The 61,341-nt window shown below is 42.1% G+C and overlaps 2 protein-coding genes across 2 annotated transcripts; both read right to left on the bottom strand.

Annotated features, from left to right (window-relative positions):
- Positions 1 to 26,286: 26,286 nt before the first annotated feature.
- Positions 26,287 to 27,758, bottom strand: LOC124003883 (P2Y purinoceptor 1-like). The gene has a single exon (XM_046312516.1). The coding sequence runs from the start codon at positions 27,627 to 27,629 to the stop codon at positions 26,583 to 26,585; it is 1,047 nt and encodes a 348-aa protein (XP_046168472.1). The 5' UTR covers positions 27,630 to 27,758; the 3' UTR covers positions 26,287 to 26,582.
- A 5,447-nt stretch (positions 27,759 to 33,205) lies between these two features.
- Positions 33,206 to 43,209, bottom strand: LOC124004132 (CCN family member 5-like). Its single transcript, XM_046312921.1, has 6 exons — positions 43,153 to 43,209; positions 40,249 to 40,456; positions 36,321 to 36,575; positions 34,719 to 34,805; positions 33,921 to 34,180; positions 33,206 to 33,493 (listed from the first exon to the last, which is right to left on the bottom strand). The coding sequence occupies exons 1-6, from the start codon at positions 43,207 to 43,209 to the stop codon at positions 33,206 to 33,208; spliced, it is 1,155 nt and encodes a 384-aa protein (XP_046168877.1).
- Positions 43,210 to 61,341: the final 18,132 nt, after the last annotated feature.

Genomic DNA, 61,341 nt, shown 5'->3' with positions numbered 1-61,341 from the left:
CTCAATCAGAGACAACTAATGACACCTGCCTCTGATTGAGAACCATACTAGGCCGAAACATAGAAATACCCCAAAACATAGACAAAAAAACATAGACTGCCCACCCAACTCACGCCCTGACCATACTAAATAAATACAAAACAAAGGAAATAAAGGTCAGAACGTGACAGCTGCTTTGCAAACCATTAATTGACATCACTTTTGCTTCTGCATCTCAACATTTTACCGTCACCAAGCAGCCACAAATATATGGACTTATTTCCTATCATCCTTAATGTATAATGCTACCTCATTTTCCTGCACATTTGCAGAGACATTTCTCGATTGAGCCACCATGTAATATTTGTATTTTCAGATTCTTTGGGAAGTACAGATTGTGAATCTCATCGCTATCAGAACTACAGTAAGTGTATGTAAGTTGTGTGTCGGTTCTATTCAACTGTATTTTTTATTTTATTTGTTGCTTTGTTTTCATTTTAGACTCGGGCTTAAAAGGGTCATTTTGTGTTGTTTGATCTAAAAAAAAAATTAAATGGATACCCAAATAACACAAAGTCCGCATTTGACTAAATATAAACTGGACAGTTATGTGTTTTGTGCACCGATTTAGTTTACATTTAGATGAGGCTTACTTTTATAGTAGACAATTCTGTCTTTCTAATCCAATGGTCATCAGTCTCTTCAGGTTTATCTGTCGTGCTTTGGTCACCCTCTGCTTGAGAAATATATCTCATATTCAACTACTTGTTTAATTGTTGGTAAATTGTAAGAAGGCGAGGCCTGAGTTTATCGTTTGATCTACCCAATTAATGAAAGGGACCATGAGCCGAAACTATAAGAGAGAGGTTTTAGAAATACAGGCTTTCTTTCAGGCCTCTCTCCTCTTTTTTATACTTCTTTAATTCAGGGTATTACAAACTCTTTGAATCCAATCTTTTTACTCAATTGAAAATCTTCCTATAGTGTGACATGGGAAATTCCATTGCAGGTTTGCAGCTTAAAAGATGCCCCCAGATATCCCAATAGTCTCTGTTGTAAAGGTATTTGGTACAGAAAAACAGACTCTGCTGCTGGGTTTGGTAAATTACAGATCTACCTGACGATGTTCGGTAATGTGTGGTTTGCCGCTGATTAGGGACACACTTTCATCTCATGTTCTAAAGTTGATCAATCATGCAGAGCTGATGCGACCCCATCAGGTCTTTGTGTTTCCATTTGATGATTCCCACAACACTCTTCTATGCAGTCATCCCTCACTCAAACACTGCAACAAAGCAGGTTTAAATTGATTTGTTTTCTATTTAACTCGCTCTCTGCTTGCCATCGTTCTCTGAGGATTTAGAGGAGGAATCTCCTTGTTGTGATGTGAAATATGTTTCCTATAGTTTCGATGTTAGCTTCAGTGAAGACTTTTCTTTGGCATCGTGCAGTACATTGTAGATCTTGTGATTTCTTTCAATACATTTAGAAAATAAAAAACTACAGTATGTTCTTTCTTTTACCAATTGTGAGTTTTGTCCTTTCCGTAAAGAGAAGTAGAAAGTGTGTAGTCCGCCTGGTGAGACAATGCAATAAACTAGCTCTAAATGTTGTTACCAAAGCACTCTGGCATTGGCTTTTACGACGATTGGATGCTGCCTTTGCTTGTTTAATCATGCCCAATAGACAAAGGATATTGGCTCAACCAGTATTGGCTGGGAACAGGCAAGTCTGTTAATTAAAAAGAGAACTGTTGATTCTCATGAAATACTGGTTTTGTACATTCTATAATAACCCCCATCACTGCTTTAAAAAAGCCAATGCTATGCTGAAGAAAACGTATCATTGCAGGCAGAGCGCAGTGGATCAAAAGGTGGATTTCAAAGGGATGTTAGAAGGGGCCGGTACTTACTGTATGTCCTCAAGCCCAGTCGTATTACACTTAATTGGAATCACCTCATAAAAAAACAGAGGCTAAAGGACATTGGGTAACATGTCAGAACACATCCCAAGTCAAACATCGGACCGGGTGAATTCCTCTCAGGGGTGATTATGTTTTCATTTGAATAAAGGAGGAGAAACGCGACAGAGAAACATGCAAATAACTGCCGTTTTGTTTCAGGACAAGGAAATCTCTGTCTTACAACGGTCGAACGAACGCCATCCTGTCAACTGGAGAAAAGGTGACATAATGAAGAAAATGTCCATTTGTAAAAAAAAAAAAACATATGGAGAACAAAAAAAAGTAGTGAACACAATGACAACTTTATACCGGTACTTTGTCGTGAATTAATTTATGCTTGGTAATAGTTTCTGTCTTACTGGCCACACATCAGATACATGAGTCTGACAGAGCACCTGTCCTTTGGGGTGCCCTGGGGTATGACACCAGTGGGAAAATTACAAAAACAAAGGATTTCTTGCATTGTTCTTTGTGAAACGTCCTTCAAAGTCATTGAGGAGCATACGTGGTACAGTATATGGTGACTGTGTAGATTTCATAAGCATAATCTCATAGCTATTTAGGTCTCTGCACAGGCAACGCTAGTTAGCAACTGGCTCGTAAAACTACTTCTAACTGTACACAAAGGCATAAAAATGGTATCCACGAGTTTATCTGACTCTGGGGAAGTAGATAAAGGGTCTCCTTGCCAAAATCCCGAAGTATCCCATAAAGGTCTCCAACATGTCCTCTAACCGTGTACTAACATGGCCATAAAAGACGAGGTAAAACAGCCCACCATAGCACACAAAGAGATGCTGACCTCGTAAAAATGTACGCACTGCAAGCATTCCTGGGTTCACATGCTGTAGTCATTTGTGTTCACTACTGGGGGGATATATTTTCACTTTATCATAAAAAGCATCATTGGCTCACTTTTGCAAGATTGAATGGTCCATTGACTTGAAGATGCGTAATAAGAAATGTTACTGAATAATTTCCTGGTCTAGAAAAATCTTGACATCAGCAGACAGACAATAGGATGGGCACTAGTCCAAATAAAATTATGAACCAATAATTTCTCAAATTGACACATTTTCCCAATTTTTTCATCCCCATGCCTGTTAATATATTCTGTGTGAAAATGATTAATAAATAGTTAACTATTAAATAATAATTCACACAGGTTCTATCCCACAGACCCACAGACCCACTTTCCTGAGGAGTTACTGATATAGAGGCTCATCCGTAGCCGATGTGAGAGCCAGACGAATTACCAGGGCGTCAGAGCATGCGCTGACCAGCTGGCAAGTGCATATCTACCTCAGTTACCTCGTACCCCTGCACATCTACTCAGTACTGGTACCCCGTGTACATAACTTGGCTATCATTACGTATTATGTATTTATTCCACATGTTATTATTTTTTCTTCTATTATTTAAAAAAAATAGTCTCTGCATTGTTGTGAATGAAGCATTTCACTGTTAATCTACATATGTTGTTTATGAAGCATTTGGTAAATTAAATTGGATTTCTTTGAGGCGAGCACTCAAAACCAGGTGTTCAACAGGTGGTGTCGTGTATATCGACGAAGAGGAGCAGACTGACATGTGGTAGTACAGTTGGCCTAAACCTACACAGCCAGCCAGACAACAACCATACAGTACAGCTAAACATGGGAAACAAATACAAAAACAGGAAGCTACAGCCAGCCTATGCTGGAGGGGGGGGGGGGGTTAGCTAACAAGGGCGAAGAGTATGGTCACGGTTAGGTATATGCTCTCCCAACATGGGGGAGGGGTAGTATCTGAGGGAAAATAGAGGGTGATTGGAGAAAGGCTGCTGGAGGAGGAGTGTGTGTGTGTGTGTGTGTGTGTGTGTGTGTGTGTGTGTGTGTGTGTGTGTGCGTGTGTGTGTGTGTGTGTGTGTGTGTGCGTGTGTGTGTGTGTGTGTGTGTGTGTGTGTGTGTGTGTGTGTGTGTGTGTGTGTGTGTGTGTGTGTGTGTGTGTGTGTGTGTGTGTGTGTGTGTGTGTGTGTGTGTGTGTGTGTGTGTGTGTGTGTGTGTGTGTGTGTGCGTGTGCGTGTGCGTGTGCGTGTACTCAATGAATGGGCAGAGGGAGGCAAGTTTGAAAGTTTATTCGCCCTGTGCACAGGATACCGCAGGTGTAAAACAGTACATTGAAATGCATACGTTAAGAGTGCTTACCCAAGAATGCAGTGATAATAATAATATAGATAATAATAGAAAATAGAACAAAAAATATTATATTTGCATATGGCATTGCGCATGGTGATCTTAGGCTTGTGTGCGGCTGCACGTCCATGGAAACCCATTTCATGAATCTCCTGGCGAATAATTATTGTTTTAATGTTGTTTCAAGAAGTAGTGAGTGTTGCAATCGAGGACAGACGGTTTTTACTCACTACGCGCTTCAGCACTCGGCGGTCCGGTTCTGTGAGCTTGTGTAGCCTACTACTTCGCGGCTGAGTCAATGTTGCTCCTAGACGTTTCCAATTCACAATAGCAGCACCTCCAATTGACCGGGGCAGCTCCAACAGGGCTGAAATTTGATGAACTGACTTGTTGGAAAGGTGGCATCCCATGATGGTGCCACATTGAAAGTCACCAAGCTTTTCAGTAAGGCCATTCTACTGCCAATCTTCGTTTATGGAGATTACATGGCTGTGTGCTCGATTTTATACACCTGTCAGCAACGGGTGTGGCTGAAATAGCCAAATCCACTCATTTGAAGTGGTGTCCACATACTTTTGTATATATAGTGTATATCCTTGCCAGTGTCAGTATCGTATTCAATATGCAGGGGTATTGGAGTGGTTGAGGTGGGTTTAAACATAAAAAAGTGACTGGTAGTACGATATACCGTATAAATACTTATTGTAATATACTAATGGTAATAAATACATGTAAACAGGTGTAAGAATGACCAGTAGCAGGATCAATACTAATAGTCATTTCTTTGTTGTTACTTTTAAGGTTGGAACAAACATGCAGTACCTCCAGAAGACAGAGAGGCAAGAACCAGTTGTCCGCCAGCTCAGGGACAAGCTACACTATTCACACCCCTGTGTAATGTTCAATGTAATTGCATTGCTGGACTTTTTGAAACTTCACTTTTTATTGATTTAAATGTATAAAATAAAAGGAAATGTATGGTTTCATGATGCCTTTAATATGTAGGTGTTTAATCTGTCACTGATAATTCCCTAAGTGTAAATACATTTGTGGTTACATCATTAATCCTTTATGTATGTATTATGAGTGTCTGACTCTATAGTAAGTATAGCGTCATATGATATAAGGCATTTATCTATATGTTATAAATGACCAAAGGGGTCTGACTTTAAAGTAAGTACAGTGTCATGCAATGTAGAGTCTTTATGGATGTGTTTACAACCTGTTACAATGGTACCAACATTTTGTGACTGATCTTTCAGCGGGGGAGTGGGTGAATGTGTCAAAGACCTGACTGGGTTCAGAACCACACGGTATGGCTCATTATATTGTTGTGTGTGTGTTTGTGTAATGAGGAACATGGAACTTGGTTCCAGAAGAAAGCTACTTTCAACTTCCTTATGTTGGGGGCTTTCATCAAGGTAAGTGTTTCTTGGTGTAACATTGTCCCCAGGCTATGGCGCACACAGCCTGTATAAGCCTGGGATATCAACCATTCAAAGTTGGCCTTAGTGGGAGTGACCATAGAATTCTATGGGAGGGACCTTACTGAGTAAAGTATTAGTCATCATTCCCCCTGGTCGTTAATAGTTAAAACAGCCACAAAGTCAGAATTATGGCTGAACCCTTCCCATTTCTACAATTGCTCTTCTTAAAATGTGATTTTAAACCTAACCCTAACTAATGAAGGCCAAGTTTGATGAGTTGTTCCACCAGACCTTCCACGCATTTGCGCGGAAGTGTCTGGGAACAAAATTAGGTGTAATGTGACTAACATGACTTCACTTTAGAGCGTCTGCCATCCTTCAGCACATGTCACCCTTTATAAAGCACATGATTATATAATATTCAACATACTGGATTATGTGACATTTGACATTGGTGACTATGTCACACAGTTATGCCACATTTATGAACCCTTTATAAAGCATGACATATGGTTATAGATGCTTTGTAGAACATGTATGTAGTGCTTATGAAGGCTTTATGAAGCCTTAATAAGCTGAACATAATTTAAAGTGGGACCAATACATCTAATCAATCATATTTTTAGCAGCAACATAATTTGTGTCTGAGTGGGTAGAGACCTGTGGATGGACATAGAGTCAGTGTGGATAGTCTGTTTTCTGTCCAGGGGATAGAATCTGTTAAAGAGTCTGTTGGTCTGAGCCTTGATTCACCGGTACCACCTGCCGGACAGGAGCATGGAGAGAACATTCCGCCTGGATGGCTGGGAGCTCGCCCCCAGTGATGCGCTGGGCCATCCGCACCACCCTCTATAGGCCCTTCCATTGTGAGCGGTGCAGTTACCATACCAGACGGTGATACAACCATTCAGGATGCTCTCAATGGTAAAGCTGTAAAAGTATGTGTACAAAACATGGGGAACACCTGTTCTTTCCATGACATAGACTTATCAACTGAATCCAGGTGAAAGCTATGATAATTTATTGATGTTACTTGTTAAATTCACTTTAATCAGTGTAGATGAAGCGGAGGAGACAGGTTGAAGAAGGATTTTAAGCCTTGAAACAATTGAGACATGGATTGTGTATGTGTACCATTCAGAAGGTGAATGGGCAAGACAAAATAGTGAAGTGCCTTTGAACGGGGTATGGTAGTAGGTTCCAGGCGCATCTGTTTGAGTGTGTCAAGAACCTCAATGCTGCTGCGTTTTTCACGCTCAATGGTTTCCTCTGTGTATCAAGAATGGTCCACCACCCAAAAGACATCCAGCCAACTTGACAGAACTGCGGGAAGCTTTGGAGTCAACATTGGCCAGACAGAGTCCATGCCCTGACGAATTGCAAATGTTTTGTATACTCAGTGTATTTTCCTGTGAGTTTACCCATAAAGAACTGAAATCTTGGAATGTGACGTGAATGTTGTATTCAATTGAGAAAACTATTTACTCTTCATGTCTTTCCTAGCACAACACAAGAACAAAAGGTAACAGCGACCCTGCGGGTGTGATCTACCAACATGTGTTGATATCAAAATGCTCAGATGTTCAGAATATTAAACATTTTACTTCCCCTTTGCTTTTGAGGAATCTCTTTATCGTTGTGTCACTTGATTGAAAGTATATGTGTGTCCCTCAGATCTTGTCACTTTCAGTTTCCTGTTTCAGCACACAGAGGGGAAGTAGGCTGAAGTTGCCTCTAGACCAGGGATGGGCAACCTTTTGTAGGCCTGTGGATAAATATACAGAAAAATATATATAATCCCAAAGAATATATAAAAAAATTGTTTGGGGGGACTCAGGTCTGAATTTACTGTTTAGAGTGAGAATAGTGGAATACACAAGGTGCCATTTTGAAATGTGGTTGTGCGTCATCAGTTTTTCTTTTGTTCTGACAGTCACTCAATTAGCCATGTCAGCTAACACATTTTTGATTTGTAGTTAGTCTAGCCAGCTATCTAAACCAGTTACTAGTCCAACGCTCTAACCATTAGGCTACCTGCCACTGGTAAGAAAGAATAAGGTATCTTCTCTCTAACACTTTAAATGTTAGGGTGGATCTCATTGGACTACTTTAAATGTTAGGGGTGGACCTCGTCGGACCCTTCACGAAATCCAGGAATGGCAACAGCTGGTGTCTGACTGCGACTGATCACTTTACCAAGTGGGTGGAGGCAATACCCATTAATGTTTTAAGGATAGGGGACAGTATTCGGAAGTTTGGATGATTGAGGTGCCCAAAGTAAAATGCCTGTTACTCAGGCCCAGAAGCTAGGATATGCATATGCATAGTGCATTTTGAACGAGGAGAAACCAGTGGATTATTGAATGAAGCACGCCAAATAAACATACTTTTTTGGGATATAAAAAATGACTTTTTCGAACAAAAGGACCATTTATTATGTAACAGAGACATCTGTTGCATCTGCTTGGTTGGAAAATGTTTTTAATGCTTTTGTATGCGGGGCTCTGTCCTCAGATAATGGTCTGCTTTCACCTTAAAGACTTTTTGAAATCTGACAAAGTGGCTGGATTAACAAGAAGTTAAGCTTTTAAATGATGACACTTGTATTTTCATGAAAGTTTAATATTACGATTTCTGTCATTTGAATTTGGCACTCTGCAATTTCACCGGATGTTGTTGAGGTGGGTCGCTTGGGAGGAGATACTGGCCGGAAGAGATCGCCTCCCATGGGAACAGGTGGAGGCACTTAGGAGAGCAGAGGCAGCAGGAGATAGGAGCCGACGATACGAGGGAACACGGTTGGCCCGAAAAGCAGCCCAAAAAAATTATTGGGGGGGGGCTTACAGGGAATATGGCTATGCCAGGTAGGAGACCTGCGCCAACTCCCTGTGCTTACCGGGGGGCTAGAGAGACCGGGCAGGCACCGTGTTATGCTATGGAGCGCACGGTGTTTCCAGTGCGGGTGCATAGCCCGGTACGGTTCATACCAGCCCTTCGTATTGGCCGGGCTAGAGTGGGCATTGAGCCAGGTAAGGTTGGGCAGGCTCGGTGCTCAAGAGCTCCAGTGCGCCTGCACGGTCCGGTCTATCCAGAGCCAACTCTCCTTGTTTTTCGTGAGGAGCCAAGGAGGAGACCAGAACCAGAGCCGGTGTTAGAGGTGAGCGAAGCAGAGACTGTGAAGGAGTTAATGGGGAAAGTGGAGGAGAGAGTAATGAGGGAGTTGCTAGTATGGTGCTATAGGTACGATATTCGTCCGACGGAGCGTGTCGGGGATTTAATGGCACCTGGGTCAGCGCTCCATACTCGTCCTGAGGTGCGTGTTAGTCGGCTGGTGAAAAATGTGCCAGCCTCACGCACTAGGCCTCCTGTGTACCTATCTAGCCTTGCACGTCCTGTGCCAGTGCTGCTCTCAGGCTCTCCAGTACACCTTCACGGTCCAGTTAGCTCTCCGCACCAGGCTTCCTGTGCGTGTCCTCGATCCAGTACCACCAGTGCCAGCACCACGCATCAGGCCTACAGTGCGCCTCGCCTCTCCTGTGCTGTCGGAGTCTCCCGCCTGTTCAGCGCTGTCAGAGCCTTCCTCCTCTACAGCGCTGCTGGAGTCTCCTGTCTGTTCAGCACTATCAGAGCCTTTCTCCTCTCCTGCGCTGTCGGAGTCTCCCGCCTGTTCAGCGCTATCAGAGCCTTCCTCCTCTACAGCACTGCCGGAGCCTCCTGCCTGTTCGGAGCAGCATGAGCTGTCAGTCTGCATGAAGCAGCCAGAGCTGCCAGTCTGCAAGGAGCTGCTAGTCTGCAAGGAGCTGCCAGTCTGCAAGGTGCTGCCAGCCTGCATGGAGCAGTCAGAGCTGTCAGCCTGCATGGAGCAGTCAGAGCTGTCAGTCTGTATGAAGCAGCCAGAGCTGTCAGTCTGCATGAAGCAGCCAGAGCTGTCAGTCTGCATGAAGCAGCCAGAGCTGTCAGTCTGTATGAAGCAGCCAGAGCTGTCAGTCTGCAAGGAGCTGTCAGTCTGCATGGAGCAGCCAGAGCTGTCAGTCTGCATAGAGCAGCTAGATCCGCCAGTCAGCCATGATCTTCTAGATCTGCCAGTCAACCAGATTCTTCCAGATCTGCCAGTCAACCAGTCTCTTCCAGATCTGCCAGTCAACCAGAATCTTCCAGATCCGCCAGCCAGCCAGGATCTACCGGAGCCTACTACCTGCCTGAGCTTCATCTCAGTACTGGGCTTCCTCTCAGTACTGGGCTTCCTCTCAGTACTGGGCTTTCTCTCAGTACTGGGCTGCCCCTCAGTCCCGAGCTGCTCCTCAGTCCCGAGCTGCCCCTCAGTCCCAAGCTGCCCCTCAGTCCCGAGCTTGCCCTCAGTCCCGAGCTGCCTCAGTCCCGAGCTGCCCCTCAGTCCCGAGCTGTCCCTCAGTCACGAGCTGCTCCTCAGTTCAGTGGGGTTCTGGGTGAGGACTATTAGGCCATGGTCGGCGGCGAGGGTGGATTATCCCAGGATGCGAAGGGGAGGAACTATGACTTTAATGGAGTGGGGTCCACGTCCAGAGCCGGAACCGCCACCATGGACAGACACCCACCCGGACCCTCCCTATGGTTTTGAGGTGCGTCCGGGAGTCCGCACCTTAGGGGTGGGGGGGGTGGGGTTCTGTCACGCCTTGGTCTTAGTATTTTGTGTTTTCTTTAATTATTTGTTCAGGCCAGGGTGTGACATGGGGTTATTGTATTGTCGTATTGGGGTTTTTGTAGGCATTGGGATTGTGGTTGATTAAGGGTGTGTCTAGTATAGGCTTGGCTGCCTGAGGCGGTTCTCAATCAGAGTCAGGTGATTCTTGTTGTCTCTGATGGGGAACCGTATTTAGGTAGCCTGGGGTGCACTTTGTATTTCGTTGGTGATTGTTCCTGTCTCTGTGTAGTGTTCACCAGATAGGCTGTAATAGGTTTCACGTTCCGTTTGTTGTTTTTGTATTTATTAGTTATTTCATGTATCGTTCCGTTTTTCTTCATTAAAGACATGAGTAACCACCACGCTGCATTTCGGTCCGACTCTCTTTCAACAAACGAAGAACGCCGTTACACTGTGCCAAAAATATCAACGTTTATGTATTAAAATCTTAAATATTGGCAGGTTGTTTTTTTTACATCTGTTTCACAAGGTGATCATTATTGTAAGTTGTAAGGTATCCTTTGATGGTATTTATTTGTTCCACATTATTCATTGTTGTATCCTAGGACATGCAATAGATACATACATATATATTCAACCATAAGCGTGTACTAATGAGCTATGTGAAATAGAAGAAAAATTGCTTCAGAAATTAAATTGCTTCAGTGTAAGTAAGGGAAGGGCAGGTTAAAATAAAACACATGGCAGCCAGACAAGCCTGTATATGAATCAAATGGATTTGCATATGAATGGAGCTGACTTCCTGATCTGTAAGGTAAGTAACTTTAATGTGTCAAACAGATTACACGTTTTCTTTGCCATTTCCGGATCGTAGCAATGTTTAAGATATGTATTTCATGTTGTACTGTTAACAAGGTACCCAAAAGTAGTTGGAAGTAATGTTTTCATTTTATTAGCTAAACAAAACTTGTTTGAACGGCGAAAATGTCGTCGGAAATCAGCCTTGTTTGCATAGTGATGATGAAAATAATGTAATTTAGGCTGTAATGATCTCCAAAATTCGAATCATTAGGTCATCAGGGGGACATTATTTGGCATGGTAGCGCCACTAAAATGTTTTGACCAGGGCTCATCGGGGTCTGGTCAAAAGTAATTCACTATGTATGGAATAATAGGTTATAATTTGGGACGTAGACAGAGACAGACAGTCTGTCAACATGTAAGCCTGGTTCTCATATTTCACCTCATCTGGCTTGCAGTGTATGGGTAAATATTTGTGCTGACAAGCAGAGGCAAAACAGTTGTGCCTTGGGTGATTTCTCTATAATCACTGTGTGATTTGAAGAACCTTTAGTTATTTTTACTAAGGGATTATTTTTTAAATGTTATTCTCTCTCTGGTATTTTGGGGTCTGAATAGGAGGTTCTTGGGTTATACTTTTCCCTGTGAAAGAGGTCCATCATTACAGCTCGCTTCTGGAAGACAATGTTGTTGCTGATAACACAAATAGCCTACTTAACAATGTAAAGAAGTCACAGACGCTTCCCTCTACTGGTGAAATATTAACACTGCCACAGTCATGCTATCTGTGGTTTATAAATCAAATCCAACATAATTAGATTTTTTTTTTCTTGAAATATCAATTGGGTGTTGGACGAAATTTGACGTGGAATCCAATAGAAATGTCAGATTTATAAGTAAAAGTGAAAGCAAAACAGCTCTGTTGACAAATGACGGTAATAACATTATATAACAGAGCTTATACTTGTACAAAACATTAGGAACACCTGCTCTTTCCATGACATAGACTAACCAGGTGAATCCAGGTAAAAGCTATGATCTCTTATTGATGTCATCTGTTAAATATTCTTCAATCATTATAGATGAAGGGAAAGAGACAGGTTGTCACGCCCTGGCCATAGAGAGGCTTTTATTCTCTCTTTTGGTTAGGCCAGGGTGTGACTAGGGTGGGCATTCTATGTTATTTTTTCTATGTTTTTGTATTTCTTTGTTTTTGGCCTGGTATGGTTCTCAATCAGGGGCAGCTGTCTATCGTTGTCTCTGATTGGGAACCATACTTAGGTAGCTCTTGCCCACATGGGTTTTGTGGATAGTTGTTTTCTGTAATTGTTAGTTTCCTTACAGAACTGTTCATTTTCCTCTTTGTTATTTTTCTTTCTAGTGTTCTGATTTTAATAAAATACCATGAACACGTCTCACGCCTTGGTCCAGTCATTCACAGGAAGAGGATCGTTACACAGGTTAAATAAGGATTTTTAAGCCTTGAAACAATTGTGACTGACATACATAACCACCAATGCAGTTCAAGAAATAGAGTTAAGAAAATATTTACTAAATAAACTAAAGTAAAAAATATTTGGAATAAAATCAAAAAGTAACACAAGAAAATTACAGAACAATAACAAGGCTATATTTAGGAGGTACCTGTATCGAGTCAATGTGCGAGGGTACAGGTTAGTCGAGGTCATTTGTAAAGTGACTATGCATAGATAATTGACAGCGAGTTGCAGCAGTTTAAAACAAAGGGAGAGGAGTCAATGTAAAGAGTCCAGGTGTCTATTTGATGAATTGTTCAGCAGTCTTATGGCATGGGGGTTGAAGCTGTTAAGGAGCCTTTTGGTCCTAGACTTGGTGCACTGGTACCACCTGCCGTGCGTTAGCAGAGAGAACAGTCTGTGACTGGAGTCTTTGATTTTTTTGGTCTTCCTCTGACACCGCCTAGTATACTGTATATGTCCTGGATGTCAGGAAGCTTGGCCCCAGTGGTGTACTGGGCAGTACACATTACCCTCTGTAGCACCTTGCGGTCAGATGCCAAGCAGTTGCCATTTCAGGCAGTTATGCTTATTGCAGCTTGCAAATTATTGATTATAATCGATGTTATCAAACATTCCATTTTGAGTGCACTATGAAGATGTGCCTTCAGAAGCTATTCATGCCCCGTGACATTTTCCACATTTTGTTGTGTTACACAATGAATGTAAAATGTATTACATTTAGATTGTTGTGTCCCTGGCCTACACACCATCCCCCATAAAACAATTTAAAGCTGAAATACTGTATCTTGAGTCAATAAATATTCAACCTCTTTGTTATGGCAAGCCGATATAAGTTCAGGAGTGATTTGTTGTGATTTTCTTAACAAGTCACATAATATGTTGCATGAACTCACTTTGTGTGCAGTAATTGTGTTTCACATCATTTTTGAAGGGTTACCTCATCTCTGTACACCACATACAATTATCTGTAAGGTCCCTCAGTCGAGCAGTGAATATCAAACACAGATTCAACCACGAACATCGGGGAGGTTTAAACAATGGCTTGCAAAGAAGGGCACCCATTGGTAGAAGGGTAAAAATAAAAAGCAGACATTGAATATCTCTTTGAGCATGGTGAAGTTATTAATTAGGCTTTGAATGGTGTGTCAATACACCCAGTCCCAACAAAGATAAAGACATCCTTCCTCCCTCAGTTGCCGCAGAGGAAGGAAATCGCTCTGGGATTTCACTTTACACATAATAGAGAACTGAGGATGGATCAACAATATTGTAGTTACTCCACAATACTAACCTAAATGACAGTTTTAAAAAGGAAGGCTTGTACAGGATAACAATATCCAAAACATACATCCTGTTTGTAATAAGGCACTAAAATAAAAATGCAAAAAATTTGGCAAAGAAAATACCTGAATAATACCTGAATAAAAAAGTGTTAATTTTGGGTCAAATCAAACACAACACATCACTGAGTATCACTCTTCATATTTTCAAGCATGATGGTGGCTGCATCATGTTATGGGTATGCTTGTAATCAGCAAGGACTAGAGAGTTTTCTAGGATTAAAAAGAAACGGAAGAGAGCAAAGCACAGGCAAAATCCTAGAAGAATAACTGATTTACTCTGCTTTCCAACAATAACCTTAAACACAAGGTCAAAAATACATTGCTTACCAAGGCAGCATTGAATGTTCCTGAGTGGCCTAGATACAGTTTTGACTGAAATTAGCTTGGCAAGAATTGAAAATGGCTGTCTAGCAATGATCAACAACCAACTTGACAGAGCATGAATATTTGTTTTAAACAATAATGAGCATATATTGTACAATCCAGGTGTGCAAAGCTCTTAGAGACTTACCCAGAAAGACTCACAGCTGAGTCTTGGCAGAGCCAAGATGCCAAAGGTGATTTTAACATACTGTGTATTGACTCAAGGGTGTAAATATTTATGTAAATGAGATATTACTGTATTTAATTTTCAATACATTTGCAAAAAAAATCTCAAAACATGTTTTCACTTTGTCATTATGGGGTATTGTGTGATAATCCGTTTTGAAATCAGGCTGTATCACAACATAATGTGGAATAAGTCAAGGGGTATGAATACTTTCTGAAAAATTCCACACACTCTGATATGAAGACCTCTGGCTGTTGTAATCTTCAGACATTTTCAAGGACTTTTCTCAAAATGTATACAATATAACCTCACAACATTGATCCTGTGTTATTTGGGTTCGTGGCTATGGTAATTTTGAAACATACCTTTCAAAACACAATTTCTGCAAAGACTTCCAGATGTTTCCAAACCATTTGTTGTGCAAGATAGCAATTCATTAGACAGAGCATGTAAGGTATTATACTTGAAATAAAGTAGGCCAAATGTACACCATCTGTTAGTCATAGAGAATTGTTCAACTTGAAGAAAAGACAGCTTCACTGTGCATTGTTTGACCACAGTTCCGAAAGCCTAGGCCTTCTGTAAATGTGCACTTGCCATCTCCTGCTATTAGTAGCCTATCATATAATAATTGTCTGGACACAATCTCAGTAATTTGGGGAGTAAAGATTCATACATTTTCATGTGGCCTGAAATATTGATTACTGGTGCTACTGCTAAGAATGAATCAATACTGAGAATCCATTCGCTTGTCTTGTAACATGGCTGCTTGTGACTTCTACCACAGGAGGCTGGTGACACCTTAATTGGGGAGAACAAGTTAGGTTGAAAGAGTCTGGCTGACTGCGTCCGGCTGCACTGGGGCAGGAGGAACAGGAGCCCAGGGAGCAGTTTGAGATCTGCTACAAGCTCTTCCAGCTGGCCAACATTGAGGAAGGGAACCAGCTCGGAACAGTGACCTGTGAATCATTCTGCATACAGGTCAACAACCTGTTGGCGCAGAGGTGCTACGAGTTCGGTGAAGCGGACCGATGCCTGCTGCCTAGTCAACAGATTCTGGAAGGACACCATGGTGCTCAGAAACTATCACCAGGGGGCTTCACCAGGAGGCAAGAGCAGAGAAGGATATTTCCCTTGTAGTGGGCTAGTGGGGCGTGAGTGCATAGCTATATATTTTTTTTCTCTCTCTCTCTAATAAAAGACGTTGTCAATATAAAACAAATTGGAGCCCAGTCCTTTAATGATAACGAGAAAAAAAAATGTTTGTCTGATATGTAGTTATGACATTTTTATGTCTACATCCTAGACATATTGCCATGCTATTATTGGTAGTCTTTTGATGCTGTGTGTGGTATTGCATCTATGTGGTCGGGATTACTCACAATCAAACAATCTGACATTTAACTCAACTGTAATGGGTGCAGCATGTTGGTGGCAGGGAAGTCAGGCGCAGGAGAACGAACTTGGTATAAATGGAGTCATTTATTAAATGCTCATAAAACTCCAAAAACCAAAATATACAAAATATAATACAAGTGGGTACAAAACCCGTCGCACACCGACACATGACTAGCACAAAACATACAATCAAACAAACTCCGACAAGGACAAGAGGGGAAACAGAGGGTTAAATACACAACATGAAATTGATGGGATTGGAACCAGGTGTGAAGGAAGACAAGACAAAACCAATGGAAAATGAAAAATGCATCAGTGATGGCTAGGTCGGTGACGTCGACCGCCGAACACCGCACGAACAAGGAGAGGGACCGACTTCGGCGGAAGTCGTGACATCAACACACTATGTTTATGCAATCATATAGGTTACGTAGAGCATCAGGGATTGCCTCTCTCACAAATGGAAAATGCTAATATTTATTATATGTCTACAAAAACATGCAGTACGTTTGGACACACCTAGTCATTCAAGGGTTTTTCTTTATTTTATTAGTGAAGACATCAACACTATGAAATAACACATGTAGAATCATGTAGTAACCGAAAAAGTGTTAAACACATCCAAATATATTTTAGATTTTAGATTTGTCAAAGTAGCCACCCTTTGCCTTGACAGCTTTGCACACTCTTGGCAAAACTTTTGAATGGTACTGTATGTGAGGCCTTAGTAAGCCCTACACAAAACAATGACTGCATACCAAATGGCACCTTATTCCCTATACAGAGCACAATTGTTTGACCAGAGCTCTATGGACCCTGGTCAAAAGTAGTGCATTACATAAGAAATCGGTTGCCATTTGGGACACAAAAATCTAATCTCCAGCTTCCAACGTATCAGACAGGGGGGATGAATCAGTGCTTGGATGTCTTCATATTTCAAATGCCAAGTATGGTCTGAACTTGTCTGGCTAACACCTAACTCTCAAGGTTTTCCTTTGAACTAGGCCTGTTAAGGAAAAAAAGTATGAGACGTTACATTTAGAGCTCTTGTTATTGTGAAATATGTGAATGCTTGTAGTGCATTAGAACCTCCCAGCATTAAGCCCTTCCCAGTTTTTACGTTGTGTCATATTGGGGGTGTATAACTGCTTACACGAGAATGGCACTGGGCACTAAGGGCACTGTAAGAATTGTGCGTTGTGATACCGAGATTGTTCCAGTTTATTTTGAGTTAAAGGTCTTGAGTCCAGCCTCTGTGGACGTTTCACACCAGGAGCATGCTGTTCAACTGTGTATTCCTGTTTACTGCCATAGCATGAGCCAAAATGCAAACCAGAGAGGAAGTGCAGTGTGTCATGGACTCCAGATTAATTTACAGTATTGAGTATCCAGATCCTGTTGATCACTGCACAGAAAGGACACCTTGACCACAAGGGGCCAGAGCTGGAGAGCAGACCTGGGTTCAAATACTATTTGACATCATTTCAAATAGTTTAAGTGTGCCTGATTGAGCTGGCATGTTGCAATGGAACCAGTAGAAAAGTCCCAGATATGCAAACACCATCCACCTGGCATTTCAGACAGGCTTTACCCTAAAGCAAACACTCAAGGTATTTGAAAGATTCAAATAGTATTTGAACCCAGGTCTGCTGGACAGGGCTAAATATACGACAGAGCTACTGTAGAAGCAACAAACAATTCATGAGAATTTTGCAGTCACTTTGTCTTTTCCCCCCCTCATTATAACCATACTCCTTCCTGTTTTACTTCGGGTGATTCATGGGTTATGGGGGGTATTTTCTCGCTCGTATTGTTTTATTTCCCAGAAACGTGTAACTAGAGACCATTTCCATTTCAGGTGAAATGAAAATACCAGCTTGACTTTCATTTACAGTCACGGCCGGAGATGACGCTTTTCTTGCATGGCCATCCAACCCTTATCATAACATTTACATTTACATTTAAGTCATTTAGCAGACGCTCTTATCCAGAGTGACTTACAAATTGGTGCGTACACCTTATGACATCCAGTGGAGCAGCCACTGTACACACACTACATGCCTATTTCCTTGGCACTTGTCTAGTGTAGTAGTTAAGGAGGTTTATTGTACCAGTCTGTTTCGCTATAATTTCACTCATTGCCACTCATGTCATGCTAAGCATTAGTGGAATGTAATAGCTGAAGAGAAACTGCAATCAGGCAAACAACTTAACACGTGTTTCTACAAGGTTTAGATAAATTAGTACATGGAACTCCACTGTACAGTATGTGTGACTGATAGAAGTGCCCTAAACTGGTCCCAGATTTGTTTGTGCTATCATGTGACCTCCTTTGTCACTCATTGTCATGCTGTCAATGGCAAGTTGTAGTTTGACAGTTTTCTTGAACTGCTAACCACAATGGAGTGCCTGCCGGTTGAGGACATCCTCTATCAATAAATGACGTAGGTCATAGATTCAAAACATTGCATTGCAGATTTCATTTGCCACTGTTTTCTCATAACACAAACATTTATCTGTTAGGACTGGCACTAATAACAACCCCAGCTGCCTCAGGAATTCTCTCAGTGGTCTGTGAAGGTAACTTCGCTTAGGGCCCCCAAAAGGCTAGGGCAGGCTCTGACTGAATGTGTGGGTATGGACGCAGACCCACAAGCCACTTTTAATTTAACTAGGCAAGTCAGTTACAAACAAATTCTTATTTACAATGACAGCCTACTGGGGAGGAGTGGGTTAACTGCCTTGTTCAAGGGCAGAACGACAGAGTTTCTTTTACCTTGTCAGCTCGGGGAGTCAATCCAACAACCTTTCGGTTACTGACCCAACGCTCTAACCACTAGGCTACCTGCAGCCCCGCATGATGAGTTCAGGTTACTTATGGCCCCCAGCCTCATCAAAGTTGCGCATCCCTGCCCTAGATGGTGATCTTGGGTCAGGTTTGTATATCTCCCACTAATGGTTATGGTTAGGATTGGGGGAGAGGAAGCTGATCCTAGATCTGTGCCTAGGGTCAATTTAATGCCTTAGCCACAGGAGAGAGGCACAATAGTGATTGTTTTCCTCCTGCCACTCAAACCAGGTTAATCCTAATCTCATTGGTCCTATACAACAGGACAGGGCTAGGATTCAAGTTCCTGGTGGTAAGGATCATTGGATAAAGAGGAACATAAAGAGGAACACTGACTGGAGCAGTGATTACTATGTTCATATGTTGGGCCTATAAGTAGCCTTGCACAAGCCTTGGCTAAGTATAAATCATTTCAAATTCCTTATGTTTAGCAAACAGACCCATTTTATTATTTATTTTTATTTCTGGACACCCAGGGGCACACTCCAACACAGACATCATTTACAAACGAAGCATGTGTGTTTAGTGTGTCAGCCAGATCAGAGGTAGTAGGGATGACCAGGGCTGTTCTCTTGATAAGTACATGAATTTGACCATTTTCCTGTCCTGCTTAGCATTCAAAATGTATCAAATACTTTTGGGTGTCAGGGAAAATATGAATGTATGAAGTAAAAAGTACATTATTTTCATTAGTGAAGTACAAGTAAAAAGTTGTCAAAAATATAAATAGTAAAGTACAGATACCCAACAAAAACTACTTAAATATATTTTTGCTTAAGTACTTTACACCAATGATAATGTTTCCTACGTGGTTTTATTTAAAAGTATTGTTCTCAAATTGTTCCGAGAACGTTAAGAAACAACATTCTTCTGTGGGAATTTCAGTACTTCAACATAACATTTTACTTCAGCATAACACTGATATGTTTTTCCCATTACTTCAGACCCTTGTACCTTCCTCGTTATTATTTGTGATTGTGCAGCATGGAATTGTAATAGATGTGATTAAATGGAGTCCCCAAATATTCTTACTGTATAGTAATTGATAGCATGTCAGCATCACCACAGCTGGAGTGTATTTCTTTCATTCTCAACCTTTATGTTGCTTTTGTCAGTAAGAATGTAAAGTATGTAAATCACATGAAGCACAAAACACTTACTGTACAGAAAAGGATTAGACTATACATGTACATCAGTTCACATTCTGGGTAAACAATATGAAAAGGATTAGAGGTTGTCTCTCACAATGCTTTGGTTCCAATTTCAAGTTTCAGTTGGTGGGGAGAAACGGCAGAAATTTCCAGTTGACAGCAGTCGAAAGTTTATGACCTTTGATCACATGGTTGTTGTAAAGGTCATGTAGTCGCAAGTCTGACATATTTTATACCCATAATGCAACACACTTCTGCAAGAGAAAGACATGATGGCTCTGTTGCTGGCCATGCTTTTTTCCCAACCAATTAGGTGACCGCATTACCTTTTTCTCTGACCAATCACATGAGCGCATTGCCTTTTCTTCCGACCAATCAGGTGAGGTGTTGTCATTCTGCGCCCATAACCTAACATAGCAGACATAAAAGATACACCTGAAAATAGATTCCCTACATCAGGGCTATTCAACTGGCGGCCTGCGAGCCAGATCCGGACTGTTTTTTTTTTTTAGACTGGCCTTTTGATCAATTCTGAACATGAATAAATTATCTGCAACAATATTTCAGCCACACAATCTGACGTTGAGTGCCAAAATTAAAAGGACTATGGTGGTTGTCTATAGCAGTGGTGCCCAAACTGCTGGAAGGGGGTCCAAAGTGAAACATTTTGGGAACCCTGGTCAATAGGGTTCCCAAATAGGGTTCCCGTAGCATGTTGATTATTTTGTCTTTATCTGAATTTGGCTCTAGTATTGTAACGGTTTAAGCGACAAAATAATATGACCCCATTCCTGAAAGCTACGACTCTCAGGAACAAGTATGTGTCTCTCTGATGCTCTCAAGCACTTGTTAGAAGTGAGAGTGACCAAAACATACAACTAATGACTGAGGGAAATGAATGTAAAGCATACTTCCTTCAGTCATTACCTGATTTGACATGTCTTTGTGTTATTTAGTGAAATGCTTCGTTTCCAGATGATTTTAAAATGACCTAATTACTTTTAAGAAGCTTTTAATAGTTAAACTGGTGAGCGAGCGTTGCGCCTTTGCTTTTTCAATGATGAGCTAATGTTTTGGTTGCACCTCGACTTACGTTGATTGAACGCCCTCCACTTCTTAACTAATTACTTTTAGCAACATTTAATTTTAAGAAAAGTTATTTATTGGGGTGTTGCTTTTTTATACAGTTCTTCCGATGAATAACCACCTATGGGAAATGCCCAGCCCCCCTGCAATGAACCTTTTATACATCTGGCATCTGTATACACTGAACAAAAATATAAACGCAACATGTAAAGTGTCATTCCCATGTTTCATGAGCTGAAATAAAATATCCCAGAAACTTTCCATAAGCGCATAAAGCTTATTTCTCTCAAATTTTGTGCACAAATTTGTTTACATCCCTGTTAGTGAGAATTTCTCCTTTGCCAAGATTGTCCATCCACCTTGTGTTGGGGACAATATAAGGCCACTCTAAAATCTGCAGTTTTGTCACACAACACAAATGCCACAGATGCCTCAAGTTTTGAGGGAGCGTGCAATTGGCATGCTGACTGCAGCAATGTCCAACAGAGCTGTTGCCAGATAATTGAATGATAACTTCTCTACTATAATCTGTCTCCAATGTCATTTTAGAGAATTTGGCAGTACGTCCAACCAGCCTCACAACTGCAGACCACGTGTAACCATGCCAGCCCAGGACCTCCACATCCGACTTCTTCACCTGCGGGATAATAGTCTGAGACCATCCACCCGGACAGCTGATGAAACTGTGGATTTGACCAACCGAAGAATTTCTGCACAAACTGTTATAAATCGTCTCAGCGAAACTCATCTGCATGCTTGTCATCCTCACCAGGGCCTTGACCTTACTGCAGTTCGGCGCCGTAACCAACTTCATTGGGCAAATGCTCACCTTTGATGGCCACTGGCACCCTGGAGAAGTTTGCTCTTCACAGATGAATCGGTTTCAACTGTACATGGAAGATGGCAGACAGTGTGTATGGCGTTGTGTGGGTGAGCGGTTTGCTGATGTCAACGTTATGAACATAGTGCCCCATGGTGGGGTTATGGTATGGGCAGGCATAAGCTACGGACAACAAACACAATTGCATTTTATCAATGGCAATTTGAATGCACAGAGATACCGTGACGAGATCCTGTGACCCATTGTCGTGCATTTCATCCTCCGCCATCACCGCATGTTTCAGCATGATAATGCACAGCCCCATGTCACAAGGATCTGTACTCAATTCATGGAAGTTGAAAATGCCCCAGTTCTTCCATGGCCTGTATACTGTCGTGAATGAGCCTAGTCAATATTACCTGAATATGACTCCTCTAGTCCCCAGAATAAACTCTGGTAATACTCAAACCAGAAAGAACAAGAAGAAGCGGAAGAAGGTCAGGAAGTAGCCTCAACCACAAGCAGCGAGAGAAGCAGCAGTGTGGACTGTATGCAGCTTTTCCTCTACTGGAGGGAGGAGGTTCATCTTGGCAACATCCCCCTTCAACTCAAGCCCTGGGTGTGAGCTGGTAGAGTTGCCTGATGGCACGTGGGCCATGAAGCAGATGACATGACGATTGTCATTACCTACGAAGAAACCAATGTGGTACCTGACTCTGTGTAGACATCACATTTAAAGGAGACAGTGTGTTATGTAACTTTGCTTGCATGTTATGTGTAAGGGGAGGATGTATTGTGGGGCTGTAGTCAAATGGGGCATGGGCTTGAGCAAAAAGTGCATAAAACCCAGGGGTGAAAGTAAGGCAGTGCGGTCTGGTATGGCGTCCCGGTAAAACATGAGCCTATCACAACAATGAAAACAAAATGTCAAGAAACCTCTATGCTATTACATCATTATCTATCATTACTGTATGTCAGAGGCATGAAACACTTGCAAATGGACTTGAAAACAGGTGGTATATCCTATGCAAAATATGATGTGGTTCAACAAGAACACTGACATGTTGCTAAGGCAGAGATGAGTGGCCGAAAAACCGAGACACATGCGGACAGCAGTGGGGTCATTCATTTTGTCCTAATGACAATCGCCAAATGTTGTTACACGTTTTGTTGTTTGTGTAAATTATGTCTCTTTCCATTCACCACTTTGTTTGGATGCTTCAAATACAATGCTTTCAAAAAGTTTTCAGACCACTTAACTTTTTCCACATTTTTGTACATCACAGCCCTATTCTAATTTTTTTTAAATGTAAAATCCTCATCAATCTACAAACAATACCCGATAATGACAAAGCAAAAACTGGGTTTTTAGAAATGTTTGCAAATGTATTCAAAATAACACATAAATACCTTTCTACATAAGTATTCACACCCTTTGCTATGAAATTCTAAATGGAGCTCAGGTGCATCCTGTTTCCATTGATCATCCTTGAGATGTTTCTACAACTTGATTGGAGTCCACTTGTGGTAAATTCAAATGATTGGACATGATTTAGAAATGCACACATAGTTGACAGTGCATGTCAGAGCAAAAACCAAGCCATGAGGTCAAATTAATTTTCCGTAGAGCTCAGGGACAGGATTGTGTTGAGGCACAGATCTGGGGAAGAGTACCAAAACAATTCTTAAGCATTGAAGGTCCCCAAGAACACAGTGGCCTTGATCATTTTTCTCCCCAATTTTGATCTTGTCTCATCGCCTCAATTCCCCAAACGGGCTCGGGAAATGAAGGTCGAGTCATGCATCCTCTGAAACATGACCTGCCAAACCGTGCTTCTTAACACCCGCCTGCTTAACTCAGAAGCCAGCTACAGAGGAAACACCATTGAACTGATGACCTGATGACCGGAGTCAGCCTGCAGGCTCCTGGCTTGCCACAAGGAGTCGCTAGAGCACGATGAGTAAAGCCCCCGGCCAAACCCTTTGGGCCAATTGTGCGATGCCCTTTAGACTCCCGGTCACCCATATTCATCAGGAAGTGCTCTGTAAATGTGCTCTGAAAATGAGCCATGCTGTGGATACAGCCACTAAAGTGATAAACTTCATAAGAGCAAAATCTTTAAACCACAGGCAGTTTGTCTCACTGTTGGAAGAGACAGACTCCCACTCTGTCTGCCGTATTCTGTCTTTGTTCTTGTTTCCTTATTAGGATGCTCCCCTACCTCACAAACCAGGTGTCTCCCAGGATAAATAGCTGACATTTGGAGGAGACTAGGTGACACCTTTTGTAGATTGTGTTGTGGGACCTTTGAACCTTTCATCACCCTGCATTATCACATTTTCATGCAAAACACTAAACTACTGAAAATATTGTATTCCTCAACTGCAAGATAAATACAATTTTGCTACTCCTTATGCCACGTTGGCTCTGATTTGCCTTCACTGAAGAGACAGACTCATGACCCTCACAATGAACTGAATTTGGGGTAGGTGATTAAAAGGGTGTGGGACCAAACAAACCTTTTTGCAAATCAAAGAAAATGTACAACTGCAAGATAAAGAATGGTCAAATTTGCCTTCACTGGGAAAACCCTATTGACTTCCAAACTACAACGGAAGGGCCTTTTTGCACATCAGATGTAGCCAACAATCTCACCCACCTTCCGACACTACTAGTCTGTTGCCTATCCGATGACCAGCAGGAGAAATATACATCGCTGCTGCGTGCTTTGAGCGGTGAGTTTTCTCGTCAATTTGATGATTTCAAAGTGTTGGAAAATGGCATGCTGTTGGTTTCCTCTCCTTTCACCTTCAATGTGGATAACGCTCCCACTGACCTGCAACTTGGGCTTATCGATCTTCCGTCTGATGCAGTGATTGGAGAACTATTCAAAACAATGTCACTGATGAGGTTCTATGCATCTCTCGATGAACAAAACTTTCCAAAGATTAGGAGTCATGCTCAGAAGATGTTTGTACTGTTTGGGTCAACCTATGTATGTGAACAGACATTTTCAGTGATGAACTATAACAATTCAAGGCACAGATCATCTCTTACCGATTCTCACCTCTCAGCAATCCTGTGCATAGCGACGTCAGAAACTATACCTGACTTCACTGCTCTAGTCAATGCCCATCAGAGACTTCACTCCTCACACTGATTGAGTAGTTTAAATGTAATGTTGAGCTCTCTCTCTTTCTTTTCCGTACAGTACACCCACATCAGTGAAGGCTGGTGGAAGGAGCTATAGGAGGACTGGCTCATTGTAATGGACTGGAATTACTATGAGTAATATGTGAGTTTTGGGGGGTATTTCAGATTAAACGAAAATATCGGCTTGATTTTCATTTACAGTCACTGTTTCTCTTGTCTTTGCATGTTGAGTCTGAACACAATACAGCTTGCTTCTTTCCTGTATTACTGAATTTACGGGGGGTGTATTGCAGCCTTGGTACCAGTCTGTTTAGCTATAATTTCACTCATTGCCACTCCTGTCAAGCTAAATATTAGTGGAATGTAATAGCTGGACAGAGACTGGAAACCAGGCTGGGCTTATTTTGGTTATGCTTTAACAAGTGTTTCGACAAGTGTTAAACAAGGTTTAGATAAATTAGTACATGGAACTCTGCTCTACAGTATGTGTGACTGATAGAAGTGCTCTAGCCTGGTCCCAGATTTGTTTGTGCTATCATGTGAACTCCTTTGTCACTCATTGTCATGCTGTCAATGGCAAGTTGTAGCCTGACAGTTTTCTTGAACTGCTAACCGCAATGGAGTGCCTGCCGGTTGAGGACATACTCTATCAATAAAAGGTGTAGGTCATAGATTCAAAACATTGCATTGCAGATGTTTTTTATTTAGACTTCTCTTGGCACCATTTTCTCATAACACAAACAGTCATCCGCTAGGACTTGCCCTAATGCCAACCCCAGCTCTCAGTGGTCTGTGAAGGTAACAGAGGGGAGTGAAATATCACTGCATGCTTGTGTTGCTGGAGAGAGATTTTTCACTAAGCCTGTTTTGTGCAAACATCCAACTTCTTGTACTCGAATGCTTGCACAAACAGACTTGGCTTTGTTTTCATCAACTGTTCTTAAGTTAAATTAAAGTTATTTATGCAGAGTATAAACTGTTGTGTTATCATTCTAGCCAGTCAAACAGTCTCCCCCTTTTTAAGTAATGTTGAGAGAAAGTGTTTCTGTTTTCCTATTTTTACTGCACTATTTGTCATTAGGTTCTATAATTTTTCCCAAAAGGCACCCTATTCCCTTTATGGTGTACTACATTTGACCAGAGCCTTATTGGTCTTGGTCAGAAGGAGTGCACTATAAAGGGAATAGGGTTCCATTTGGGGTGCATTTTGGGACACAACCTTGTGTATGTGTCTGCTGAGTCTTCTAAATAAAGTGAGCCTCAAGTCCCCATTCTCTAACCTGCACCTAAAACCCTACTGACAAGTCATATGCAATTGATAAACATGTATGACATCAATTTCCTGTGCATGTTGGTGTTGGGGGATTTTTGCCCTCAGTTCAAATCTTGTTTCCCCTGGGAAGCCAAGAAGATAGCATGATATACTACCATATTATCTCAAGGACAAGGTAAGATGGACAAAGTCATTTGAGCTTGACACATTTGTATTGTTTATTGAAAACAGAGGAATACTTCAGTCATTGGTATGTAATAGGATGCTGGAATATCTGTCATTCTTATGTAATATCGGAAATGCATATTGAGAGGTTTTTTTTTCTTCGGTGATATAGTTCTACATATCACTGACTAAATGGAACAGCATATCACTATACACAAGTGCATTCGGCCACTCACAGGCTCTAACATAACACAATAACATACTCTGAGAATGATGAATAAAGCATAGAGTACAGCATATTTACATACAGGCCTTTGGTACAATATTGGTTTAAATAACTAGCGGGTCAAAGTTTTCTGGTTGAAATTCTTCTGTTGGTGGATCTGCCTTGCGGTAAATTATAGCACCAGTCCAATGAACAAGAGACATCCTGGCTCGTTTGCTGACATTATGAAATCGCATGAGAAAATCATCATTTCCAATCAAGTAAATCAACGGATTGATTGCGCTATTCAGGCAAGCCAGGCCGCGGCTGATTTGATGGGCAACATAGATGTCATCGAAGCTTGCTTTGCAGGTGCCTTCCATTTTCAAAATCCTTATCTTCAAATTGAGATTTCTCAAAACATGGTAAGGGATAAAGCAAATTGAGAATAACACAGTCAATACGATGACTAGTTTTAGACACCTCTGTTTCAATAAAGTATTGACGTTGGCTTTGGTGGCAAGGACCACTACTATATGTCCATAGCAAGCAAGAATGACGAGCAATGGTATAACGAATCCGGTAACAGTCCAGCCAATGCTATACGGTAGGTAATCCTTGATAAGGTGGTCCGCTGTTGAGTCATAGCACGCATCTGAGGAATTTGGCGCTGTCTTGTCAAAGAACATATCCGGAAGTATCTGAATAAAAACCAAAATCCAGACAAGAAAACTTATTGCCACCGAGTGGCGAGTGTTGATTCTTCCCATCACGTTCATTGGGTGCACAATACCAAGGTATCGATAAATACTGATGCATGTCAGGAACCCGATACTGCCGTAGAGATTCAAATTGAAACAGAATCTGGTGATCTTGCAGAATGTTTGTCCAAATATCCATTTACTGTTTAGCGCGTAATAGACAACCAAAAATGGTAATGTGAATAGGTATAGCAAGTCCGCTATTCCAAGGTTGAGAATAAATACGTTAATACTTCCAATTTTCTTCCAGCGTGTAACAACAGTTTTTAACCCACAGAAGTTTGCAAATGTTCCGACGGCAAACACAAGCACGAACACAGCTGGTAAAAATCTGTGCGTAAAAGACAGGTTCATTTCTGCACATGTGGTAATGTTGAGAACGTGCGCGTCGCGGTCCTCTGACATCTTCATCTTGGTTCTTTTCAATCAGAGTGAAGTCAAGACACAGGCTATATTTCGTATTGCAGAAGAATATCAATCCGTGACGCTCAGAAGTTAATGAGATCAAACTTGGACATGGACACACTTCGGAAATCGTAGCCGTACACAAACATGCTGCGCATGACGACCTAGTGTGAAACTAAAAGTGTATACACCCATTTCCTTAGATATAAGGATTATTCCATTCGTTTACAGGAGGTAATGTGATACTGTATTCGAAAGGTAAATTCACAGAGTTATAGTATCCTGCAATTATTACTGCAAGTCAAGATATGAGTAACAACCCACTGGGCACACACTGGTTGAGTCAGTATTGTTTCAATGGTCAACCTATTGTGATGTGATTTTTTTATTTAAAGTAATCACCAGTAGATTACTGTTTTCATCTCATTTCAACCAGCGTTGTAAACATTGCAATTAGGGAAAACTTAAACTTAAGTACAATGACTTAACCTGACTAACAGGTTGTTACATTAACATAATCATCAGAACTATCTATACATTGGAATTGAGTCAAAAATTCCATGTAGAAATGTAACAAATATTTTTCATCCTTTGTACTGAGTGTACAAAACATTAAGAATGACATATACTGACCAGGTGAAAGCTATGAGCACTTATTGATGCCACGTGTTAATTCCACTTCAATCAGTTTAGATGAAGGGGAGGAGACACGTTAAAGAAGGATTTTTAAGCCTTGAGACAATTGAGACAGAGATTGTGTATGTATGCCATTTGGAGGGTGAATGGGCAAGACAAGATTTAAGTGCCTTTGGAAGGGGTATGGTAGTAGATGCCAGGCACACCGGTTTGTGTCAAGAACTGCAACGCTGCTGTGTTTTTCTCACTCCACAATTTCCTGTGTGTATCAAGAATGGTCCACCACCCAAAGGACATCCAGCCAACTTGACACAATTATGGGAAGCATTGAAGTCAACATGGGCCAGCATTCCTGTTGAACACTTTTGATACCTTGTAGAGTTTATGCTCCGACAAATTGAGGGCAAAAGGAGGGGGTGCAAACTCAATATTAGGAAGTTTTGTGGAATTTCATATTTGAACAAACATATTTCATTTGACCTTGTTTCAATGTTGATAGTAAAATGTTTTTTTTTTCATCAATGTCATTGTTTCAATGTCATGCCATCAACCTAAATAAAGAGGTATATTGAATTAAAATATGGAACCACAGTCCAACAACTCTTGCCTGAACAGTGACTCCTACTGATAATGATGTGGAATAATGCACTTCAGTAAGAACAAGCCTACCATACAGATGCCTACCTCTATGTAACCTGCTTAGCTTTGGAAACCCCATGCAGCTAGTACAGCTGAGCTATCATGTAACCACATTCAGACATTGATGAGGATTCATACAAAAAAAATTATAGACTACCTGAATCACGTTGAATAGTTGACAGTAACTCCTCTAACTTTTCTCACACAAGTTGTATGCGAAAGTCAATTTGAAGTGGAGTTGTGTTTATGTAGGCCACATTTACATCTGATTTGCCCAAAGGACACCCTTATATCAAAGTGTGGCTATGTATCATTCATCCATGGTTGATTGGAGCTTTGGACATTTAGATGTCGTTATCATTAGCCCTATAAATAGGATGCCAAATTCATGATATTAATAATAATCTTTTACCTTTGGATATTTTATTTTATATGAAGGACGGTTGGTTGATTTCAAATGTAACCTACAAGTTAATAATTCACATTAGATTCACGTCTCCATCTCAACCAAAAATCAAATAGGACTAAATCCAATCAAACTTCATTTGAAGTGCATTTAAAGTTTTATTTGATTTAGTGCTGTTCTTTAACAGATTTTTGGTTTGCGATAGAGACGTGAATCCAACATATCAGTCATTAATTTGCAGACAAACTGGATATTGAATGAACGCAACCAAATCAACACTTGAGGGAGATGTAATGTTCAGTTTGGATGGTATATTACTGTATATATTATGAATAACACATATAAAAGACAATATCCAAAGGTAAAAGTTTATTGCTAATATCACAAATTTGGTATCCCATTTATAGGGCTAATGTTACTACTTCTAAACTTTTAAAGATCCTGTGTCGAGCCACAGATTTGGGGATTGGTACCAAAAAATGTCTGCAGCATTGAAGGTCCCCAAGAACACAGTGGTGTGGCAGAATAATCAGAAATTGCTCAGTAACATAGATAATTAAGATGTCTTATCTGCATAATATGCTTATATGATTGAACTGTTGAACTCTTGTTATTAGAATGTATCCATTTGGACTCTGTTGTTGGCAGTTGCACTTCCTCCCTCAGATGGGCCTCAGTCACCTGGTGCCCAGAAATGGGAGAAGTCAGGCTTCTCTATCACATGTCCCTGTTGCTATACATAATATCAGAAAGAGAAGAGGACAGAAGGATACATTGTCTTCATATCTGGATATGTATCTTTACCTATTACAAACCATGTAAAGGGATGGCGTGATTAATAGGGAACCAATTACTTGTCTCCACATGTCTGTGCCCAGTCACTCCCTCCTTCGGCTTTGGGGGAGATACGTTCTGAGACAGGGTGTGTGGGGTAGTGTCTGGAACCATTGTACATCATCTCTGATGTTGCACCTATCCTGGGATTGTGTATGACTTAGATGCTCACTCTCCTCTGTGAGCTCATCTAGGCGTGTGGTCAAGGACATGGGTTTTACTTGAGATAGGGGTATCTGGAGTTGACAATTGATTTATGCCATAGAATGAGTTGGTGTTTATGTACTATGAAGTACAAGGGATGTGATCTGAGCCTTGGGCCAAACTCTGTACAATAAGAAGAGTCTTCATAGCAAATGCTATCTGACTGGGGGATACTCCTTTCTCAATTATCAAGGCTCACCTTGTGACCCATTCCACACATCTGTTGTTTGCTATGTAGACTAAGGGGGTGTATCTTTGCTATAAAAAGGTCTTTGTATCCTTTGTTTCGGGGCTCTCAACGAATCATCTGAGTGTGGTTCGTCGACCAGCCATCGCTATTGCAGAGCTCTCACTAATAATGATTCAGTTTAAGTATAACTCTGACTTGTGTGATAAGTTTGTCTCTCCTCATTTGATAACACAGAAATTAACCACTACAGTGGCCTCCATCATTCTCAAATGGAAGAAGTTTGGAACCACCAAGAGGCTTCCTAGAACTCGCCGCCTGGCCAAAATGAGCAAACAGGGCAGAAGTGACTTGGTCAGGGAGGTGACCAAGTGTCACGTTCTGACCTTTATTTCCTTTGTTTTGTTGTTATTTAGTATGGTCAGGGAGTGAGCTGGGGTGGGCAGTCTATGTTTGTATTTCTATGATTTTGGGATTTCTTGGCCTAGCATGGTTCTCAATCAGAGGCAGGTGTCATTAGTTGTCTCTGATTGAGAATCATACTTAGGTAGCCTGGGTTTCACTGTTTGTTTGTGGGTGTTTGTTTCCATGTCTGTGTTTGTTCACCACACGGTACTGTTTCCGGTTTCGGTTATGGTACTGTTTTTGTATTTTAGTGTTCAGTTTGTCTTTAAAATAAACATCATGAACACTTACCACGCCGCATCTTGGTCCTCCGATCCTTCTCGCTTCTCCTCCACAGACAAAGAGGAGGAGGAAAACCGTTACACCAAGAACCTGATGGTCACTCGTACAGAACTTTTTGTCTGTGGAGATGGGAGAACATTCCAGAAGGACAACCATCTCTGCAGCACTCCACCAAGCGTGGTGGTGGCAGCATCATGCTGTGGGGATGTTTTTAAGCGGCAGGGACTGGGAGACAGGATCGAGAGGAAGATGAATGGAACAAAGTACAGAGGGATCCTTGATGAAAACCTTCTCCAGAGCGCTTAGGACGTCAGACTGGTGCGAAGGTTCAGACAGCCAAGACAATGCAGGAGTGGCTTCAGGACAAGAGTCTGAATGTCCTTGAGTGGCCCAGCCAGAGCCCGGACTTGAACCCGATCAAACATCGCTGGAGAGACCTGAAAATAGCTGTGCTGCGATGCTCCCCATCCAACCTGATAGAGATTGAGAGGATCCGTAGAGAAGAATGGGAGAAACTCCCCAAATACAGGTGTGCCAAGCTTGTAGCGTCATACCCAAGAAGACTTGGGCTGTAATCGCTGCCAAAGGTGCTTTAACAAAGTACTGAGTACTTACAGTACCAATCAAAAGTTTGGAAACACTTACTCATATTTTATACAATGTAAAATAAGAGCGAAGACATCAAAACTATGAAATTACACATTTGAAATCATGTAGTAACCAAAAAAGTGTTAAAAATATATAGATTTTAGATTCTTCAAAGTAGCCACCCTTTGCCTTGATGACAGCTTTGCACACTCTATTCAGACCCCTTGGGCTCTGAATACTTTCCGAATGCATGAGCATAAGATGAAAAATATTTTTTACGTGGAATTTTCGACACAATTTGTTTACATAGTTCTGATGATAATGTTGAAATTAGACAGGATAAGTCGTTGTATTTACTGTAAGTTTAAGTTTTACTCTAATTTTAATGTTTACAATGCTGGTTGAAATAAAAATAAAATAAAATGAAAATAGTACTGGTTGATTGCTTTTTACTAATCCAAATGTATTTTCTACGTCACAATAGGTTGACAAATGACATTGAAACAATGTTGATTCAACAAGTGTGTTCCCAGTGTGAAAAGGCTATTAAAGGCTTGAATGTGAGAATTTAAATATTTTAATGATTAACCATACCAATCTACAAGACAGTAATTCAGGTGTCTTTATCCTCTTTGTAACATAGCATAATAACAATATTACTGAAACAATAATTTGACTGATAACATAATACTTACAGTTTATAGAAATGATGACTGACAGCTAAGCTTGCGCATGAAGGTCACTTGGAGTTGACACCAACCTATTTTTACTCAGAGTAACTTCCTACTGTACATTCAGTTCCATATTTACTTTGAGGTAACCGAAACTGCCGCTTATAGGCCTCCACCTCCATCCACCACCATGCATCACTCAATCAACTAGTCACTCATCCTCTCTCTCTCTCTCTCTTTTTCTCTCTCGTTCTCGTTCTCTCGTTCTCTCGTTCTCTCTCTCTCTCTCTCTCTCTCTCTCTCTCTCTCTCTCTCTCTCTCTCTCTCTCTCTCTCTCTCTCTCTCTCTCTCTCTCTCTCTCTCACACACACACAGGCACCTTTTCTAAGAATCTTGATGATGGAGGTATTCATTTAAATTAAATGGCCCTAATCAATATTCAAAATCAAATAGAGGATGAACTTCAATCAAACCTGCACTGCGGAAATTGTTAACACTGTTATTACACATATTCTAAGCAATGCAAAGCAGTTGACTATATTTACTGGGTTAAACTAATGGTGCTTTTTTCAACAGCGCAGGAACCATGTGTTTTTTCCCACAGTGCAAGTTTGATTGAATCCTACCCTACTCTTCGATTCCTATTCGTATGTCATTGTCCAGTATCTTCACTGACAGGGCTTGCCCATCTCTGGCTTTGGGGCTATTTCACTCTCCACGGTCCTATACTCTAAAGCCAGGGAATGGCTCTCCTGTAGGCTGTGAATGGGGACTGGGGACAATTGTAGTGGTGGCAGGAGCAGGACTCAATCATCATCACCTGCTGGTGGATCATCCTGCCCTGGGGGCAGCGGAAGGCCATGTTGACAGTCCTGGTGTGGTAGGGGCTGCAGCAGCGGCCTTCCAGACACTGCAGGCCACAGAACCGGAACCTGTAGGCCCACGTGCTCAAACAGCCCTGGTGCTCCAGATGAATGGGCACGGGAGACCTGAAGCTACTATCGCAGGCACCAGTTCCCTGCAACACACATAACAGTGGACTTCAATTTAAAACATTGAATGATTTTAAATGATCTCTTACTTCAACTTTTAGTTGATCAACATGGACTTTGAAATATTAGGACATTTTGACAACTCTCCATACAATTCTTCATGATGCAATTCTTCTGATGGCACACATTTATGATCAATTTATGGTCAATGCTGTATCTAAGTAAAGGTACAATGTAAATTATATCAAGTAATTCATCCCATTTGCCAAAAAGTGAGGTACAACAATGAAAGCAAAACATTCTAATGGCCAAACTGTCCACCCACCTCAAGTGGCAATCCATTCCACCTCAACTAACCTCGAAAACAAAATGGCCAGACAGCAGTAAGAGTATTTGCAAAGTGTTTGAGAGTGTTTGAGGTAAAGAAAGGCGGAGACCGCTGCTCCCACTCACCACATGCGACCTGCTGCGAGGCACGGCAGTGGCCTGGCATGGCCTGACTTGACACAGTCTGGTTTGGGTCTGCAGGCGGCAGGCCCAGTTCTTGTTTGAGCTGCGGGTGGAGACACCTGGGCCACAGCTGCTGGAGCAGGGGCTCCAGTCTGTGATCTGCTCAATGCAGTTGGAGTTCAGGCCCTGGCCCTGAGACTGAGCTCCACCACCATCACCACGAAACCCGTGACGCACCCTCTCCCTCTCTGGTGGTTTCTCCACTGGGTAGTGTTGAAAGACAAGGGCAATGTGATGCTGTTAGTCCATTTGTATACTCATTGGGTTTGTTATGTGAGGATATTGATATGGCTATGCTATTACACGCAAAGGAAATGTTATGTGCATTTCTTGTCCATTAAATGTGAATATTGTGGGTTTTAAATGCTTAAATATACGTGACTTCTGGATTCAATACATACTGCCTATTTGTATGATGTAACTACTCCTTGCACACACATGTCTTCAGTTGAAGCATCAACAGGTTAGCTACAAAAAAGGGTAACACTTTACTGGAAGAGGGTATCCGTACATAAGGCATTCATAAAACCTTTATGACACCATTCATAACATGTGTTAAGAACGTTGTTATTAAGAACGTTTTTTAAATGATACTGTAACATTCATAAAGCGGGTATTTCATGAAGGTATAATGAGTGCATCGATTAAAGGGTTACTCCAAAACAATAGTCTACCAATGGAAAGTTCAGCTTGATTGCCAACATTAGCTTTCCTTTCAAAATGTTTGCACAAGGTAGTTACAGTATGCAGTTGGGAGGCGTTGTGGAATTTGTCCATGCGAGGCGAGCAGGGTTGAAGAAGAGTTGCTTGCAAGGGTGTGAGGCATTCCTGTGTGAGGCATTCAAAATGTTATGCCTCGACTTAACCCTCAAGGTTGTTGTGTCCTAATTTTTAACTAAATCATGATTTATAGGACACCACAATGTCAAGGGAATGTCGCAATTGTCACGAGTGAATGAGCCCAGCATCTTGGAAATTGATTGCACATATTGGCAACCCAATCTCACATTGTAAGACATTCCGCGTCTTTAGGACAAATTTCATATATACAGTGCTTTCGGAAAGTATTCAGACCCCTTGACTTTTTACACATTTTGTTACGTCACAGTTTTGTTCTGAAATTGATCAAATCCTTTTTTCCCTCATCAACACACAATATCCCATAATGACAAAGCAAAAACAGGTTTTTAGACATTTTTGCTAATTTATAAAAAATTAAAAAATTAAATGAAATATCACATTTACATAAGTATTCAGACCCTTTACTCTGTACATTTTGTCAAAGTACTTTTTGGTCAGGGAGGTGACCAGAACTCAATGCCTTCTGACATGGAGTTACAAGCCTGGCACTCCTGTATTTGGGGAGTTTTCTCATTCTTCTCTGTTGATCCTCTCAAGCTCTGTCAGGTTGGATGGGGAGCATTGCTGCACAGCTATTTTCAGGTCTCTCCAGAGATGACAGCCTGGTTCAAGTCAGGGCTCTGCCTGGGCCACTCAAGGACATTCAGAGACTTGTCCCGAAAAACCTGATTGTCTTGGCTGTGAAACTAAGATCCTCGTTGTCCTGAAAGGCCAACCTTCACCCCAGTCTGGGTCCTGAGCACCATCTGTATATTGCTCCATTCATCTTTCACTCAATCCTGATGTTTTTCAGTCCCTCCTGACTGAAAAACATCCCCACAGCATGATGAATGGACCACCATGCTTCACAGATGGTGCCAGGACCCACCTGGGGTGAAGGTTCCCCTTCAGGCCAAAGAGTTCCATCTTAGTTTCATCAGACCAGACAATGCTTGTTTTTCATGGTCTGAATGTCCTTGAGTGCCTTTTGGCAAAATACAACCAGGCTGTCATCTTTGGACTGAAAATTGGCTGTCCATCAATGCTCCCCATCTAACCTAAAGAGCCTGATTGGTGGAGGATCAACAGAGATGGTTGTCCTTCTGGAAAACTCTCTCAAATCCACAGAGGAACTTGTAACTCTGTCAAGAAGTGACCATTGAGGCTGGTCACCTCCCTGACCAAAAAGTACTTTGACAAAGTACAGAGTAAAGGGTCTGAATACTTATGTAAATGTGATATTTCCGGGGGATGTTTTTTGTTTGTTTTTGCTTTGTCATTATGGGGAATTGTGATTAAACTGATGAGGGGAAAAAAAGTCAAGGGGTCTGAATTACTTTCCAAATTATATTATTTTTAGTCTTTTTTTTACTATTTCTCCATTTCATATTTTTATTTTACTCACTTTGAGATTATTCTTGTAAAATGAAAAATAAATAAATAATTACTATTAATCATTCCTAATCAGTATTTCTTCATATTTTTGCCTATCGAGTACTGTACCTGCAGCCATAGTGTCTGGGTAAATGTTGTTGTCCAGGCTTTCACAGACCCACTCCCTGCAGCACCTCCCAGGCTGGCGCACTAGCTGAGGGTTGGGGCAGTTGGCTGCGGCAGGAACCTGTAGGTCATCGCTGCACAGTGGCACACAGGTCACCCCGCCACCCAGGCAGTGGCACAGCTGTGCACACGACTGCTGGAATGTCTGGCCCTCCTCGAAGCGCATGCCGTTCAGTTCACATCCCAGCATGTTCTGGCCTGGTCACAGAGAGAGGAATAGATGGGGAGACAGATGGGGAAGTGAGAGAGTGAACTTTTTTAAAGTAAACTCCAAAAAAGAAACGTCCTCTCACTGTCTTGTCTCTCTGTAGTGCTGTCTTAGGTATCTCACAGTACGGACATTACATTACATCGGCAGTCCTCATGCCTCCTTGCAGCATGCCTAAAGCACGTTCACGCAGATGAGCAGGGACCCTGGTCATCTTTCTTTTGATGTTTTTCAGAGTGAGTAGAAAGGCCTCTTTATAGTGTCCTAAGTTTTCATAACTGTGACCTTAATTGCCTACCGTCTGAAAGCTGTTGTTGTCTCTAACGACCGTTCCACAGGTGCATGTTCATTCATTGTTTCTGGTTCATTGAACAAGCATGGGAAACAGTGTTTAAACCCTTAACAATGAAGATCTGTGAAGTTATTTGGATTTTTACAAATTATCTTAGAAAGACAGGGTCCTGAAAAAGGGATGTTTCTTTTTTTTGCTGAGTTTTAGGTGAAGCGGAACAAAACAAAAATCAAATCACATTGCATTACTCGCATACTCGCATACTCGCATACTCGCAATGCGCCGAATACAACAGGTTTAGACCTTACAGTGAAATGCTTACGTACAAGCCCCTAACCAACAATGCAGTTTAAAAAATATGAATAAGAATAAGAAATGAAAGTAACAACTACTGAAAGATCAGCAGTGTAAAACAACAATAGCGAGACAATATACAAGGGGTACCGGTACCGAGACAATGTGCGGGGGAACCAGTTATTCGAGGTTATTGAGGTAATATGTACTTATAGGTAGAGTTATTAAAGTGATTATACATAGATAATAACAGAGAGTAGCAGTGGCGTAAAATGGGGGGGAATTCAAATAGTCTGGGTAGCCATTTGATTAGATGTTCAGGAGTCTTATGGCTTGGGGCAGAAGCTATTTAGAAGCTTCTTGGACCTAGACTTGGCGCCCCGGTACCGCTTGCCGTGCGGTAGCAGAGAGAACAGTCTATGACTACGGTGGCTGGAGAATATGACAATTTATTTGGGCCTTCCTCTGACACCGCCTGGTACAAGGAAGCTTGTCCCCAGTGATGTATTGGGCGGTACGCACTACCCTCTGTAGTGCCATGCGGTCAAGGCAGAGCAGTTGCCATATCAGGCAGTGATGCAACCCGTCAGGATGCTCTTGATGGTGCAGCTGTAGAACCTTTTGAGGACCTGATTATCCATGCAAAAATTTTCAGTCTCCTGAGGAGACTAGGTATAGGTTTTATTGTGCCCTCTTCACAACTGTCTTGGTGTGCTTGGACCATGTTAGTTTGTTGGTGATGTGGACACTAAGGAACTTAAAGCTCTCAATCTTCTCCACTACAGCCCCGTTGATGAGAATGGGGGCGTGCTCGGTCCTCCTTTTCCTGTAGTCTACAATCATCTTCTTTGTCTTGGTCACAATGAGGGAGAGGTTGCTGTCCTGGCACCACACGGCCAGATCTCTGACCTACTCCATATAGGCTGTCTTGTCATTGTCGGTGATCAGGCCTACCACTGTTGTGTCATCGGCAAACTTAATGATGGTGTTGGAGTCATGCCTGTCTGTGCAGTCATGAGTAAACAGGTAGTACAAGGAGGGGACTGAGCATGCACCCCTGAGGAGCCCCCGTGTTGAGGATCAGCATGGCGGATGTGTTGTTATCTAGCCTTACCACCTGGGGGTGACCCGTCAGGAAGTCCAGGATCCAGTTGCAGAGGGTGGTGTTTAGTCCCAGGGTCCTTAGCTTATTGATGAGCTTTGAGGGCACTATGGTGTTGAACGCTGAGATGTAGTCAATGAATAGCATTCTCACATAGGTGTTCCTCTTGTCCATGCGGGAAAGGGCAGTGTGGAGTGCAATAGAGATAGCATCATCTGTGGATCTGTTCTGCTTCAATTTTTGCTTGTGACAACGTACGGTGGCAAGAAAAAGTATGTGAACCCTTTGGAATTACCTGGATTTCTGCATGAATAGGTCATCAAATTTGATCTGATCTTCATCTAAGTCACAACAATAGACAAATATAGCGTCCTTAAACTAATAACACACACATTATTGTATTTTTCTTGTCTATTTTGAATACATAATTTAAATATTCACAGTGTAGGTTGGGAAAAGTATGTGAACCCCTAGGCTAATGACCTCTCCAAAAGCTAATTGGACTCAGGAGTCAGCTAACCTGGAGTCCAATCAATGAGACGAGATTGGAGATGTTGGTTAGAGCTCCCTAGCCCTATAAAAAACACTCACAAAATTTGAGTTTGCTATTCACAAGAAGCATTGCCTTATGTGAACCATGTCTCGAACAAAAGAGATTTCAGAAGACCTAAGATTAAGACTTGTTGACTTGCATAAAGCTGGAAAGGGTTACACAAGTATCTCTAAAGGCCTTGATGTTCATCAGTCCAATGTAAGACAAATTGTCTATAAATGGAGAAAGTTCAGCACTGTTGATACTCTCCCTAGGAGTAGCCATCCTGCAAAGATGACTGCAAGATCACAGCGCAGAATGCTCAATGACATTAAGAAGACTCCTAGAGTGTCAACTAAAGAATTACAGAAATCTCTGGAACATGCTAACATCTCTGTTGACAAGTCTACGATACGTAAAACACTAAACAAGAATGGTATTCACGTTTCAGTCAGAGTCCTGATTTCAACCCGATTGTGATGCTGTGGCATGACCTCAAGAGAGCAGTTCCCACCAGACATCCCGAGAATATTGCTGAACTGAAACGTTTTTGTAAAGAGGAATGGTCCAAAATTCTTCCTGACTATTGTGCAGGTCTTATCCGCAACTCCAGAAAATGTTTGGTTGAGGTTATTGCTGCCAATGGAGGCTCAACCAGTTAATAACTCCAAGGGTTCACATACTTTTCCCACCCTGCACTGTGAATGTTTACACAGTGTGTTCAATTTAGACATAAAAATGTATAATTGTTTGTGTGTTATTACTTTAAACACACTATGTTTGCCTGTTCTTGTGACCTGGATGAAGCTCAGATCAAATGTTATGACCAATTTATGCAGAATTCCGGGTATTTCCAAAGGGTCCACATAATTTTTCTTGCCACTGTATGTGGTGTCAAATCTAGGGAGAAGACATGTGTACTAAAATAACATTTGAGTCATTTAGCAGACACTTATCCAGAGTGCATATATTTTTTTACTTTTTAAACACTTCTAATGGCTGCCTTTAACATCAATGTCGCAATACTTGTTGTATCCAACTGGATATTGTGGGATTATTACCCATGGCTGCCATTCCCAATCCTAAATAACTTAAGTTCTTGGCTATTTTCCTATTATTTATGGCCATGAAATAGAACATTCAACATTCATCTTAGTCAAAGATTTGCGGTGCATGAAAACTGGGATACACTCTTACATCTCACTCCATTTGAGTTCTTATTATCATTACCATGATCACATAATGGAAATGTTTTGAGGCTTTGTACAGTATTTGTACCCTGCAAAGTAGTCGCCTGGTCCCAGATCTGTTTGCGCTGTCTTGCCAACTGTCTTGTAGTTGGATCTTACAGTTGGCAAGATACCACAAACAGATATATCTCACAGTTGGCAAGACAGCACAAACAGACCTGGGACCGGTTTAACAGGGTAGCGCTGTACTCACTGACACACTCTCCAGGACCACCGGGGTAGCTGGCGCTGTAGTCACACTGCAGGCCCTGCTGGCTGTCACACACAAACCTCTCCGTGCAGTCTTCGCCCTCCTGTCTGGCGCACACCTGGCAGCAGCGGCACCCATCCAGCACCGTGGACACCCCCAGAGGGCAGCGTGGTGCGGGCCAGGGGCAGTTGTGACACGGGCCCCCGCAAAGCTGGCAGCACACCTAACACATGTGGGTTGACAGTAGGATGATTAACTGCAGTAGCGTTTGTGAATCAAATGTGTGTGAGACTGCAGTTTTCACCAGTAGCCTTTTGTTGACTGTAGGGGTAAAGCCTTTTTTGTCTGTGACTGTACTATAAATGTTACTGTACTTTTGTGTGTATTTGTTTGTGTAACCTGTAGGGTTCAAATCTTTACAGCTTCCCCAAATCCTTACAGCTTCCCCAAATCCCAATTGGAGGTATTCCGGAATCAGCAGGGAATAAGCTGCAAGGGAATCGTCTAACCTGGAATTTTTTAACCATGAACATCATACAGGATATATTGTACACATATAACGCACAAAAACCGTATGCCGGTCATTCATAGCATCACTTAAATGTATGTCGAATCTTATTTTTTTTCACTGCAGGAAATGCAGATAAGCTTTGTGATTTAAATACATTCACTGAAACCCAGCACTATTAACAGTATTGCACTTTTTTCATGTAGCCTAATTTTGTTCAGCTAATAGCCTAACCACCAATCAAGCAGCACTATGAACTAAACATTCACATCCGGTTGATGCAGGATTATTTTGCTGTTACAATTCTGGTAAAATACTGCCCTCTTGCAGTGCAAACGCATTGCACTCTTTTTGTTTTTAAAGCCCTCCTGCATAAACCTCCGCCTTACCTTACCTTATTGTTGGCTAATCGACGTACAAGATACTAGACCCGGTCTCAGGGATGGCTAACTCTGGAAATCCCTTCAATCTCCACTGAGTTATGTAAATCTGCTTTTAAGTGTTTTTCCAGCGCTCTCTAAAATGAGTTGAATTGGTGTCTCTAGGGCAATTCTAAAGGCTGATTGAGGACCTTTTTACAGAAAAATGTGTTTATTTTCTATGATTGTGTTTTACTTTTAGTGTATTGTTGTGAATATTGATGTATATATTGGTGTATAATTGATGTGTATCAGTGGCGTTCGGTGCCGTTTAAGATGAGGGAGAACAACTTATTTTTTATGAGCATGGCCTTAATTCTATTACAGCATATTGGATGACTGTCATTCATATTCCATTCACCCAGCTCAATGTAACATCGACAGGTTTAGGCTACAAATGTACATGATACTTTACCCATCATGAGGTTGCTACAACTTAGCCTACGAATGAAAGTTTTTTGTAATCAAGGTGACAGACAGTGACACATTCAATACCACCTTGTACACTCTTGCCTGCATCTAATTTATCTGGGGTGTAATCATTAGTCCAACAGTTGCAAACAAGAGTTTCGATTGGACAAATTCAAGTATGTTTATCCCCGTTTCTTTCAAATATGCTTCCGTTTAAGAAACATTTTTCAACTGAATTGGTGGAATAAATACACCCCTGATCACCCACAAATACAGCTTCTACTTTCATAGCAGCACACATAAGAACAGCATGATCACTTTGTTCATTGTATAATTCCTTCTCACATTTACGCGCTGTCTCTCACCTTTTCCATTCGCTTGTGGACTTCAGTGTACAACACAACAGCTGTCTGTGACCAGGCGAAGAAACCTTTCCAAGCCAAACATTCATACCATAACCGCTAACCACTCCACACAGCCTACATCATTGTCACCATATTAGCTAACGTCATAGTCAACATAGCTACTAGAACTAAGGCATTAGTAAACCCGCTTCAATCATGCAGTACAGTGTATAGTCAGCAAGCAGTTTAGCAGTTACACCTTCGGGCCCTGGTGGCAATAAATTAATAAAACCAAAAGTTTACCTCGACTTGGAAGAGGTTCAACATTGAATAGCCATAGCCAGCTAGCTAACATAGCATACCTTTCTGTTGGAGCCGGATGTTTGAGTAGGCTAAACTAGCTAGCTGCATTCACTAGCTAAGTAAGTGAAAGTGGAAAAAATACAACATAATATAGCTAGCTTTCTCTCTCTCTCTCTCTTGCTTCTGTCGTTCTCTCTCTTTGAGTCAACTACTCACCATAATTTATTTACTGCAGTGCTAACTAGCTGTAGCTTATGCTTTCAGTGCTAAATTCATTATCTGATCCTTTGTTTGGGTGGACAACATGTCAGTTCATGCTGCAAGAGCTCTGATAGTTTGGAGGATGTCCTCCGGAAGTTTTCATAATTACTGTGCAAGTCTAAGGTATGGGGTGAGCACCATGTGCCTCCTCGGTTTTGTATTGAAGTCAATGTACCCAGAGGAGAACAGAAACTAGCTGTACCCCGGCAACACCATGGTGCTACCCCAGAGAGTGCTGTTGAGGCTACTGTAGAGCTTAATTGAAAAACTGTGTGTTTTAATAAATGATTTGGTGACGTGAATATATTTAGTATAGTTTTATCTAAAAAGGATAACTTTTTCATTGTTTCACTATTTTTCTTTTACTGAAATTCACTGAGGAGAATGGTCCTCCCCTTCTTCCTCTGAGGAGCCTCCACTGATAGTGTATATGGATGTTTTTATCTGTATTGATAACGTTTAGCATCAGTTTGTGAACCACCATATTCACTTACCAAAAACAAGTGCATACACTATGCTGCAAACAAGTTCATCATCCCATGACATCCCTCAAACATTAAATTCCATTTCTTCCCCAAAATATCACAAGCTTACTTTGACAAATGAAAGATGTTTGACAACTTGAATTCTTGAGGAAATTCTTGAGCTTGTCAACCCTCACCTGAGTGATGATACACAACAGCAGGGAACCAAGGAGCGTCGCATCTCTTCGGTCCATCTTCAGGGGTTAGCCAGTTCTCTCTCGCTCTCTCTTGTCACTCTATCTCCTCAAGAAAGCCGCGGTGCCATTAATGCTGTGTGTTAGCAAACTGCCTGCCTCTGTCCATTCATTTATAAAGTCTGCCTTCTGATGTCACAGACGGTGGACTGCAATGTAAATAGTTACTGGACAGGAATCAAAAATAGTTGTAATTCCACATTCCTGCTACCCATTTTCTTAGTCTCACGCTCTCTCTCTCTTTCTCTCCAAGCCAAGCACTTTTTCCAAAGACTTTCATGGCTTTTGGGGGCAGTTTAGACTGAAGTCCATACACTGTGTATTGACGTGGTGAATTGTGCTTGTGATTGGTCGTGGCTGAGTTAAATTGTCTGTATTTCTTACCGGGATGATGTTCCTGCTTTGACCTGGTGTTTTGTTGGCACTGTGTAATAGACAGAGGTTCACCAAGGTAACTTCTACTGAATGCCCAACCTTTGGTTAGAGTGACTTTTAGTCTCTTGTGACAGACTTTAACATTTAAATATTAGACAGCGAGATTCTGTTCTGGGTGCCGAGTTTAAGCGACTCTCAACCACTACAAGTACAACTGAAGTTTACAAGCATTTCGCTACACTCGCAATAACATCTGCCAACCATGTGTATGTGACCAATACATTGTGATTTGATTGGAGCTATTTTCACTGTGATGAAACTTGTGATTGTTCTACAGGCGAATAAAAGTCACTTTAAATTGGTGTGTCATTGCATTTGAATTAAGGCCACAGCTTAGCCCTCAGAAGCCTGTAGATATAAGTCAATAAATAGCACACGCTTGCCTATGTCTATGTATTGCATGTGAAAAATCAGCTATTGTTGTCTCAATGCACCACAGTGTAAAGGCAGGGCAGGTCATAATGAAACATATTTTCAATAAGGAATCAAATGGATTTGACAGATTTGTCTTGGCATACAGTAGATTGCCACACAGCATTCCCACACAAGCAATAACAAGCTAGTCCATACCTAACTATTTGACTTTAGATGGGCACACTCATATCAATTGAATGTAAATCATACAAGACACCTGAAAGATAATGATCATGAATTGCGTTTACATGATACAGTATTTTTTTCCCTCCTCACTAGGTTGCAAAGTACTTTACATTGTAGGGTTACAATGCCCCACCAATGTAGCTAAAAATGTTATATGACCACTACTGTTCTACACTTACAACTTCTAACAGACTTTCGCCACATCTGTCTACCAAAGACAGACCAAAGACTAGACTACTGTTTGCTTCCCTGCTTCCAAAAACAAGCCTTTTCCTCAAAGTTGGATGTAGTTTTGACCACCAATACAGTATGAAGGAAGTATAAATGACGCTGTCTGCTGAAACATTCTCAAGCATCTGCCGTTACAATAACATAACGCCACAAAGCAGCTTCTACCCCATGACTTCACAGTTTCTCTATGGGGGAGGTCATATGACGCATTTCTCTCTCTCTGTGTGTGTGTTTCACAGAGTGCGCAAAAACCTACAACTGTGGACACCGTCGATCTAGATTTGAACACCTGCAGGTATGTTGAATCCACACACATCCTTTGGCCCTTCTCTAGGTTTTGTGGTAAAGAAGTGATTTTTTTCTCAGAACTCACTGCAAGATATGTGTGATTGACAGGGTTAAAGGGATAGTTAATCCAAATCACTAAATTACATTTTTGTTTGTTTCCTTATGCTGGCAAGCAGTCTACAGACAAGGAGAGACCGCTAGATGGGGGGCTAGATTAAATCTGTATCACCACTGTATTGCGGAAGAGCCATGTTAAAATGTAAAGATAATTTCCGACTGAGCCGACATATGCAGCGTTTACCGTTTTTAATTTTTTTATTTCACCTTTATTTAATCAGGTAGGCCAGTTGAGAACAAGTTCTCATTTACAACTGTGACCTGGCCAAGATAAAGCAAAGAAGTGCGACACAAACAACACAGAGTTACACGTGGGAAAAACAAACGTACAGTCAAAAACACAATAGAAATGTCTATATACCGTGTGTGCAAATGTAGTAAGATTAGGGAGGTAAGGCAATAAATAGGCCATAGTGGTGAAAAAAATACAATTTAGCATTTAAACACTGGAGTGATAGATGTGCAGAAGATAAATGTGCAAGTAGAGATACTGGGGTGCAAAGGAGCAACAACAAAAACAATAACAATATGGGGATGAGGTAGTTGGGTAGGCTATTTACAGATGGGCTGTGTACAGGTGCAATGTTCTATAAGCTGCTCTGACAGCTGATGATTAAAGTTAGTGAGGGAGATAAAAGACTCCAGCTTCAGGGATTTTTGCAATTCATTCCAGTCATTGGCAGCAGAGAACTGGAAGGAAAGGTGGCCAAAGGAGGAGTTGGCTTTGAGGATGACCAGTGAAATATACCTGCTGGAGCGTGTGCTATGGGTGGGTGCTGCTATGGTGACCAGTGAGATGAGATAAGGAAGGGCTTTACCTAGCAAGACTTATAGATGACCTGGAGCCAGTGGGTTTGGCAACGAATGTGAAGCGAGGGCCAGCCACTGAGAGCATATAGGTTGCAGTAGTGGGTAATATTTGGAGCTTTGGTGACAAAAAAGGATAGCACTGTGATAAACTCCTTCAAATTTGCTGAGTAGAGTGTTGGCGGCTATTTTGTAAATGACATCGCCGAAGTCAAGGATCAGTAGGATAGTCAGTTTTACAAGGGTATGTTTGGCGGCATGAGTGAAGGATGCTTTGTTGTGAAATAGGAAGCCGTTTATAGAATAAATGTTGGATTGGAGATGCTTAATGTGAGTCTGGAAGGAGAGTTTACAGTCTAACCAGACACCTAGGTATTTGTAGTTGTCCACATATTCAAAGTCAGAACCGTACAGAGTAGTGATGTTAGTGCGGGCAGCGATCGGTTGAAGAGCATATATTTAGTTTAACTTGCATTTAAGAGCAGTTGGAGGCCACTGAAGGAGAGTGGCATTGAAGCTTGTCTGGAGGTTTGTTAACACAGCACAGTGTCCAAAGAAGGGCCAGAAGTATATAGAGAAATCCGATAATTGAACCCTGTGGCACCCCCATAGAGACTGCCAGAGGTCCGGATAACAGGCCCTCCGATTTGACACATTGAGCTCTATCTGAGAAGTAGTTGGTGAACCAGGCAAGGCAGTCATCTGAGAAACCAAGGCTGTTGAGTCTGGCGATAAGAATGCAGAATCGAAAGCCTTAGCCAGGTCGATGAAGACGGCTGCACAGTATTGTCTTTTCTTGATTGCCGTTATGATATCGTTTAGGACCTTGAGCGTGCCTGAGGTGCACCCATGTCTTGCTCGGAAACCAGATTGCATAGCGGAGACGGTAAGGTGGGATTCGAAATGGTCGGTGATCTGTTTGTTAACTTGGCTTTCGAAGACTTTAGAAAGGCAGGGTAGGATAGATATAGGTCTGTGACAGTTTGGGTCTAGAGTGTCTTCCCCTTTGAAGAAGTGGATGACCGCAGCAGCTTTCCAATCTCTAGGGATCTCAGACGATATGAAAGATATGAAAGAGAGGTTGAACAGGTTACGCCTGTTGCAGTACGTCACAGGATGTTTTTGTGCTGGTCAAAGGCAGTCAAGTCTGGAGTGAATCAAGGGCTATATCTGTTCTTAGTTCTATATTTTTTTGAATGGGTCATGCTTCTTGAAGATGGTGAGGAAATCACATTTAAAGAATGACCAGGCATAACCAGGAATAACCGTGAATGTCGTCTCTGCGACTGCGGGAACATTGCCTTTAATCACACTATGGAATTAATAGAGCCCTTGGTTTTGGTTACCTACCTAGTCATAGTAATAAAGTTGTCCTCCAAACAGAGGGGATGGAGGTGACTGACCAAATAAATTGCAGTCACTTCTCTTGAATATCCCTGCAAAAAAAAACATTTCAATTTATTAGCCCTTTCATGCGTGGGTTCCAAATACCTCCAACGGTCGCCCCCAGTGTGAGTTTTTTTAATGCACGTGTTGTTAGAACGTTCTCTCCATTCCAGAATGTGAGTGTTACTCAACAGTACATTTAATCTGTGCTGCCCTCAAACCAAGGCATGCTGCCTGTTTTTATTTATAGGTTGTTTTCAACTTGTCAATTTCAAATGATTTTCTAACAAGTTTTTTATTTTGTAAGAACAGTTTGAATTGAGGTGTGTTCCGCCTCATTCATTCACACGAAGGAGTAATTTTTACTTTTGCGGACCAATTAATTAAATTTTTTGGGATATTTCTGACCCGGTCAAAATTCCCCAAAAAACTTCCCAATTGTTTGTGCAGTTCAAGTCTGCAGACATTTGCTTATCTCCCGTCGTGCACACACGTGTTCACATTTTCCATCTGTTGCCTGCATCGCAGTCATAGTTGTTTTCGTTACCAATAATAACTTTGGAAATGTGAGCGTTTCTATCAAAGTAAGTGCCTTATTACGTTATAATAGTTTCTGCATGTCCTGTTATGTCGTTTCTACTGTAGCAAAATATTTTTGTATATATTCCTTATAACCGCGGACACGCGAGGTTTCATAACCTTTATGGTGTTATATTAAATCATGCTTATGTAGCTAGCTACATTCTTCTATTAGTTCTGTAAACCAATGCTAATTGCGTCAGAGAAGTATTGGCTTGTTGTATTTTTGAAGCTACCCTGGAATAATTTGAAAATATCTTCTTATATCACTTGGTCATTTTCTGAGTGCATTCCACAAAGCTGTTTATCATGTCTGCGTTATCCACTTTCCCTTATTTTGAAGTTATAGTCAAGCACGCAGTCTGGTTTGATTTTTCTCTCTCCCGTCAGGTGGTCCACCTTCCCTGGGGCCCAAATGGTTCCTGTATGGACAGTAGAGAGGACATGGATGTCTCGTTTGTCATGCCACTTTACTGCCAGCTATTGACATTTCTTATTTTGTATAACGGGTCATTTAGGATGGCAGTAGTATTTTTGATGAAATGCAGTCATCGCAGCAGAACTAGGAAGCAGTCTTGGGAAAAGAGGACGGCAAAGAAGGGAGTTGCAACCATAGGATCTGTGCTTCAGTATTCTTCTTTACTATCCCCATGAGGACTGTCACCAGGAAGGTATACATTTCACTAATTGTGGTTATCCCCCCGACTCCTGGCTCTCTCTTCTCCTGTAGCTCCAAGGCAGAGCGATTGGTCTCTGCTATGTCTCCCACCAGCTCCTCTGTCAGAAACAACTTGAAGCACTCTGCCTCAGATGGAAAAGGCAAGGGGCGTTGCACTCCAGACTGGGACTCATCAAAGCAAACAGCAGGGCCAAGTGAAATGGCTGGCAGCCTTCCAGCTACCACATAACTCCTGTACTTCATCCACTGTTGGTCTGCCTCCATCACCACCAGCATCTTCAAAGGGAACTGGGACTTTGTCACTGGACAAGGGGTCCTCAGCTTCAGGGTTCTCAATGGCTGGGGGGCAGCTCCACACTGTCAGAATCTGATTCCTGACTTTCATACTCATTGTCAGAATTTTAAAAAATCTCCAGAATTTCCGCATTTGTGAGTTGTCTCCTTTTGAAAGACATTGCTAATGCTACAGCTTAGCTCATTAGCTACATACTTAAACAATGACACCGAATGCCTCAGAGTGGGAGTGAGAGTTTACCGTGATTGACTGCCTGCACGCGCCATTTGTATCAATAAATGAAAATGTTTTGTGTGGTAATTATTGATATATTTACTGTTTACTCACATGTTTTTCAAATACCGATTTTAAATCATGCATTCCGATATTATGTGTGTAAATTACCTTTTTGAAGGTTGTATTGATTATGACGAGCTAAGCTAATTACAGCTATGTGTTGAGCCATGTTTGTTGGCATACAATGCATTCTGGGTTTCACGTAATCGTCTGTCGGACTAAAGATGCTATAACAAAATGAGGTGAGTAAGGGTTGACTCCTTTTTTGAGAACTTCAGGAAGTGAATGGTGGGATGTGAATGGTGGTAGATGACACACCCCTTCAGCATGCATACTATAAACAGACCAAACTCATCTTGTCGTCTCTTTTTATCTTTGGCTTCTGTGAGGGAAAAAAGGATGACGGCGCGCTGAAACGAATCATCATCGAATTCTAGAAAGTGTTTTACTTTTAACTAATTTCCTGGGATTTGCTCCTTTCATGTTTATTTTGATCCTGATGAACTCCCCAGTTCCTGCTGATGACAAGCATACCCATAACTTTCACACCCTGGTTACTGACCTCTGCCTGCCGTTGACCTGTCGTTTCATAATCCTTTGTTACTTCGACACTGTCTGCATCTGGGTTTTTCTTGAAACGTGATAGTATGAACTGGCCATGACTGACCCAGCAGACTTGGACCATCTCCACAATGCCATCTCCTCTCAAGGAGCCACCATTGGAAAGCACAAGGAGTTGCTTTGTGGTCTTATGGAAGGGTTGCAGACCTTGGCTGAATGCCATGACTGAGCGTTGAACAAATTGCTGGAGCAATTCCATGGGTTGTCTGTTAGGCCTGCCACAAAGGTAACTTCACAGCCTCCCTGGCCACCCCAATTTCCCGGGAACCCCGCTTACCTCCTCCAGAACGCTTTGATGGAGAGTCGGGTACCTGTCGGACGTTTCTCGCTCAGTGTTTCCTCATTATCGAGCTGCCCTCCTCCTTCCCCTCAGAACGCTCTAAGATAGCATACCTCATCGTGCTGATGTCCAGGAGGGCTCTTGCCTGGGCTACGGCAGTATGTGAACAACAGTTGGCCATATGCTTCAGTCTGTAGGAGTTTGTGGCGGAGGTGAAGAAAGTTTTTGATACTCCATTGTCCGGGAGATAGGCTGCCCAGAAGTTACTTCAGGTTCGGCAAGACTCCCGCAGTTTGGCAGACTTTACAGTGGATTTCCTAAGTTAGTAGCTGAAAGTGCCTGGAACCGAGAAGCACTTTTCGTCATGTTCCTGCATGGAGTATCTTCGGAAGTAAAGGACGAACTTGCAGCCCGAGAACTACCGATGCATCTCGACTCGCTCATTGCCTTGACCATTCTGATCGATGGCTGACTACGGGAGCGTAGCAAGGAGAGGAGGTTCGATTTCACTCACCCGCCCAAGGCTTCTACCTCGCCACGAGACATCCCGGAAGTCCCTGATAGCCACATTGCTGAGAGAACCAGAGGCTACCTGAGTTCCCCCGAGAGTCTCCAAAGTCTGCCAATTCACCTCTTCCCGAGCTGATGCAAATAGGCAGAGCAAGGTTGTCCCCAGCCAAATGGCTATACATGATCCACACAAAGAATTGCCTGTATTGCGGGACTACTGTGAATTTTGTGGCCACTTGTCCACTAAAAGACCAGGCTCACAGGTAGGAGCGAGTACTCTGGTGGGCCATACGGATAACTTTTCCTCTCCTCTTACTTGCACCACTTTTCATGTCATCTTGCTGTGGGAGAATCAGTCGAAATCTCTCTGGGTACTCATTGACTAGGGCCGATGAGAGCTTTATGGAAGCTACACTGACGTTCGAGCTGGGCTTCCTCACTCAGCCCCTCTCCATTCCCATGGACATTGGAGCGCTGGACAGTCGCTCTATAGGCCGGGTCACCCACAATACCACCACCATCAAGAAGTTTTGAGGTATTGATCGCCTGAGGTAGAGTACCTGTAGACCACACTATCTACTAAGAGAGTTCTCATCTATATTATTCGAAGCCGTCTATTTACCACCACAGAATGAAGCTGGCACTAAGATCGCACTCAACCAACTCTATAAGGCCATAAGCAAAGAAGAAAATGCTCACCAAGAAGCAGTGCTCCTAGTGGCCGGGGACTTTAATGCAGTCAAACTTAAATTCTTATTAATCTAACTGCACTGTCCAATTTACAGTAGCTATTACAGTGAAAGAATACCATGCTATTGTTTGAGGAGAGTGCACAATTTTGAACATGACAGTTATTAAAACCAGTCTAGGACACAGGTTCCGCTAACGGAACCCCCCCCAACATTCCGCTGAAAAGGCAGCGTGGGAAATTCAAAAATATTTTGAATTATTAAGTCCAATACAGCAAATGAAAGATAAACATCTTGTTAATCTACCCATCGTGTCCGATCTTTTAATTTTTTTACAGCGAAAACACAACATATATTTATGTTAGATCGCCACCAAATCCAAAAAAACACACAGCCATTTTTCCCAGCCAAAGATAGTCACAAAAGCAGAATTAGAGATAAAGTGAATCACTAACCTTTGATAATCTTCATCAGATGACACTCGTATGACATCATGTTACACAATACATTTATGTTTTGTTTGATAATCTCGGTTTACATTGGCTCCATGTTCAGAAATGCCTACAAAATATCTGAAGTAATTACAGAGAGCTACATCAGATAACAGAAATACTCATCATAAACTTTGACGAATGATACATGTTTTACATATAATTAAATATACACTGGTTCTTAATGCAACTGCTGTGTCAGATTTTTTTTAAACGTTACGAAAAAAGCATACCATGCAATACTCTGAGACGGCACTCACGTAAATATATTTCTCCGCCATGTTGGAATCAACAGAAATACGAAATTACATCATAAATATTACCTTATCTTTGATGAGCTATCATCAGAATGCAGTGCAAGGAATCCTAGTTCCGCAATAAATTGTTGTTTTGTTTGATAATGTCCATTACTAGTGTCCAATTACAGTGCCTTGCGAAAGTATTCGGCCCCCTTGAACTTTGCGACCTTTTGCCACATTTCAGGCTTCAAACATAAAGATATAAAACTGTATTTTTTTTGTGAAGAATCAACAACAAGTGGGACACAATCATGAAGTGGAACGACATTTATTGGATATTTCAAACTTTTTTAACAAATCAAAAACTGAAAAATTGGGCGTGCAAAATTATTCTGCCGGTTACGACAGAGCCTGGATGAGTTGAAAATCAACCAGCCCCAGAATTTCCACTTCCTGTTTGGAAGTTGGCCTGCCCTATGAGTTCTGTTATACTCACAGTTCTGTCGTACTCAATTAAAACAGTTTTGAATACAATGGTTCATTGGATCAGGCCTTTGTCTTGCATTTTAAAGATGATTGTACAAAAAAAAACAAAAGAAGGGTTGTTTTTGTCTTTGTATTATCTTTTACCAGATATATTGTGTTATATTCTACTACATTCCTTTCACATTTCCATAAACCTCAAAGTGATTCCTTCCAAATGGTATCAAGAATATGCATATCCTTGCTTCAGGGCCTGAGCTACAGGCAGTTAGATTTGGGTATGTCATTTCAGGCGAGAATGAGAAGCAGACAAGGCTCTCCCCCGCCCTCCATTTGGCAAATCTGACCATAATTCTATCATCCTGATTCCTGCTTACAAGTAAAAACTAAAGCAGGAAGTACCCATGACTCGCTCAATACGGAAGTGGTCAGATGATGCAGATGCTACACTACAGGACTGTGGCCCAGCCTACATCCAGAGTGCAACAGCAATGTTTTCTGGGATACGGCAACTTTTATCGCCAGTTTATCCGGGGTTACAGCACCTTGGCTTCTCCCCTGTCTGCACTCACCCCTCCTAAGGTTCGATTCACGTGGTCCCCAGCTGATGACCGGGCGTTCCGGGATCTCAGACACCATTTCACTACAGGTCCCATCTTGGTTCACCCTGACCCGTCCCGCCAGTTCGTGGTGTAGGCCGAAGCTTCGGATGTCCTGTCCCAGCGTTCTGCCCTGGACCTCAAGTTACATCCCGGCACCTTCTTCTCCCATCGCCTCAACGCCACGGAGAGAACCTACGATGTGGGGAATCACGTGCTTCTCACAGTGAAGATGGTATTGGAGGAGTGGAGGCACTGGCTGGAGGGGGCGGAACATACGTTCATTGTGTTGACAGACCACAAAAACCTGGAATATCTCTGCACCGCCAAGAGTCTCAATTCCAAATAAGATATGTGGGCCCTGCTTTTCACCCAGTTCAACTTTTCTCTCTCATACCGACTGGGATCAAAGAATGTCAAGCCGGATGCGCTGTCACACCGCTATAGACCCGTGGCTACATCCCCGGAATCCGAGACCATCCTTCCCACCTCGTGCCTGGTGACAGCACTCAGCTGATGAATAGGGAGGCAGGTTCATGAGGCGCAGCTTTCAGTGCCGAGCCCAGGGGGCTCCAGCTGGTCCCCTTCAACCTCTGCCTGTTCCTCACCATCTCTGGTCTCACATATTCCTGGGGTCTCCCCCTGCCATCCTGACAGTAGTGGACCAGTTTTGGACTCCCAGTGGACATGGTATCCGACCAGGGTCCTCAGTTCTCGACCTGGTTCTGGAAGGCGTTCTGCACACTCATTGGGTTGTCGGCCAGCCTGTACTCCGTGTTCCACCCCAGTCCAACGGCCAGTTGGAGCGAGCCAACCAAGACCTGGAGACGACTATTTGCTGCCTGGTCTCCGCCAACCCCACCACCTAGAGCCAGCAACTAGTGTGGGTTGAATATGCCCGCAACACCCTACCTTGCTCTTCCATGGGTCTCTCACCCTTTGAGTGTTCCCTGAGTTATCAGGCCCTGCTCTTCCCGGAGCAAGAGGAAGAGGTCAGATGTTTGTCTGCCGCTGTCGGCATACCTGGAAGAGAGCCCGGTCGGCTCTTCTCAAGACCACCTCCAGGTATCGACGACAAGCGGACCGCCACCGGACCCCGGCTCCCTGGTATTGTCTTGGGCAGAGGGTATGGCTGTCCACCCAAGATCTGCCCCTCCGGGTGGAGTCCAGAAAACTTTCCCCCCGGTTCATCAGCCCTTTCCCCGTCTCCAGGATCATTAGCCCCTCTGCTATTTGTCTTCTTTTGCCCCACACCCTCCATATACTTTTCATGTGTCTAGGATCAAACCATGTCTCATAGCCATTTGTCTCCTGACCCCGAAACTGCCTGCCGTTCTGTACCTTATGCACTCTGATCTAGATTTACTGACCTACTGTCGTTTTGCCTGCCCCCTGTTCTATCAATACTTTGTTACTTCGACACTGTCTGCATCTTGGTCTCCTGAAACGTGATACATAACATGATGCTTCCACCACAATACTTGCCGACATATGGTACTGCATAAATCCCCTTGTGACCGGGGGAATTGAAGCTTGTTGTGTGCAACAGGGAGTAGCAATAGAATGCAAGCTTTAAAAAAAAGAAAGGTCTATCCTGTCTATTTATGGGTTACAAGGTTGATGTATTATGCTCGACACACTCAGTTTTCCACCACAAAACACCAGAACCAGCTCACCTACTTTTACTAAATGATTTGACCATTTTTCCTTGGAAAAAATATGAGAAAATAAATTGTTTCACCATTAAAACGAGAGTTCAGTTAACGTAACAGTATTGACTTTAAGATGAGGGACAGGGGTAAATTAATCTCTAATCACATGAAATAAATAATAATCTTCAGAAATGACTTTGTCAACAAAATAACTAGGGCTTTACAATAATAGTGAATCTTGGAGAAGTGTAGGGATTAAATGGGTTAAATCTTCCTAGAAGTGACACGGGGTTGGAGGGACATATCAAAATTCAGAATTTCGGCACTTTAGAAAGCTTTTATTCACAATAACAATCTGATTTATTGAATTATCCATATGGTCTATATTAAAGGGCACATCACTTAATATAACAGGTGTTTAAAATGTAATATTGGTGCACAATTTCTACATTAAATACCAAAGGCACAAAAAAGGCACTCATTTCGTGGAAAGGCCCATATGTTGCCTTAAGAGTTATGCAAGGTCAATATAATCATAAAAGAAATATTCACAGCTAAAATCGCTGCCGAAGGTGCTTCCACCAAGTATTAACTCTGGGGTGTGAAGACATACGCAATCAATACATCCTCGTTTTATTAATTTGAATATTTTAGAGAATTTTTATTTCACTTTGAAAATGTGGAGTTGGTTGTGTCGATCAGTAGGAACATTTTTAATGTAATCCCTTTTTAGATTGAATTCTAAAACAGAAAATGTGAAGACTGCAAGGGGTGTCACGCCCTGATCTGTTTAACTGGTCTTTGTGATTGTCTCCACCCACCTCCAGGTGTCACCCGTTTTCCCCATTAGTCCCTGGGTATTTATTCCAATGTTCCCTGTTTGTCTGTTGCCTGTTCGTCTTGTCTTGTCAAGTCAACCAACATGGTGTTCTTATCTCTATTTTGCTAGTCCTCCTGGTTTTGACCCTTGCCTGCCTTGACTCTGAACTCGCCTGCCTGACCATACTGCCTGCCCTGACCTCTAGCCTGCCTGCCACTCTGTACCTCCTGGGCTCTGACCTTGTTTATGATCTTTTGCCTGTTCACGACTGTTCTCTTGCCTGCCCCTTGGATTATAATAAATATCAGAGACTCAAACCATCTGCCTCCCGTGTCTGCATCTGGGTCTCACCCTGTGCCCTTATAAGGGGTGTGTACACTTTTACTAGTGACTGTATATAACCTGCTGTTCAGTGGAGAGTAGTATACTATAGTAAGTAAAACTTACTATAATACAGACAAGCACACCATGAGTTAGATAGCTTTATAAATGTCTACAGTATATATCTGTGCAAAAACAGATCTATTTCACTGTAACTGCTTTGCTTTATAATGCAAATTATATATATTTTTTAATTAATAATGACAGAACATTGATACAATACAACATATTTTTTATTTGAAAAATATTAAATAAATAAAGTCATGTTTTGTAACAATTATTGTGGCCTTTGTGTTTCACCGATTGCACGATCTCACTAGCAGCAAGTAGATATGGTTGTCTTTGTTCAATAGAGCCATTGGACTTGTCTCAATTATGTTCCTTTCTGCCATGGCATTGTAGAATACCTAGGTAGACTCATTTTCCCTTTGCTTTGTAAAGACTACAGCCAGATGGGAGCATTACTTCCTTGTTCAATTGTGTTCCCCCCCTCGAAGCCAGGCTTTCCAAAATGGGGGGGCGGTAAGCAGTACTAGTTTCTACAGGTTCACAGGAGCTATGTTACAATGCACTGTTTATCTGAGATAGCTAGCTAAATAATTACAATGGCTACTTCTGAAGATTCCTCTTTCCAAGAACAGCTGGACGACAAAACAGTTTTTCATGTTCTTTTACATACTAACATAGGAATATACACCCTTATTAATTTGAGCCAGAATACACTGAAGAGGAGTTGAGATGGCGAGAACAAGAAATGCGAGACCAGCAAGTAACGAAGGGGAGCTACGGTCAGATTCCGACAGGTGGTGACTATGCAGGGTGCTGTCCAGCCATGCCAACAGAAGAGGAATGTCTGTGATGCAACAAACCTTGGCTTCCTGACAGGCCATACCCAGGTAGTGAGGGTAGGCAACAACACATCTGCCATGCTGACCCTCAACACGGGGGCGCCTCAGGGGTGCGTGCTTAGTCCCCTCCTGTACTCAATGCACACCCACGCCTGCGTGGCCACGCACGATTCCAACACCATCATTAAATTTGACAACAATACGACGGTGGTAGGCCTGATCACCGATGACAATGAGATGGTAGTGTGGTGCCAGCACAAAAACCTCTCCCTCAACGTCAGCAAGACAAAGGAGTTTATCGTGGACTACATCGACAGGGTTGTACTGGAGTGGTTTGAAAACTTCAAGTTCCTCAGTGTCCACATCACTAAGAGCCTATCGTGGTCCAAACAAAACAAACCTAGTTGTGAAGAGGGCACAACAACGCCTCTTCCCCCTCAGGAGGATGAAAAGATTCAGCATGGGCCCTAAGATTCTTAAAAGTTCTACAGCTGCACCATTGAGAGCATATTGACTGGCTGCATCACTGTTAGGTATGGCAGCTGCTTGGCATCCGACGATAAGGCGCTACAGAGGGTAGTGCATAAATCCAGGACCTCTATACCAGGTGGTGTCAGAAGAAGGCCCAAAAAATTGTCAAAGACTCCAGCTACCCAAGTCATAGACTGTTCTCTCTGCTACCGCACACGGGAAGTGGTGCTGGAGCGCCAAGTCTGGGACCAAAAAGGCTCCTAAACAGCTTCTATCCCCAAGCCATAAGACTTATTAACAGTTAATCAAATGGCTACCCAGATTATTTGCACTGACCCCTTTTTTTGTACTGACTCTCTTGCACTGGCTCTATGCACACTCACTGGACTCTACCCACACACACACAAATACTACACTGACACTCCAATACGCACACACAATACATACGCTCACACAAAACACACACACACATGCATTTTGACGCCACAAACACACTGTCACACCCTGACCATAGTTTGATTTGTATGTTTCTATGTTTTGTTTGGTCAGGGTGTGATCTGAGTGGGCATTCTATGTTGTGTGTCTAGTTTGTCTGTTTCTGTGTTTGGCCTGATATGGTTCTCAATCAGAGGCAGGTATTAGTCATTGTCTCTGATTGGGAACCATATTTAGGTAGCCTGTTTGGTGTTGGGCTTTGTGGGTGATTGTTCCTGTCTTTGTGTTTGTTACACCAGATAGGGCTGTTTAGGTTTTTCACATTTCTTGTTTTGTATATTGTTCATTTATCATCTTCATTACAATGTATCGCAATAACCACGCTGCGTTTTGGTCCGCCTCTCCTTCAACAGAAGAAAGCCGTGACACACACATAGACACACTTTCACACTCTTTCACATACACTGCTTATATATCCTGATTGCCTAGTCTCTTTTACTCCTACCTGCATGTGCAAATTACCTCAGTTACCTCAACTACTTCGGACCCCTACACATTGGCTCGGTACTGGTACTGCTTGTATATCGCCTCATTATTGTTGTTTTATTGTGTTACTATTTCTTTTTTTATTTAGCAAATTTGTCTTACTTTTGAACTCTGCATTGTTGGGAAAGGATTTCACTGTAAAGTCTAAACCTGTTGTATTCGGCGCATGTGACAAATACAATTTGATTTGATTTGAATATAGCTAGGTTCTCTTTTCACACAAGGCAGTGTTGTTCAGTAGGCCTACAGGATAATTTTGTGATCGATTTGGCCATAATGGAGCTTGCTAGTAGCCTACCACTACACAACAAGCTAGCCAAGTTGAGCTAGCTAGCATTGTTTGCTGGAGGGTGGTAGTGCTGCCGGAGTGCTAGGGAGCGACGCTCCCTCACCTTTTACAATTTGAGAATAAACGGAGCTGGTAAAACTATTTCGTTTTTCTGATAAATTCAAAATAATTCAATTTAATTTCCACAAAAATTCAACAAAAAACGATAGAATGACAAACCATGTTCTCTATGTGTGTGCACTGTGAAGGCCAATTGGATGCTTGACCACTTTTTGCCAATCAAAAAAATCCAACTTCACTGTGTGTCTGCCTTGATGTTCCTAAAACTCCACGGACCCCCTCTTGCGCAGTGGAACCTAGAACGATATGTGACCACTTGGCTTAGGGCCACACAGTTCTGTCGAAGACACCCAAACCAGAGTGGTCACCGCAAAGCCTAAGGAGCCTGACCCTCTCTGGAAGTTGCTATTGTCCTGCTTGGGACATTTAGCCCATATTGTCTATTGGTTGAGCCTGTTCTTGACGTCAGGGGGCGGGAAATTGGAATCGTGAATTGGACCAAGTTGAAGGTAATAATGCATTTAGGTTATAGTTTATTGAGATGCGTGAATACACCACACCAAAAGCTTGATTTTATGACTGTTTAAAAGAAAACTCTTGCAATTCTATGTAGTAATGATTTATGTTCACGACTTTGTCAATTGATTTGATAGCACGTTTAATCGATGCAAATGCATTCTATGAATTAGTAGCTTACCTCACTTTTTTGTTTGATTATGTAATAGGGTATATTGTAACCATGTGTTCAAGCCAATCAAATCAACGTAAGCTCTCCTCCCAAACAGTGCAATGATATTAAGCTATATGTATTTGTATTTGCATTAATCAAATCAAATCAAATGTATTTATATAGCCCTTCATACATCAGCTGATATCTCAAAGTGCTGTACAGAAACCCGGCCTAAAACCCCAAACAGCAAGCAATGCAGATGTTGAAAGCACGTTGGCTAGGAAAAACTCCCAAGAAAGGCCAAAACCTAGGAAGAAACCTAGAGAGGAACCAGGCTATGAGGGGTGGCCAGTCCTCTTCTGGCTTTGCCGGGTGGAGATTATAACAAAACATGGCCAAGATGTTCAAATGTTCATAAATGACCAGCATGGTCAAATAGTAGGTCTGGGACACGTAGCACGTCCGGTGAACAGGTCAGAATTCCATTGCCGCAGGCAGAACAGTTGAAACTGGAGCAGCAGCACGGCCAAGTGGACTGGGGACAGCAAGGAGTCATCATACCAGGTAGTCCTGAGGTATGGTCCTAGGGTTCAGGTCCTCCGAGAGAGAGAAAGAAAGAGAGAAAGAGGTAATTAGAGAGAGAGCATACTTAAATTCACACAGGACACCGGATAAGACAGGAGAAGTACTCCAGATATATAAAAAAACTGATCCTAGCCCCCCGACACATAAACTACTGCAGCATAAATACTGGAGGCTGAGACAGGAGGGGTAAGGAGACACTGTGGCCCCATCCAATGATACCCCCGGACAGGGCCAAACAGGAAGGATATAACCCCACCCACTTTGCCAAAGCACAGACCCCACACTACTAGAGGGATATCTTCAACCACCAACTTACTATCCTGAGACAAGGCCGAGTATAACCCACAAAGATCTCCGCTACGGCACAACCCAAGGGGGGGTGCCAACCCAGACAGGAAGATCACACAGTGACTCAACTCAGGTGACCTACCCCTCCTAGGGACGGTAAGAATGAGCACCAGTAAGCCAGTGACTCAACCCCTGTAATAGGGTTAGAGGCAGAGAATCCCAGTGGAAAGAGGGGAACTGGTCAGGCAGAGACAGCAAGGGCGGTTCGTTGCTCCAGATCCTTTCCATTCACCTTCACACTCCTGGGCCAGATTACACTCAATCATATGACCCACTGAAGAGATAAGTCTTCAGTAAAGACTTAAAGGTTGAGACCGAGTTTGCGTCTCTCACATGGGTAGGCAGACCATTCCATAAAAATGGAGCTCTATAGGAGAAAGCCCTGCCTCCAGCTGTTTGCTTAGAAATTCTAGGGACAATTAGGAGGCCTGCGTCTTGTGACCGTAGCGTACATGTAGGTATGTACGGCAGGAACAAATCAGAGAGACAGGTAGGAGCAAGCCCATGTAATGCTTTGTAGGTTAGCAGTAAAAACCTTGAAATCAGCCCTTGCCTTGACAGGAAGCCATTGTAGGGAGGCTAGCACTGGAGTAAAATGATCAAATCTTTTGGTCTAGTCAGGACTCTAGCAGCCGTATTTAGCACTAACTGAAGTTTATTTAGTGCTTTATCCGGGTAGCCAGAAAGTAGAGCATTGCAGTAGTCTAACCTAGAAGTAACAAAAGCATGGATGAATTCATTAATCATTTTTGGACAGAAAGTTTCTGATTTTTGCAATGTTACGTAGATGGAGAAAAGCTGTCCTTGAAAGTCTTGATATGTTCGTCAAAAGAGAGATCAGGGTCCAGAGTAACGCCGAGGTCCTTCACAGTTTTATTTGGGGAAGACTGTACAACCATTAATATTAATTGTCAGATTCAACAGAAGATCTCTTTGTTTCTTGGGACCTAGAACAAGTATCTCTGTATTGTCCGAGTTTAAAAGTAGAAAGTTTGCAGCCATCCACTTCCTTATGTCTGAAACACATGCTTCTAGCGAGGGCAATTTTGGGGCTTCTCCATATTTCATTGAAATGTACAGCTGTGTGTCATCCGCATAGCAGTGAAAGTTAACATTATGTTTTCGAATGACATCCCCAAGAGGTAACAATATATAGTGAAAACAATAGTGGTCCTTGAGGAACGGAACCTTGAGGAACACCGACATTTACAGTTGATTTGTCAGAGGACAAACCATTCACAGAGACAAACTGATATCTTTCTGACAGATAAGATCTAAACGAGGCCAGAACTTGTCCGTGTAGACCAATTTGGGTTTCCAATCTCTCCAAAAGAATGTGGTGATTGATGGTATCAAAAGCAGCACTAAGGTCTAGGAGCACGAGGACAGATACCATTAAAAAGGTAATTTACCACCTTCACA

The sequence above is a fragment of the Oncorhynchus gorbuscha genome, linkage group LG18 (genome assembly GCF_021184085.1).
Source record: "Oncorhynchus gorbuscha isolate QuinsamMale2020 ecotype Even-year linkage group LG18, OgorEven_v1.0, whole genome shotgun sequence".
Lineage (NCBI taxonomy): Eukaryota > Metazoa > Chordata > Actinopteri > Salmoniformes > Salmonidae > Oncorhynchus > Oncorhynchus gorbuscha.
This window is presented reverse-complemented; position numbering and strand designations above follow the sequence as displayed.

Coding starts and splice junctions, on each gene's coding strand:
- LOC124004132 (XM_046312921.1), bottom strand. CDS start 43,209: ATGGACCGAAGAGATGCGACGCTCCTTGGTTCCCTGCTGTTGTGTATC. Junction 36,576..40,248: donor TGGTCCTGGAGAGTGTGTCA/GTGAGTACAGCG, acceptor CTCTGTGACCAG/GCCAGAACATGCTGGGATGT. Junction 33,494..33,920: donor CTCGCAGCAGGTCGCATGTG/GTGAGTGGGAGC, acceptor TGTGTGTTGCAG/GGAACTGGTGCCTGCGATAG.
- LOC124003883 (XM_046312516.1), bottom strand. CDS start 27,629: ATGAAGATGTCAGAGGACCGCGACGCGCACGTTCTCAACATTACCACA.